Source organism: Phasianus colchicus, chromosome 3 (genome assembly GCF_987193195.1).
Source record: "Phasianus colchicus chromosome 3, bPhaCol1.hap1.1, whole genome shotgun sequence".
In the NCBI taxonomy this organism is placed as follows: domain Eukaryota; kingdom Metazoa; phylum Chordata; class Aves; order Galliformes; family Phasianidae; genus Phasianus; species Phasianus colchicus.
The window spans coordinates 70,152,398-70,224,486 of record NC_143438.1 but is presented as its reverse complement, the minus strand read 5'-3'; the positions used below and the strand labels follow the sequence as shown (position 1 = coordinate 70,224,486).

Below are 72,089 nucleotides of genomic sequence, written 5' to 3'. Positions count from 1 at the left end.
ATTAACTTTATTTTCTCATTTTGTCCATCTTTTAAATGAGATCACCAGTGTTTAATTGTTCAATATTTCTCTAAATATTATGTGGTGTACTGTATAGTCTCATTTCTGAATACTTACTCCTCTGAATACAAGTTATTGTTGTTTTTTGTGTTTTTGTTTCGTTTTTGTCCCAAATTACATCTTGTATCATGGCAAAGATTCCCATAGGATTTTATATATTTTCCATCTGGTCCAGTCCAGTGTTTTTTTCTTCTTTCTAAGTGGAGACATACTTTGTTGAAAACCATCTGTAAAGATATTTATATATATTTAAGGCAAGAAACAACATGGCACTTGCACATGAAGTTCTTTGGAAGATAAGGCTGTCTTCTTCAGTATATCATTTTTCATGTCTGCAGATGTGGACTTAATACTTTCAAATATGTATTGAATATGGGGCAAACAAACAGCAAAATATCCTTGGCATCAACATAGCAGGGTAAGGGTTTTACTACAGAAACAAAATTATCAAAAATTTATAAACTTGATTTGAACTTTGTTCATAATGTAATAGGGAGAAAGTAGCATAAATGCCAATGAACCAGTTTTGTTCGTACATGAATGCACTTTTTGTGTATGCACATTCAGCTTACTTAATATAAATTAATCTTTTTCAGTCAGTGTGAATCTTAACAGCCCTATTCAGTATACCTGGCTTGGAAAAATCTCTTTAAAAGCAGAAATCCTGAAGTGCATTGCCAAAACACACTACTGCAAACTGATTACCTAAAGAACACTTCTGTGTTAAGACCTCTGAAGACACAGAAAGCCAAGTAAAACCCTATCAGTGTGCTTTAGGGGAAGCTGGTGACTCAGTACTTGACTTGTGGCAGTGTTCATGTACAGACATACACACCTCTGTGTACAAGTCCTCCACTTTCTTAATCAAGTCTCTATTGCACACAACAGGATTACAGGTAGGTATGCCAGCCATTTAAAGCACTTTTATGACTTGTGTACATACAACTTCAAAACTGTTGCAATAGTCTTCCGGTACTGACCCAGTTCACCTTTTTGTTCTCACAAACTGTCAGTTTTTGAATAAGTGACACTAATTCCATTTTCTCTGTCACCTTATTTTTCAAATACTAGAAAATTAGCTTCTGCACGACTGACAAGTAGGAAGTTCTTGTCTTCAGATGACAAAGAAAGTCAAAGAGATTAAATGACTTGTCAAGGACACACTGGGAGACAGGGAGATAGCTGGGAAGAGCTATTTTCTGCTGCTGAACCCCTGTGCTTTAACCCCAGGATCACACAAATGAATGCAGGCAGAAACTTGACCTGAAAATAGCAGCTTTTCAGTTAAGATCACTAATGAGGATTTTAATTAGTTGAGTAAGCCAGTGTCAATACAATCAGTAAACCAAACTCCATGACCTAGCAGCCTACTTCTTCCTGAAGGAAACTATATGCTAGATGAATGTGTATCAAGCCTTTTCAGTGATAATTTACCATTTATTGGCACAAGACTTGCTTCATTAACTTTTTTATTTTCTTTTTTAATTAAACGACATTGTTATTTAGGATGTAGACTCCATTCTGTATGTTCTCCACTAGGCTAAACTGGCCACCCATCATGGCCTGGTGGGGCCGTGTGAGCTGTCACGGACCTTCACAAGCCCTGTGTCATCTCCTCCTTTGATGGCTGGGCTTTCTCTGCCCATGTCTCCAGTCTGCCACGGCCTGCCTTCCATCTGGCCCCAGCAGTGCATGTCTGTTCCCTGTGCTGCATAGGGAACTTATATCACTCTGCTGGTGCTGGTGGGAAGACTCCTCACCAGAATCCCAGCATCTGCAAACAAGTGAAATAAATTTTTCAGCAGACATCACGCCCCACTTTCTGACTTTTATTATTTTAGTCATTATACATGAAAGTCTTTTCAACAGTTGTACAACTACAGCTTTAAATTCACCTAGACATACTCGGAAATGCAACATTCTCTGTTGCATCACAGCAGAGTATTCACCAGTGGAAATAGTTTGCTTAGCTGGGGAGACTTTTTAGTGTAATGGTGACAAATAATCAAGGACACTTTATAACCGAATGCTTTTCAATAAACAATGAAAGGAGGAATTGTTGACCTGCAAATAGCTTAGGATGATTACATGTGTTATGCACCATAGTCTTGCACTCATTAGTGGTCACCGGTGCAATAAATTGTGCAAATACTGAGTAGAATTCCAGGCCCAGGTGCTTGTAAATATTACTGGGAGACAGGGAGGAGGAAGGGTCAATTATGGAAGGAGGGAGAATAGTATGATAGCTGACCATCACCAGCAAAGAGAAATGAGCAAAATAAAAAGGGACTGGAAAGAAAAACTGGTAAAGAAGTTTCCTTGCAAACTCCCCAGAAAGGAAGAACAGTTGGTGAGAAAAGGCAAAAGGAGAAAATAGTACTGCTTTGCTGGACTCTGCTGGACGAGTTGCAAAATGTTCCTGCAATGACTGCACTGAGAAAGCTGTGGCAGCCTGGGGATATGCTGCATAAAATGGTTGTAGGACATACCTAGTACCAAGAATTATTTCACCACTAGAATTAGCTGTCTTTCCCAATGACTGTATAGGAAAAACCCCAAACAAATCAAGTCTGCACAGAGCTAAGAGAGTCCTGCTGATGGAAATGATGTGCTGGTGAGGGCTATTGGAGGCTTTTGCTGCTCTTAGTATCACTGGCAGACCTGCATTTTGTATGAGCTCCCTGAACAGGTAAATAAAGAGCAGAATATCTACTAACTAAAGCCTATTTAGCTTAATCAGTGGATGACTATATGTACAGACACGAAGTCAAAAATGTAGAACTTCACAGAAAGTTTCTACACGCTATTGGGAATGAAATTGTAAATGCACAAGAGAAGCAATCAAACAATAAAATACTTTGTAAATTACCTCCTCAAGTCTCGGTTATGCGGGCTATTAAGCAGTGATAGAGCAGTGTCAATTTGTGTTAACTTCCACCATCTATAGAGAAATTTAAAAATATCTCAGCTCCAAATAATTTTTAGAGTAACCTTGCTTGCATCGTTTTACCAGAGTTCAGAATGAATGAAAGAAAAAAAAGCAGTTGCTGCTCACCAATTAAAAGTTTCAGCAAATTATGTGAAAAATGCTACATTTCTTTGTCCTGTTCGAAAATTTGTCATGCAGCAAAAAAATAGTGGCAGCTTTTAGTGGCACCTGTAAAGGGGCCTTGCAGGGGCAAGGAGCAGGCATGCATATCCAGGAGTTATGCACTCTGCTGAACACAACCCCCAAATTGTGGAGCCCATTTTGTCACTTTCTGAGCTTTGTAAAGCCTTTTCTAGAGCTTTCTTTCACCTTCCTGCTCATCCTCCCCTTAGCAAAGCAAGCTCAGACCAATCGGTTTTAAATCTTCCCTGGCTTGAGGGGCTTTCCTATTGAATCATAGGGTATCCCAAGTTGGAAGGGATCCATAAAGAAGGATCATTGAGTCCAACTCCTGGCTTCACATAGGACCACCCAAAAAACAAGCCCTATGTTTGAGAGCATTGTTCAAATGCTTTTGGAAGGAACTCTGTCAGCTTGGGGCCATGCCCACCACCACCACCCTCTGGTGAAGAACCTGTTCCTGATATCCAACCTGAATTGAATCACCAGCTCAGATCTCAAACCACACTCTTCATTGCATGGAAAGCTGCAAGGAAGTTCAGTTACTGCAGGGAGGCCCATAACATCTGTCAGTCATCGCTTCATTCTGAGGGTCACAATTATTGCTGTAGCAGTGCCTCTTGGGAGTATTCTCGGTCAAATTTTTAGCTCAAATTTTGGCTCCAAAAACACTGGTTTGATTTTTGGTCCATATTGGTTCTATAAGCTTAGATATATTGGCTTGAGACTGTGGTCTAATTCTTCCCGCAGTCATTCAGCTATCTCTCTTTTTAAAAGTTAAGGACATTCTATGAAATAAATACAAGCTTGGAAGAGAACCATGGCTCTTCTTTTAGAACACCGTATCCTGCTTATTCCTAAAATGGAACTGTCTGAACTTCCTTAATTGGAAAGCTATAATGAAAGCTAGAAGGGAGTTAGCAGGTGCCAATTATAATGATCAGTCTGCGTGAGCACCAAACCTGCAATTATAATTTGCAGGTTAAATGATCAGGCCACAGAAAATCTGAAAACATAATAAAGAATTTGTTCAAAATTAATTAGGACAAGTCATTACAGCAGTGGTGAGGGGGAGGATGGAAAGAAGGAGGCAATGAAAGGAAACTGCTGTCCTTAATGTTGTATAAAGTAAATTCACTCTTCAGTGAATCTGTGGCAGTTAAAAGTTAAAAGTTAAAAAAGAAAGATTAGGGAAAAATAGCAAAGGAAAGAAACTGGAAAGAAGAAATAAACTGTTGATAGATGCAGAGAGAAACAACAACAACAACAACAACAAAACAGGCTTTCTTAAACCTTTGTATGTTTTTTGCTCCCACGACTGTTGCAGAAAGGTTGATTTTGTTCTTTTATACCCAGTTCTGATTCCTTCCCTAGCTCCAGATCAGCTATTTTGCTGTTGGCTCTTTATGTCCTTTTGGAAGGACTCTAACGGAGGAAATAAAGGGCAGTGATGAGCAGACATGACCAGAAGCAGCCTCAGCTCTGGGAACTGCAAGGTTACTACAGCTGGGCTCTGACTGCCCTCCTTTCTGACTCTCAGAAATAATGTGATTGTCAAAATCTCTTAATTTTATTTCCAGCTTTAAATTGTTCAGTATTTCTAGTTAAATGTCAACGTGATTCTTTTCATTCCACAGCATTCTCTCCTTTTAAAAAAATCAACTAAAGGAGAACAAAGCTACTCAAACAGTATTCTTTCCATGCCTCATTGTTGCAAAGGAAAATTTGAAATACAATGAGACTGTAAAGAGAGATTCTAAAGGGCCCAACAGAAAAAAAAAAGACACCTACTTTAGATCTTGTGGTCTTCCTTCCTTCCTTCCTTCCTTCCTTCCTTCCTTCCTTCCTTCCTTCCTTCCTTCCTTCCTTCCTTCCTTCCTTCCTTCCTTCCTTCCTTCCTTCCTTCCTTCCTTCCTTCCTTCCTTCCTTCCTTCCTTCCTTCCTTCCTTCCTTCCTTCCTTCCTTTATTTTGGTAATGCTTATTATTTTGTGAGCCCAATTTCTGATTTTTGAAGAATAAGTCGAGACAATATCAGTAGCAAAGTAAAGCTGCCCTTCTCCTGTGCCAAGCCCTCCTAACTCTCCAAGAGCTACAGAGCCCAAACCCATAGGTCACACCACTCCAGGACTGTCCAGCCTCCAGTCTATCAACACAGAGGTTACTTACATAATAGAATCATAGAATCAACAAGACTGGAAAAGATCTCCAAGATCACCCAGTCCAATCTATCTATCACCAATATTTCCCACTAAACCATGTCCCTCAGCACAACATCTAAACGTTTCTTGAGCATTTTCAGGAACAGTGTCCCCTGGCACAACTGGAGGCCATTCCCTCTTGTCCTATTGCTAGTTACTCAGGAGAAGAGGTTGACTCCCACCTCACCACAGCCACCCTTCAGGTAGTTGTAGAGCATGATTATTCAAAGAATCATAATATTATAGAATCATAGAATCATGAAGTTGGAAAGGACCTACAAGATCATCTAGTCCAACCGTCCTCCCATCACCATTACTACCACAAGCTACTAAACCATATCTTGTAGCTCCTAGCTTCATATATGCCAGATTGTGGATGTTTCTGTTCAGGCTGGGTACCTGTCCAAGTTATGCTTAAGACCAGAGGACAGCCAATGATGTCTTATCCTGTGCTACTGGAATACTGTGTCCCATTCTGGGCACCTCAGTTCAAGACAGAGATCTAGAGAGAGTCCAGCAGATCATCAACAAAGATGATTCTTGGAATTGTTTGTTGGCATTTTCTTGAGGAGCTGAGCACTGGCTATGCTTGTGGAGCCACCAGAAGTGGTGCATTATGTATCTTTATTTGTACACAGTTTATGAATCTCTTTCTTTGGGATCTAGTTCATTTAGCTTCTGTGCAACATGACTTAGAACATGATGGAAAAGAGGGAGAAATTCTCAGGAAGTTCACTCTGATGAGCAGCTAGACTGCTGTTGGACTTTCTGGAGAAGCCTGCTGAGTTCATATTACTAGGAAATGAGGGGAAGTACTGAGACTAGGAAAAAAACATAGGGGGAATAATAAGGCTACCGTTAAAGAAATCCAGATACAACGAAACAAACTCAGCCCAACCCTCTGAAATGTCTGATGTGTCAGACTACACCAGCACATTCACTGCAGGTGTGTGGTGGGAGTACTGCACCTGGGAGTAACAGGCAAGTGACAGACTCACCCAGCCTGCAAGACAGGTCTGAGCTCTGAGGATTGCTGGGCTGCTTATTCTCTTTCAGTAGCTCTGCACATTTGAAAGCAAGAGGGTGAAAACAGAAAGGCTTAGGAAAAATTGCCTTTTTTAAAGAAAAAAAAATAAAAGGAAAGACAGAGTAAGTCCTCAAGTAATGTTGGTTACAAATCTCCACTGATTTTTCAGCCACTGAATTGGTCAGATGAAATCTTGCTCTATTGATATGTGATAATCAGTTAACACTGTTTGTCATTCACTGTTAAGGTAAAATACTATAACTGTGAGCATATGTTCAGCTAAAGAGAGCTGGAATAGCTGCAGGATTTCAAACAATCTCTGCATTACGTTTCTCTGCACGTTGCATCCAAGAGTATGGCAATCTGTTTCTTATAATGACTCATGAAACCAGATGTTTCACGTACTCAGTTTCTGAAATGCTTTAAATAAAGCAAAACAAAGTTGTTTTTTAGATCCTCTACTCTGCCCCTTACTCCCACTGTTTAAACAAGTTTTGGCAGTCATTTATTACATGACTGATCCCACGGGCAGCAGCTAGATTACTTGTGAAGCTGTTTGTAAAAGTAAATGTTTTCTGCACTCAAAATGTTTACCTACTTCATCTTGATGAATTGTAGGAGCACAAGTCAGAGGAGTGGGGATAAATCACAGCTACTTTTCTCCTTGGAATTCTCTGCATTTGTGGAAATAAATCTATGCTGTGAGTTTGCTCAGTTGATGTTCTTGGTGTAGCATCTCATAGAAGAAAATAATTGCCTCTTGCTTAACAGAGTAATCTTCATTCTTACTACTTAAGAGATAATTTTTCTCTCCGTTTCTCAATTCTGCTGTTCCATATCCACCTCAAAGAGGAGATCTGCAGCAACATCTCAGCCTGGTCTATGGGAGTTTGTTGTACAGCCAACTTCGTACCTGGAACAAGAATGAACTTCTGATTTGTTGCTCCATTCATTCTTGCTCTCAGCAAGGATGTAGAATATAGGTTAGTTACTTTTTGTGTATGAAAATTTGAATCTTTATTGACACAGATTATTTATTTTATAGATTACTGAATAATAATACACTACAAAAGTCCTCCAAGCTCTTAAAAAGTAAGTGACTTCTTTTGTGCCAAAGCTCACATTAGATCTGGTAATCTATGCTGTCCCAGAAAAGCAGAAACACCTTAGTGAACTATCTCTATCACTGGCATCTGCTGCTCAATAGAGTGAATGTGAAGTCTGCTATTCCCATAGCAGATGAGGTCACGCAGAGGATCGGGAGGCACGCTTTGGGCCAAATGGAATTGCTGCAGCATTTATGAGTTCCTCCTCAGATCTCCTCAAGCCCACATCTAATGTGTCCCACAGGAGGAGGAAAAGCTCATTCAGAGTCACGGTGTAAGGTGGCACTGCCATAAATGACACAAGTGCTGTCATTCTGTTAGCAACATCTAGCAATAATCCTTACAGGGTTCCAAAACTGCACACAAATCAGAGCTTGAATAGAAAATGGGAGGAGTGTCAAGCTACTACTTAAAATTCTGGGGGAAGAATAACTGAGATGCATGAAGTGAGGTCAGCAGGCCAACCAATGTGCATCTCTGCCATTCTTATCTGTCACAAAACTACAACTGAAACAGAAACTGCTCTGCCTGAGAGAGAGATAAGCACAATGAAGAAAGGAATATGAAGCACCAATAACCCTTGCCACCTGCCACATTTTGCTGGCAACTGCTTAGAGAGATATTGCTCCACTTGCACATATTATTCTCTTGCAACCATTACTGGCAGAAGCTAATTCAGAGAACCTTAATATATCAACAGCATTACTGGCAGGAGGCAGGTATCATAAACTTGTCCACAGCTGAGTAAGAAGGCAAAGATGATGTGGTGTTCTATTAGATGAAGGAATTTTATTCAGAAGTGATATAGAAAACAAAAGAGAAATGTACAGAACAAAGGCCATGACTGGCCGTGAACTGACATCACATTGGCAGGAGGTCTACAGGCTGCTAATTTGACCTAAGAGTAGTGTCTTTATAAACTGGTCTTCACTACAAAAAAAAACACAAAAAACCAAAAACCCCCCAAAAACAAAAAACAAAAGGGAAGGAAGGAAGGGAGGAAGGGAGGAAGGGAGGGAGGAAGGGAGGAAGGAAGGGAGGAAGGGAGGAAGGAAGGGAGGAAAGGAGGAAGGGAGGGAGGAAGGGAGGAAGGGAAGAAGGAAGGAAGGAAGGAAGGAAGGAAGGAAGGAAGGAAGGAAGGAAGGAAAGAAGGAAGGAAGGAAAGAAGGAAGGAAGGAAGGAAGGAAGGAAGGAAGGAAGGAAGGAAGGAAGGAAGGAAGGAAGGAAGGAAGGAAGGAAGGAAGGAAGGAAGGAAGGAAGGAAGGAAGGAAGGAAGGAAGGAAGGAAAATCAGAGAGACTGGGAGGTTTCACATTTTATCTGAAGAAAAAGGGAAAAAAAAAAAAAAAAAAAAAGGAAAAGAAATCTGAGGTCAGAGAATGGCTCCTACATTCACCCAGAACTTTTTTTTTCCTTCGTTTCCGTGAAATAAATACTATATATTAGCTTTATTGTTTATACTTAATGTATAAGTTCTGAAAAGGATGCTCATTGCTCATCATCCTTTTGAATCAGGGACTTACATGTGCTATTACAGATCAGAAATAGCCAGTATTTGAAAATCTATCTTTGGAGAAAGGCAGGAAGGCAGTCTTGTAAGGAGATGGGAATGTTTGAACTTTAAACCCATCTTCACTTGACATTGCAGCCCGCTGTTACACAACGTGATCCAGAGCGTGTGGCTGACGCTTTGCTGGAGATAAGCCTGCCTTTCTCAGCACTGTTGCTGTGGGCAGGAACGCACACGACGCTCCACGCTGCTGCTTTGAGCCCGTCTCAAAGCCACGTTCTCGCTTTCTTGGGAGCATCGAGCAAAGGCGATCCCCCTCTTGTGGAAGGAAATGGAACGCCACTGCGAATTCTAAATTCTGTTTCCAAGCCCCTCACACTCGCGATCAGATCGGACCTGGCTACCAGAACAGCAGGAGAAAGGTGTGCAGCTCTCCTTATTTATTGGTGTGGGTGGGCAAGAGCACAAGTAAGGTGTCGTCATCCCAACAAAGATGTTTTGGTTCAAATACATACTGCATCATTACAACTATGTTCTGATATTCTGTTCTTGTGTGTTGTAGGTGCACATCTAACTGAGTAAGGTGTCTGGTTCAGAAGCCTGGCATTGAATTTTTGGCAGTCACCAGCAAATTGGTCTCTCTCCTGTTTCTAAATCACTCTTCTTTATAAAGAAGAAAGATTTATTACAACTTTAAACCAGTGCATATTCCTTTCTTTATTCTGATCTCTGCATGTAAATGAGAGTGTTCTCAAACAGCCCCAGATTTTTTTGTTTTGGTTTGGTGGTGTTTCTTCTTATTGTGTTTTTTTTTTTTTTTTTCCCAATTCAAACTCTGCCCTCCCTCTGAGAGGTGTGGCCCACTGTTAGCTTTGGCTTTGTGAAATAAACAGTTTTGAGCACTGAGTAAACATACTGCCGAATTCATCTTTGTTCTGTTTGTATGCTGAAGTGTATTCAGTTCCCTCACTCGACACGCAGCACATTTTGGATAACCACTCCTTAAACACCTCCTCATTTCCACTGTGTTTTTTTTCATTGAATTTGCTGTAAATATTTCTGTCAGCCTCTCCTCCAGTAGCGACACATGAACGTTTAAGTGGGGGCATCCCTGGAGGAGACACAGCACAAATCTAACTCTGTGACTGACAATGGCAGTAACACATAGTCTCCCAGGCAGTTAAAACTTACCGTCTGTAGCATGAACCACTTAATTCTCATTTATTCTCTCTGCTAGAGGAGGACTGATTCATGATTATTTGCTTTAATGCTGAGCTCTGCTGTTTAAAAACCGTGGTCACATCAAACTAATTCTACTCATTTGCTTTGACTTTAGCACTGGCCTTCTATGTTGCTAATCATGAGATATTTTGGTAGCCCACTTGTTTTTCATGTTTTTCAGTGAAATTGTAATCCATTACATTAAATGGCTATTCCTAAAATAGCACTTCTGGTTTTTTTTTTTGTGAGATCCTGGTTTAGAAAATGAAGATGTTATCTCCTAATTCTGTAACATATTTTGGATTTTGCACTTTATTTATCCCCTCAGCTGACTTTCACTTTTATTTTTAGAGCTTTTGAGAATTGCAAAACTATAGCACTTCACACTGATACTTGGCTGCCACTCTTAATATACCAAAATGAATCCTGCAGAAAGAAAAAGAAAAAGGAATATTTACAAAACTCGATAACTTATCAGCTACAAAACAGAAACTAGACAGATCTAGTACTATGGATTCAGAGATTTTGCAATAATAATTCTAAAGCTCTTGTTAAACAATATAGGTAATTACAAGAGAAGGGAGTGTCTTCTGTGCCCTCTCACACAGATACTGAATGTGCTTTCTCCTGTACATCACTTTCGCCTCCCAGTACTTGAAGGGAACTTACAAACAGGAGAGGGACCAACTTTTTACATGGTCTGATAGTGATAAGGGGGAGTTGCTTTCAACTAAAAGAGATTTAGATAGATGCTGTGGAAAATTCTTTACTCAGAAGGTGTTGAGGCACTGGCACAGGTTACCCAGAAAAGCTATGGATGCCCCATCACTAGAGGCATTCAAGGCCAGGTTGAATGGGGCCCTGGGCAGCCTGATGTAATAGTTGGCAACCCTACCTGCATAAGGGGGATTGAAACTAGATAGCACCCTGATTTCAATATTTTTTACGCATCAGGAAAATAAAGTTTAATATTCAAGAAGTAAGAAAGACAAATAAAAATATACAGAAGGTACCTTGGCTATTCACAACTGTATATGGATAATGCACTCAGGATGACATATGCAAATACTTAAGAAAAAATTTAGACGTAGTATAAATGCTTTTAGTATCTGGACAGGCTGGATTGCTGTATTGCTGGGCTGAAGCCAACGGGATGAAATTCAGCAAGACCAACTGCTGGGTCCTGCAGTTTGACCACAACAACCCAAGGCAATGTGACAGGCTTAGGGCAGAGTGGCTGGAAGACTCTCTACAGCAGCCTGAAGAGAGGTTGTGGCAAGGTGGGGGTCGGCCTCTTCTCCTGAGTAACCAGTGATAGGATGAGAAGAAATAGCCTCCAGTTGTGCCAGGGGAGATTCAGGTTGGATGTTAGGAAAAATTTATTCTCTGAAAGAGTTCTTAGGCACTGGAATGGGCTGCCCAGGGAGGTGGCGGAGTCACTGTCCCTGGAGGTGTTCAAGAAACGTTTAGATGTTGTACTAAAGAAGATAGCTTAGTGGGGAAATATGGGTAGTAGATGGACAGCTGGACTGGATGATCTTGGAGGTCTTTTCCAACCTTGGTGATTCTACGAGGCCTCCCTTCAGCCTGCTCTTTTCTGGGCTGAACAGACAAAGGGACCTCAGCCACTCCCCAAACATCTTGCCCTCTAAACCTCTCACTTACAGTGTAGCCCTCCTGTATAGTGCTAATAGCTCTATGTCTTTTGGATATTGTGACACCCAAATCCAGCGTTCCAGGTGAGGCCACACAGCATAGAGTGGGACAACAATCCTTCCCTCGGCCACTGTCAGTGGTGGGCCTGGTGCATCCCAGAGTACAGTTGGCTCTTGTGGCTGCCAGGGCACACTGCTGACCCACGTTCAGCTTGCTGTCAGCCAGAACCCCCAGATCCCCTTCTCATAGGACTGCTCTCCAACCTATATACACCCCAATTGGTGTATATAGCCAGGTTCAGAATCTGGCATGGGAAAATCCTGGATATATGTACAGATTGAGGGATTAAGATAAAATAAAGAAGAAATAAGAACTGGAGTTTCATTGCTCTCCTGAGAAAACAAGTTATGAGATGAAAGGTAGGACAAATTTCACATGCAATGCTATTCTTACGTTTTAAAACCACACAACTGTAGCATTCACCAAGGATCAAATGTGATTTATTTAAATATTTCAGCATCTATAACTTGGCTTTAGATATTTGAAAACAACTTACTTATTTGTAAGGAATTAAAAATCAACAAATACATGAACATTTCTGAGATTCCAATGTCCATACGGTATTTCAATAACATTATTCACATTTATAGCATTGCTTCTGACTACTAATACACTTCCACTTGTCACCTGTCCAGAAAGAAAGGAAATGGAAGCTTGTGTGTGGTGCCCAGAAAGCTAACAGATTCATACAAAAACAGATTTTGGCAAAAAACCATGAAGTTTATCAGCTCAGAATTTCTATGGAAATGTTCATAGCCTTTCTTACACTACCTTTGGTGCCCACTATCTGTTACCACCTGAGATATCATTTCAGTTGCATCCAACCACGTAGCACCTTTGGGCATGTAATGAACAACTTTATAGCATGGTGCAGTGCTTTCTTGACGTGACATGAAGCTCATCACCCAGCATGACTTTGAACTCTGGAGACAAAGACTGATAGGTTTAATGTGGCACTGTCTTGTAGGCTTTATATTCTTTGTGTGCCTTGTGGGATCTGAACTTCATTGTTAAATGGTGCCTTCAAAAGATGGGATGACAATGCAGTGTTTCTGTGAAGTCACAGAGCAGAATGAACATCACACAATACTGTAACATAGGCACTTGTGTGCATGAAGAGTACATGAGAGTATCTGGAACAGGGTAATCTAAATTACACCTTTGATCTTCTTTCCTCTTAATGTTTATGTGATTTTAATGTTTCAGTGATTTTAGTGCATGAAAGTCACAGCTTCTGAAAAGCAAAATATACATTTCTAGTATATTAGTACCTTAGGTACTAAATATCTAAGTACCATACCTTAGTTTAGTGCATTTTTATCACTTACACTTTACATCAAAAGAAAATCTCACAAGTTCTGCAATGGATGGTATTGGAATGTGTAGAGAAAGCTTCACAGAAGAAGTGCCAGCAAGCATTAGTCTAGAGGTACATGAGCTTATCATATTGTAAATGACCTTACACTGTAGGGAGGGAATGAAAAAAAGGTCACAGTGGCAACAACTGCCTTCTTTCCTATTCCATTTCTCTTTGTCTGGATAGACACAAATAAAAGACAATAATAGTAGAAGCCACAGGGACTTAATAAGATTAAAAAAAAAAAATAACTTACTTGGGGTTACTTGAGTGGAATTTGAATTAAAAATTATGTGCTGCATTCAAATATAATTACAGAAAGGAAGTATGAATTGACAAGAAGGATAACAAAAAGTGCTACATATTTATGAAGCAGATTAGAAATTGAACTGTTTTCATAATCTGGTTGGTAATGTTGATTGTGTTTTTCTTTCCTATGACAATTATTGTCTTTTCCACTTGAAGCAGCTAAGAATTAGGACTGGTTACACATTACTGTGTGCCACACTGAAAAATGTCATGTTCTTCACTGCCCATTTATTCAATCACTGGTGGGTGCACTTGTCTAGTGCTGCAGTGGGCACCTGCAAGATGTGAAGGCCTGGCAGCCAATGCAGGAGGCTCTCTGCTGAAAAGCAGGGCTGCAGATTGCTGTGTTTGGACCAGACGTCCTCCAGAGGTCCCTTCCAACCTCAACCATTCTGTCAAAGACCAGCCTGCAGGGTTGGGCAGTGGCTCACAGGATTTTTAATCAAGATTTTTTAAATTTTTCCTTAAAAAATCCTTAAATAAGTTCTACTGTGCAAAAAAATTAGTACGATTCATTGGGCCACGCTTTTGATACTGAAAGGCAAGCAGTGGATGCTATGGAAATGTGTTTTCTCTGAATATAGTGAATTGAAGCATGTCTCAGTCCCTTACAGTGCTCCACAGTGAGATGCTCTGCCAAAAAGCAAAAATAAGTCAGTTAAAAGAGTGTTATTTGTTTGTTGAAGATACTTCTTCTACAAAAGGGTAATGAATGTGGCCTATAACCAAATAAGAATTTCTCACAAAATATAATTGATCAAAACCAATTGCCAACTGTATCCTATCCAGTACAGACTATCTATTTTTTATTTGGCTAAGAATTTAGGAATATTTTTAGAAGTACACTGTGGCTTCTGCTTCCCAGCTCAGGTTTCGAATCTTGCAGATATCTGATCTGATTTTTGTTACATTAATCAATTTATTTCTTAGGATTCTGATGGAATTAATTTTTTTTTATTAAGCTTTTGCAATGAACCTAATAATTACCTACTGATAAGTATTTGTTCATACCATGCTTTATAGTTTCAAAGTGCTGTTCAATAACTGTTAACAAACAGTTAAAAAAAATCCTGTAAAACAAAGGCTGGCAAGTGGTTTATGAAACAAGCAGAAATTATCAGACATCAAATTGGTGCAGAATACAGTGGCTGATGCTTTTATGTATCTGAGGATATGGAGAGAACTTCAATAAAAATTGTTCCAGACAGATGTGTCAAGTGCAATTCCCAATGTCAAGGCAATCCTATTTGCTTTTAGCTTTTGTAGGTTCCATGTCTATGTCCAGGTCTGACAGAGCACAGTAGAAGAGCAGCTGAATGTGTTTGGTTGTTGTAACTGCAATACAGAGCAAAAATGCGTAGCTGAGACAAAATTACATCTTTGACAAATGTACGGACTTTTGGGGCATTTGAAAGCTCTATGCAGATATTAGGAGAATATAATGAATAGAGGGAAAAAGAAATCAGTAATTAAAAGTAAAGTCTCTCTTAATCAACATTTTCATTTAATTGTCAGATTGACATCTGATGTCAAAATGAATAAAATATTAAACTTTTGATTTTCAAGATTGCCTGAACTTGAGAAGTAGAAACTAGCCTTCAGGCCAATCATTCATTACTTCATAATTTAGGAAAACATATGGGCTCCTCTGACTCTGATATCCCACTTCCCAATCAGGAAGTGAAGCAGTGGTCTTCTGGTATTTTTTCCTTCCAAGATACTAAACTGCATGCATTTATTCTTCACAATCCTGCAGAGTCTTTAATAAGCCAATATTTTGAAATGGCTTAATACCACAGATATTGGATGACCATATTACATCCATGTATTGGACTGTCTCGAACAGGTATGTGTGTCTTTGTTGTCATAGGGGAAAGAAAGAATGTAGGAAAAATCATACTTCTGATCAAGGATTCAAAACACCTGCATTATGACTATGAAAAGATAGTATAATACTTACCAGAGAGCCATTGTAGCCATTTAGGTCTTTTTTCAACTGGCAGATAGACTCCTACATAATATGCAGGAATGCCTGAGAGGGCAATACCAATGCCAATAAGGGAATTGATTGTGTCACTGTAGAGAGGAACTATGACCAGGAAAAGGGAACATAAACAGTATATGATAGGGAAGAAGAGATTAAGCTGTGGAGAAAAAACCAAATATTTATTAAAAGAAGCAGTAAATATTCCATTGGAAAAAATGTCAAACTTTGTAGATTAAAATGAGACAGGTCAATAATAAAAACATAATTATTGACTATATGACTAGTAAGTGCTGTGTATTATCTTTTGAATGGCTACAGGCAGTATGCTTATGGTAGGTAACTTCAGTTTATGCTGCTGAGAGCCTCTTTGGTACATTTGTTACAATCTGATGACCATTTTGTAGTTTTTAGACCTGTACAAGCTCAGTTCCTTTCCACATTATTAAGAGACCTATCTTTGAAAGTACTGCTTTAAAATTGAACAGTAATGGGTACTTTTCCTTGTAACTTCAATTGCGAAGTTTTAATTGCAGCTTTGATGGGGATCCATCTCAGCTAGACTTTCAATTACCACCCCGATTCTACAAAACTAAATGGATGATTTGCAACCATTTTGCCAGGGCACTTAGCAAGTATATATCAAGCTAATGGAAGTTGCAATAATTTATGTATGGATTTATTTTTTACTAGAATACTTTTCACTGGCTGTAGTCATGAGACTTCTAAAGAATTCAGGAGATGGCATTTGAGCACTGGAGTTTTTACTGGCATAAATATTTCTTTTACTTATAAAAAGTTATAACAATAAATTGATGAAAACCAATAGCTATAATTAAAAAAAAGTGTATGCAAACTTGAGATACTGATTAAGCTGGCAAATGCTGCTAGGAATTAAGTAGTTATTATCTATTATCTAACTTGCTTTAGAAAAGTCAATACCAAAACTCTCCATAATTCAAAATTTTACCTTCATCTTCTTATATCTTGTACAAAAGTTTGAAAATGAAGTGTGAGAATGCTTCAGGAATATTTGATTTGTGTAAGCTTTCCTAGCAGTAGGTGCTGAGCATATTTTAGCTTTTATATTTATACTTATATAGGATGTTACAATTAAACAGGAAAAAAAAAAGTGCTGGCAAAGATGGTGCAGGAATGTAGGGTAACAAGGAAGAAATGTTTAGAAAAGCATCAAAAGATATGATGCTAATTTGGATTTCTCATAATTTTGCTGCATCTCTGCAGAGCTAGGACACAGATCATAGAGTCAAGGGACCACAGTGAAGAGTGTGTAGTTTTCTGTGCCTGAGGAAAGCTCTGGGCATCCATTCCTGCATCCTGGACAGTCACTGGATTAAAGCTAGAAAATGAACCATACATGTGCCTCATTTCTCTGCTGTTTCCTTCACCTTGCTATAGCCAAATGCCCTTCTACTGTCAGTTTTAAGCACGCATTTCACTGCACATGACCACTGTGCATGAGGAAGGCAGAATGTCTGTATTTTGTTATTCAAGCTTTTGAACTTCTACATGAGCAGAATTTTGAGCATTTATTGTCTTTGGAGAGATTTTTGATGAATTTCTTATGCTAAGTTTGACCAGCGTGAATCTCCCTGGAGTCCCATCACATATTGCAGTCCTCTGTGAACAAAACTAAAAGGACTAAGAACTGACTGTGAACCTCAGTGATTTATTTATTCAGGGGAAAGAAAAAAAAAAAAAAAGAGAAACTTAAATTTTAATGAAAGGAAAAGGAAATTGGAAGTATCATTTCAAGCACACAGCAAGAGTACTTGTTCTTGTGGAAGCTGAAATAGGTTTTACTTCTTCATTTCTTACCTTCTGTGCTAACAAGATTCCTATGGCTGAAATGAATAGCTTGTAGCACAACTCGTAATGTTATGATTTTGGGATTATGTGTAACATAAACCTGTATACGAGCTGGCTGTTACAGCTTATTTCCTCTCACTTACTTTAATAGGACGTGGTCTACGTGGCTGAGTATATCTCAAATATATTAGTCCTGCAATAGACAGGCCCACGAAGAGCCAGTAGTTGAAGCAGTAGTAATTAATGAGGAGGAAAACATCTTCCACAAGGAGATAAAGCAAAGTCATTAAACCCTAGAGATAAAAAAGAAAGGCATTTTAATGGGAAAATAAATAAACATTGTATTAAGAAGAAAACAGGTATTAAAGTTATAAAAAGGCCTGTTTCAAACACATTTGGCTGGAAATCAGGTCCTTGCAGGAAGGATATAATTAAAACTAAGAAATCCACAAAGGCACTGTGTGAAATCTGCTGGTATCTCTTCCTCAAATGTAGCAGTGACAGCTCCAGGCCCGGCTGAAGAGGTCCTGCCTTTGTGAAGCTGCATTTCAGCATCACAGAAAACCCTCCTAAGATGAACAGCCCAACCTTGGATGGCCAACTGCTCTGATCAGTTTCAGTTTGAAACCTTGCTTTTAATTTTGTTTCTCTTTTGGAGGTGCTCACAATCCACTCATTGAGAACATTAAATTCTGTGTTACACAAGTGTGCTGTATACTCTGCATGGAAAGGGTAAAATGAGATCTAAAATACCAGGAATTTAATGACTGCTTTAACAAACATGAAAAACAGAAGTATGCAGTCTTCTTTTGATCAGCAGAAAAAATTCACCAGGAAAAAGGAGACAGTGTTGTATTAAGGGAGTATCCATACTGAGACAATATTTACCAGTACATTATCTGATTTCCAACAGGACTGGTGTGGTACTCTGCTCATACCCCTTATGTAACACATAGCAAGGCAGGATACCAAATGAAACACAAGTTCAAATAAAAAAAAAAAAAAAGAAATACTTTTGAATAATTCATAGAATCATAGACTGGCCTGGGTTGAAAAGGACCACAATGATCCTCGAGTTTCAACCCCCCTGCTATGTGCAGGGTCGCCAACCACCAGGCCAGGCTGCCCAGAGCCACATCCAGCCTGACCTTGACTGCCTCCAGGGATGGGGCATCCACAACCTCCTTGGGCAACCTGTTCCAGTGTGTCACCACCCTCTGAGTGAAAAACTTCCTCCTAATATCCAACCTAAACCTCCCTAACCTCAGTTTAAAACCATTCCCCCTTGTCCTATCACTATCCACCCTCATAAGCAGCTGCTCCCCCTCCTGTTTATATGTGCTTGTCAAATATTGGAAGGCCACAATGAGGTCTCCCTGGAGCCTTCTCTTTTCCAAGCTAAACAATCCCAGTTCCTTCAACTTTTCCGCATAGGAGAGGTGCTCCAGCCCTCTGATCATCTTAGTGATCCTCCACTGGACCCATTCCAAGAGCTCCACATCCTTGCTGTGCTGGGTGCCCCAGGCCTGGACACAGTACTCCAGATGGGGCCTCACAAGAGCTGAGTAGAGGGGGCAGTCATCTCCTTCTTTCCACTTTCTTTGCTTGTGTGTATCCTCTTCTTTATTCTAATCTATTAGATTTATGGATTATTTATTAAAATCATTTGCATGAAGACTGTATGCTATGCTTCCTTGCTTTTGTGTCACAGGATTTATTTGTATTGTGAGAGCAGAAGATAGTAATAACAAGTATAGGCATCCAACATTATGAATTTAAATTTAAATGCTTTAACACTTTTGTTATAACTAGAGCCTGGAAAACTAGCCCACAGGAGGGTCGGAGAGCTCTTCCTGTCATATTCTCCAGTGGACACTGAAAACACATACAAAGATTTAATTCCTGTCTACATTTTACGCAGTGAGCCATTTTCTAAGCTTCTGTTTCTCATTCTGACTACTTTTACAGTCAGAGAGCACATAGCAGAATCAGGCCATTCTTCTTCCACTGAAGAAAAACCACCAGATAAAATGAGTTTTAGAAATCCTGGCCATTTGAGGAAGATGTCCTCAGTGCAGGAAGGCTGGGGAGCAGCATACAGTAGGGAGATTTAATACTCCCTATGTCTGTATCCCCAGCTAGTCATGCCGAGCATAGTGCTGGGTTTTCACTTACATTAAAGAGAAGAGCAGGGACTGGTGTGAAACACTTCATATGAATCAAGCTCAGACTGTCAGGGAGGTGTCCTTCTCTGGCTCCAACATAGAAAAGCCTAAAAAACAAACAAACAAAAACATGCCCTCTAACAACCAGTTAGCCAAGGAATGTCTCATTGCTTTCTGACAAATACAGAATTTGTTTATCAGTGTATTGTAAATGCTGCTCTGCTCTCCAGTGCCTGTAGTTTATATCATAACTGTCCTTCCAGCATAAATGAACAATTTAGCATGCAGAAATTAATAGTGTCCCTTTTACAGTGTGTAGTGAAGAATGCAGATTAATGACAAATTTTTCCTTGTTTATTACTTCAAATAAATCATATATTTCATACCTAGATGCTGCAATTATTGATGAGTTTAACCCACTGTAGCAAGACATGGCCACAGCTATAGGAATTATCCACTTAGCATAACTAAGCGTTTCAGTCCCAAACGTCTGTAATGCAAGAAAGAAAACAATAGTGAGGCCATAACATTAAACATATGGACAATTCTGGGAAACCCTCATGAGAACACCCCAGCTGAATTTTAGTGCCACAGCCACTGCTTTCCTCTGACACTGGTAATGACTTGGGAAACCAGTAATTGGTTTGAAAAAAAACAAAAAACAAACAAACAAAAAAACCCATAAAAATGACAGATGCATGAAAAAAGATTAATTAAAAAATTAAGCTGAAATAAAATCAATGAAATAATAGATGAAAATTTATTTTTAATAAGGCATTCTAACAAATCCTGATTGTATTAGTCTGTTATTTATGATTGTATTTTTGTAGAACACGTTGATAGAGTTTTAAAAAAGCATGTCATGGCATATTTTTGTGTTGAAAATACTGCTTCAGTCCTACGGTACTAAAAATCACCTACTCTACATTTAAATGGCAGAATAAAAAACCACGCAGTTCTTAAATCCCAGATTTTCCATAGCTGTTTCTCTGTCTGGCTCTAATGAAAGCATCTTCTACAGTGAAGTACTGTGAGGTGAAGGATTTACAGAGTATATAAGAGATTTTACAAGAGCAGAATTACTGGGTATGAACTTTAAATGCACCTTCTAACATAGTGGTACTCTTACACCAAAACAAGGTTTAAAACAAAGCAAACATCTTCAGCATAGAAATATTTCTATTGTTTTGCCAATAAGTATGCTCCCTGAGATTCTTCCACTGTAGAAGAATTTAGAAACTACTTCCATGCAGTAACTTTTGATTTTGTTATTTTATGTAACTTACCACAGCCACTGCATCACTTGTGAGAAGTGCTGACATATCCAGCACTACGTAGTATGCTATATTAGTCAGCAAGTAAATAATAGTCACAATAGGCATGGAAATTGCAATAGAAAGAGGTAAATTCCTGAAAAAGGAAAATGACAAAATTATTTCATGTTCTGCAGATTAAATACTGTCCCTAAATTCAAACACTTGCAAATGGATACATCCGTCACTTTTTGTAATCCAACATTTGGTAATCACAGGGTTACAAAATAAAGTTCAGCCACATGTGAAACAATTCCATAAGAAGCTTAGTTGGCTTCTTGGCTTTGTGTCACATGTTGTAGGGCAAAATTGTACATTTGTACCTGAACACTTTAAAAATTGCCTTTTATATAAAGCAGTATAAGAGAGCACTTAAATGACTTATAATTATGACTTAATGCATGCTTAGGTGTTTTCTTGACTGTAGCATTTTTCCTGACTGATAAACTGTGCGTGTCCCAAGACAAGGTGGGCTTGTATCATCTGAGCAGGTGAAGCACAACACTCCCACAGGGTGGACATCCCTACGAAGAGGAGGGGATAGAACATCCAGCACTACTGTGGACTTTATTTCTCATTTAACTTTTTGCCTTCAGCAAAATGAAACATTTTGCCCATAAGTAGTAACACCAAAGACCACAAAATAAAACAGTCATAAACTTGACATTCTCACTCTTGGATTCAAAAGCTGTCATGGAAAATAAAATAATTGTTTTGTCTGACTGAGAAGAAGTAGGGAATTTTAGAAAGCTTAGGTGGACTCACACTTTCAGCAGGGATTTGTTCTTCTCCTTTTAAAAAGTCTGGTCCAAAGTGTAAGGTATAAAACACATATCTGGAGGAAAATTATTAATGTGATACAATTGATGAGAGAGGAGTTCTTACTTACTAGTTCTTTTGGAAATAAGTGTTTTTGTAGAGAAAATGGTTAGACTAGTTTCTAATCACCAAGCACCTTGTCCTGCCGTACCAGGACACTTTCCAGTGCTTTGAATGCAGAATGTGCATTTACCTCTCAGGGTTCTTCATCTCCTCGGTGACGTAATTCAGGGTGTCCCACCCCGCATAGGAAAAGAGGGCTGAGTACAGAGCCAGTGCAATCATTCCCGGGTCTGTTGCTGAGCCCTCAAAGGGAGCTCTGAGATTTTCTGTTTCTCCTGTACGAACAGCAGGTAAAATTACCTGTTACATGTCAACAATTAAGACATAGGGCACTACATAGAATCAGAATAATTGAATCATAGAATCACAAGGTTGGAAACGACCTGTAAGATCATCTAGTCCAACCATCCAACCGACATGAAATGTCTCATCTGTCCCCCTCAAAATAAAAACGATTTAATCCAGGTTTCATCACTATTCTTAAAAGTTAAAATTTCACTTGACAAATAAGAGAGTTTCAATCAGCTATCATTCAGACAGTTACACTGACAACACATTTTCCCGTGTTTGCTATTTGGACATCACTTGGGAAATCCCACCAGTCCTCACAGCTTCCTCATTCCCTGGCACCAATCCCTAGCCTACCAAGAAGTGCTGAGGGCTATGAGCCAGGGAGACACAGTTGAGAAACCCAATTTCAATTCCTGAATCTGTCTCATATTCCATCCTCTCCTATCCATATTGTCACCAAATGGACTGGTGGCCAATGGAGTGAGAATTTCTCAAGACCCCATCTCAGTGGGACAGTTGTTCACCCAAATTAAGAGAAGACACAGATAATATTCCCTTTCTAATTCTCTAGTTTAGCTCAATCAGTTGAGACAAGAAACTGCAGAAAACTGCAAAATAGAAGAACTGCTCATGAAACAGTGTAGGCCTTCTCTGCAGCCCTGAAAAGAGGAAGAAAGGCCTGCTTGAATTTGCAGAAGGAAAACGAACTATCTAACATAAATGGAAGTGGGTTTAGGTATTAAGGAAAACAGAAACACACTGAAGCCTCTATTAGGGAAGAAAGTAAAGTGTTTGCTATCAAATCAAGCAACTTCATCTTGTGGTTAGACTAAGAAATACAATGCTGCCACAAAAGAAATTCAATCTTTTAAGAACAGTAAATACCAGTCTTTCACATTCATAAAGAAATCATTTTCTTCATAGACTGATAGAATTTGGGAAGGTGAAGCAGCAAGATCAACTCATTCTTAGAGGACATAGATGAAGAAAATTGTTGAAAAGAATAAAAAACAAGGAAAATATCCAATAGGACCAAGAAAAGCTTTCTAACTAGAGAGCATCTACTCAAAATCAGATATATCCAGAGCGTTTTAAAAGAAGCAGCGTATTTCAGCACATCAGAAGTATGGCAGGGCTAAAATATGACAGCTGTTCTTTCCACTGAAAGGGCTGGTGAGTTTAAAAGAGCTCACTGACCTGATCACAATTCTCCAGATGTCTCAATCATTCTTTCTCCCAGCCCTTTCTGAATTTAAACATTTGGTTCTATTCAGACAAATTAGAGATGAGTCCTTTGCCACCAGTAAAAATCCTCAGCATTTTGTATTCACTGCAAGGCTTCCTCTTTGCCTTTGTCCTCCTGACCCAGGTAACAGTGTAAACAAACCAACCTTAGGACTGTGTTCATTTGTTCAGTTTTGTTTAAATTTGATCAAATCAGTGACAAATGACATACACTGATATGGTTAAACAAAAAAAGCTTCCCTAAAGACTTTATGGTATAATAACAGCTGGAGCCAAGGAAAGGTGAACACCAGAAAACGTGGGAAAGCAAGCTCTCACATTTGGTTTTACAAATTAGTTTCTACAGAAAAAAAAAGATAGTTTCTGAACTAAAGAGAGAAAATCGTCTTTACTTTTACTGAATAAAGTCACAATGGCTATTTAGGGACTTAATGGCAAATGAAAAAGAAAAGAAACCTTAATTACTAAGTGACAGAGCTAGAGTTGGAAAAGCAACCCAGGAGGAAATTAGTATCTAGCTTTTGGGTATATACAGTTCAGTCTGGTTACTGTTGATAAAATATGGCTCATCCATCCTGTGATGCCTTACCATACCACAGTGAATCACAGGAGTGCAGTGTTACAGTACTGTCTCCTGTTTCTAGCAATTAGCAAGCCATATCACCACTGCCAGCATCTCTTTCACACAGTCGAAGAGCAAGTTCCTTCTTCCCTGGATTTCTGCTATGCTGTTCAGTCCCAGGAGAAGGTGAAACACCTTGCTTCTTCATGCTGTTAATTGCACCAACATGCTATTAATTTTTACTAGCATGTGCCAGAGACACTGGGACTAACTATAATCTAGCTATCATCAAACTGATGTTAACAGTCATTCCCTCTCTTTTTCAACCCAGGCCATTCTATGATTCTAGGATTCTATGAATTCAACTGCTATCTCCTATACAGCCTAAGCAATGTAGAACTTGGCGTGTGTTGGTCTGCTGCAGAAAGAACGAAAGAATAATTAAACAACCAGTGCTTAATAAGTCATAAAATTCCCCTAATCTTCCTGTGACAGATAACTTTTTCAGAAGAAATAATACTTCACATGCAAGTCTAATGGAGTCCAATCTTCCTGCATGGAATTTGAAATGAATATGCACTTCATTTTTAAGAATGCAAGTAAGTAGAAAATATTCTTACCTTTACCAATTTTGTAAAGGCCAACAGATATCACCACAACAAGGGCCATAAGTTTTGCGTATGTGAAAATATCTTGCACACGAGTTCCCCATTTCACATTAACACAATTAACAAACGTTAAGGAACCTGAAGAGAAAAATGACATGCACGGGAAGACCACTGTATGTTTGACATCACATATTTCAAATATATTCTTCCAGATACCACCCCTCTGCAAAGCAATACAACAGAATCAATTTTCAATATTTCAGGACCACCTAGATATAATCAGATGAGTTAAATACCTGATTTACTCTGGAGGATACTGTGATGCATATTACACAACAATGAAGGCATGAAGAAAACACCAGATTTTGAATTCTAGGGTGACTCCTGCTCTTTTAAAATAATCTTTAAAGCTATAAATTTCCTTAGAGTCAACAGTGTCACCTGCAAGTTGTGCACATGCAGAAAATATAATTTCTTTATATTCTTTGTTTGTACTGAATTCTCCACACCAACTGAAGCCCTTGCCTATATACAGAGTAAGAACAGCTCCTGCACCAAGGAGTTTGGATGCTCTTTGTAGTATCCTGATTTGAGACAGCTCAGAATGCTGTTGCTGTGCCCACAGATGGGAGCTGTGCCATTCATGCTCTGAACTCAGATCTGAAGGTTACAGAAGTACTTACAGAGTTCTCTCAAGCATTGATTTTGACAGAGGCTAATGGAAACAACAAAGTAGCTGGTTGCAGAGAATGAGTGCAGAGATTGAGTGGTGTCAACTCATTCTCTTTCCCTCCTGCCATGTTTTTTGCATTCAGCTTTGTCGCACAAATTAAACCTGATGAGCTTAGAGGCTGTGAGGAGCACTGGTACCTGTAATGCTGCATGCTCAGCAAGCATGCCTCCTGCTCTTTGAGCACATGAAAAGCACTGTGGGCAGCTCATCTCCCTGGCAGCTCCTTAATTCACAGAGAAATGCATTTGGCATCAGGTATGATGTCCAGCTGCTGGATAACAGCAACTAAATGCAGCATGGGCAGTTAGTTGCCTCAAGCACTGAACAGTGTGGGCTATTTCTTCTCCGGCAGTCTTCTGTTTCTCTGACCTAGCTATCATTTGCACTACAGTTCCAAAAAGGAAAAATGATTTCATAACTGCTTAAAATGAAAACCATCTAGTGAGGAAATTAGCATCCAACTGCAGACACTCACAGGACTTTTGTCTTCTTTGTCACGAGCAGCTCTGCATATTTGTCTGGGTGCCCTGCCAGCTGTGAAAGTTATGACACACCTAACTATTTACGGAATGAGAACCTGATTTGTCCCCACTGTTAATATGCCAATATTGTGCAATAAGGTCAGGACTTTGGTTTTGTTCTGGTATGAAAAAACAGTTCAGTAGTATGTATCAGTAAGTGGTAGAATTCCAGCAGTATTTCTTAAAAATGATACAAGTACTGACTGAAGTTTTCAAGACTGAACATTTATGAGTTACTTGCAATGCTATAAAGGGCTATTTGAAATAGTGCAAAGGATATGATTATTGCACATGTATAGAAAATGAGATGCATTATATGTAGTTAACGGCTTCAGCATTGGATTCCTGGTAAATACTATTAAATATGTGGATACGTTCTCTGCACTGTGTTGGTGAAGCATCAATTAAATCCACTGCTCCTTAACCTTGTCAAATTTTTCAAGCTAGTAATAAGCTTGCTATCTGACTGCCAAATTGCTTACTACATATCAGTAGTTGCTTACTACAGTTATCATAGTAAACTGTAATTTTCCCAGCAATCTGAGCTGGTACTTAAAGATTGGTTATAAGCCTGGTCAGAAGCAGCTAATTTTCTGTATGACAAAGCAGCAGCTACCAGCCACACCTTGTGCATCAGCTCATAGAAGTCAGAGGTACCGGAGCACACCACAGATGATTCACATAAGGAGTACAGCAAGAATAACTAAAAAAACAAAGTCTCAATGAAAAAATCAGTATTTGAAGATTGCTTCTCCCAAGCTTTAGGTCTTCATGAAATGCATCTAGAAAACTAGGGAAATTAATTTTGCTCTAATTAAATAACTGCTTCTCTGTGCAAATGGAAGCTTTCAGCTGATAAAGCCTTTTGGAATCGGGTTAGCTTTTTTTGACTGGATCACTGGTTGGAGTGGTCGTAATGGCATCAAGTTACATCACTGAGCCCTCTTCAGAAGTGAACTTCCTCTGTAGCATGCTGGTGGGAATCAGAGCTACAGAGGGAACAGCTTTTCAGAATTGTCAGTGTATATTACAATAACTTAAAAATACTCATCCTTCTGGAAGATTTTGTTAAGTTATACAATTTGTTTCTAAAAGATCACACTATAGCATAGCCTGAAAGGAACATCACCCATCTTGACAAAATTTTATGGAAAAAATGTTTAAGTGAAGTTCATTTACTGGAGGATAGAGTTATAATGTTTATCCTTGTGTTCAATAAAGTCAACTCCGAGGAATATGTGATTACTACTCAATTTTTCTAGGGACAAAAGTCATACTAGAATGAAAGAATCACAGAACATCCTCAGCAGCAAGGGATCCACCCCTGGGCTCCACAAAGGATCACCCAAAATGAAATTCTGTGTCTAAGAGCATTGTCCAAATACTTCTTGAACTCTGACAGCTTGGGGCTGTGACCACTGCCCTTGCAAACCTGTTCCAGGGTCCAACCACCCTTTCAGTGATTAACATTTTCCTAATATCCAACCTGACGCTCCCTGACATAACTCCATGCCTTTCCCTTGAGTCCTATCACTGGTCACTGTAATTTTAATTTCATATAAGCTTTCTGATCTTTAGTCATTCTACAATATTTGCAAGAAACAGGGAAGAGGACAAGGCCAAATGTCAACAGCAAACTGGACCCAAGATTCACAAAGATACTTTAATTCAGCAGTCATAGTTTCCCTCAAACTGATGGAATTATCCTTTCCCCTCTAATAATCTCAGCCTTAAATAAAATACATCTGAACAAAAGTGAATACATTCTTAGGAATTCATATAAGGGAGGAAATAAGTATTTTCACAGCAGGTGAAGGAATAAAAACTCTGAAAAACTTGTCTGGGCACCTACAATCATAGTTATTGATTTCTAATAATCAGAATTTTACTTACAAATACAAGCAGCTGCAATCAATCTGACTGCATCGTACGGTGGCTCACAATGAGGAAAAATTGGCTGAACAATATAGTTAGCAAATGTGATTGCTATCACTGCCTGAGTTGTTGGTTCAATAATTAGCAAAGAAGACCACAGTCTAATGAAGGCCACAAAGGCACCAAACGCTTCCAGGATGTAGGCATAACTAGCTCCAGATTTGACAATGGATGTTCCCAACTCAGCATAACATAAAGCTCCAAACAGTGAAAACATTCCGCCAAGAGCCCAGATGATAAGAGAGAGTCCGTAGGAAGTACTGTACATTAAAACACCTCTGGGAGACACAAATATCCCAGAACCAATCATATTTCCTACAATTAAAGAAACTCCATTTAATAATGTAATTTCTTTTTTCATCTGCATTTTTTCACTTGTATCTGCCATATCATCCATTTCAGCATTTCCATTCTTAGGTTTGGATTTTTTCTTGCAGCATATTTGCCAGGATGTTGGCATCTTCAAACAGTAATACCTGAAAACAAGAGGAGACAACATCTTTTATAAAGCATGTAGCATCAGAGAAATGAGTAAGATAATTAGCGTACAAGGCACAAATGGTACAAAGGACAGGAACCACATAGAAGTGGATAATTCTACCTTTCATGCTTACACTCATACACTGTTGTGTACCTTTTTAATAGGTGAATGAGAGGTCACTGTCCTTGGTTATCAGTCCTGAATTTCCTTTATTTATTTCACATTCCTAAAATTGAACCCTGACTTCACTTTTGTTATTTATCTTAAACTGTAAATCTACATTCTGTTGCTAACCTGATTTTAGGGAAGAAAGAGACACTCTTCCCCTGGAAACATGCTGTTTCAAGAGATTAAATTATGGCTACAGAGAATAAAAGCATCTTGAATTTTGGGTGAAAGCCACTCGCATGCATAGGGATTGTGTTTTAAACACCCTGTTCCTAAAACATTTTCATACAAGGGAGTCCAACATCAGCACTTGCAAGGCAAGATCCAAGTGCAACAGGAACTGAGAAAAACAATGCAGCTGTGTGGTCACACAGATAAATCAACCCTGTGTACACATCACTGCTTGGGGCTGAGATGGTGAAGGACAGCAAAAGAAAATATAGCAGCCTCAAATGCAGAGATGTCTCTTGACTACACCTATGCTTGGGTCAGGCTTACTCATACCAATGCTTGCTTAGAACAATGACTTTTTTGGTTCCTATCTCAAGAGAAATGCATTTCTCCTTCCTCTCCCTCCATCCACCCACTCCAAAGAGCTTCCAAAGAAAAATTCCTCAAAATCCTAAGAGCTAATAAAAAAAAAGCGAAGTTTTTTTTGTGTTGAACAAAACTTGTCTGCACAATGCTGGATGAAAACATTTGATCCCAAATGTATGTTGTTAAAATGTGGATTGATGGCTCCCTGAGATGCATCTTTTCCTTTGTAAAGTATGGCTGTTTTAGAAGCTCTGAATAATATATAATGGCGTTTACCACTTTTTTTTGGTGCAACTCAGTCTCCTGGTTGATCAAGTAACTAATGAGGTCTGATGTGGATTAAAGATTAAAAGATATCAAACTGTCTTTAAAAATCAAGTGCTTTTTTTCATCCCAGAAGCACTTCTCTAACCACAGAAGCAGTGAAGGAACACTGGAATAAAGTTAACTATTAGTTTATTCTATAAGTGTTCAAACTTGACTGATCATCACACCTTATGCTGACCTTCTCTTCACACATGGGTGACTCTTTTCCTTTTCACTTTGTCCCTTGAAGAATGAAAAATATCATCTTAGTCAATTGGGGGAATTTTGAATATCCAATCCATCAATCAAGGATCTCCCTTAAAATTCCCAATAAGCACTCCCAGTTTCTTACCACTGACACACATTTTCTGATGGTGTGAAAAGAAAGAAGAAAAGAAGCCATTTTCCCCATCACGTTTCTGCTCCCTATGGCTACATGAGATGTTGGCAGGAACCACTTCCGTGACCGCAGCTGCTTGAATAGCCCATTGAGACAGCAGCACACAGAATTTCAGCATTTAAGTCCCCAGATCAACTATTCTGGCAGCAGAGTTGGTTTAAAATCAGCTTGTGATTTTTGTGCCAGATCTAGGGTTGTTTGGTTTTTTTTCCCCTCCTTTTTCTTTCAGATAATTAAGAGTCAAAATGCACAAATGTTGGTACAGCCCAAAGGGAGTAAGAATTTAAAATGCAGCTGTTCCTTAGATGATATGAGCATGGAGCTATGCAAGTAGATGATCAAAACCGGAGGCTAGCTGCTCCCCTGAAATGAAATCTCATTGATAAATGAGATCAAGTTATTTTCCAGTAAAGAAGTACACACAGTGCAATTGATAGACTGTCGCTAGTGCATGTAACTTGTGTACATGATATAAAACCTGAACTTTGATGTTCAGTTTAATGTTAAATTATTTTTATGTTTAGTTAAACATTAAATTTTTTTTTTTGTAACAATGTCTTGCATATTTTTCTTCTTCCCTCTTGTGTTAGCAAAAGATTATTTCAGATCCCTGAAAATGTGTAACCAAAGCTGTAGAGAAATATTTCTTTCATAAATAAGTGACTGTGGATAAAAACACATTGAAAGAAAATACATTAGATGAAGAAAGAGTTCAAACTTCTGTTCTTTAAGAAATGCCATATCAGCAAAACTTTTAACCAAACATTAATTAATACCCATAAATGGGCACAGTCTTGAGAATCAAAGGATAAGAGATTCAATTTCCATAATTAATTAGGTGTAAATTTACTGTACTCCCAATTTATATTAGCTGAAGTTCTGCAAGAAAGTAGCTTCCTGAGGACAAAAACTTGTAAGCAGTCTTGCTCTTGCCTCTATCTCAGTAGTCCTTTGATAGCTTATGCAGTGTGGTCACAATCTGGAAGTTATTATTTATTTCTTTATTCAACACTATGTCTTCCTTAAATAAAGTTTCACTGAGGTTTCATCAGTTTTCATCAAAGCCTTCAAAACAGTAAGAAAATTGGAAAAACTAGGAGACTATCTTCTATCACAACTTCCTGTATAATGGCAAAAGGAAAGGAATCTGCTATTATAAAGAATTTACTGCTGTTATAGACCAGACAAAGACAAAAGCATTTTGAGGAGATGCAGTGGTCTACTACCATGGTCTAATACTTTCCCTTATCTATAGCTCATCATTTTGTTCCTGACCCACAGTCTTATCTTCTACCTTGTCATACTGTTACATCACTTCACCCTCGTGTGTCACATTCTCTTCATCCTACCTATTCATCTTGGGACCATCATCACTGCTTCTGTCTTTGAACTGGTGCACAGAAAAGCTTAAGCTAAGAAGACTCACTGGTCAAGCATGACAAGTTCATTGTCACTTGGGCATCCCTGTAGGTCACATTTCAGGGGGATATATAATCCAAGATAAAGCCACTACAAGTTAATTTCTGTGAGGTCTGTCATACTAGGGACGAAGATCACAGGTATGACAAGCTGAATTCTTACAATGAGTGGCCAATTTCAGTTGGAAAATTGTTATAATAAGCAACAAAACTTTACAGTAAATCTTTCAGGAGACAGGGAATCAGAATGGTTTCCTGAAAATAGAAAGAATGTACACAGTAATTGGAAAAGGCAGGTTCTTTGTATTCCAGCATTCCACTTTAGCATGGTCAAATTTGTAAAGGCTAACCTTGTTGAAATAAAAAAATGTACAGCATCAAAAATGATATTTCATCTTTGAAATAGATATTTCAGTTACTCTTGCGTTTAAAGAGCAGGACATAAAAGCTTTCTGGCATGAGAGGAAGCCCAGGATGGATGGGCTCCCACAGACTGTAACATGTAGAAAGAGCTGCTTCCCTCTGCAAATGGCTTTCAGACAGGTATCAACATGCTGGTGTGCCAGTGCACTAAATGGAACAGCTGCCAACACTCGCCTGTGCCTTGTGTTGGCTAACAGTCTACACCGCGTAACTCCAGAATCCTGCTTTCATACAGGCCGCATTCTTTCTCAGGGGCTTCCTAAAGAAATTGAAAATTTTCTTCTCGGAGAAAAAGCAGAAGGCCTTGAGAACATACATAGGCATAAGGGCCCTGAATTATTTGCAGTTGTATTTGCGTCCCAGCTGTATGTACAGAATCATAGAACTCCAGGATGGCTGAGGTTGGCAGAGACCTCTGGAGCAATCTGCTCCAGTAGGGGCACCCAGAACAGGTAGCTCAGGACAACGTCCAAGAGGCTTTGGAAAGATATCCAAGGAGAAGATTCTACAACCTCCCTGAAAAAAAAAGTGAGCACAAAGTCCTCTCTATATAGTGGGCAAGAGAAAGGGACTTGTAGACGGTCAGCTGAGAAGGAAAGAAGGAAAACACCACCATATACAGATAATTCTCAAAAGATGATTATTGTTGTGGTTTTCTTTGTTGTTGTTTCTTTCTTTTTTTTTTTCTTTTTTTTTTCTTTTTTTCTTTTTTTTTTGTGAAGCCACCACCAGATGTCCTACGTAAAAGTGAAAAGAACAGCTTGCTAATAGTTGAAAACCAAAGCTGAATCAAAGACAGTTCTTCCATAAAATAGTGCAGGGCTAGTGTGTCACAGGAGGATTTTCTCAAACAGTTCCCATCTTTCAGGAATCTACAGCCTAATGAATGATTGCTTCCTTCTTGAGAAGGTAATTAACCTTTGCCAAATGATTAAGCAATGCTTGGTCTGGGGTTACAGAAACGTGATGTCTTAAAAACTGCTCACAGAGACTTCCCATGGGAAAAACTGCATCTATCCTAGGCTGCTTTGAAACTCCAAGCTTTTAGTTCAAGAAATAGTAAATAACCATTTTGTAACTCAGAAGATCTCCCTGATACCAAACACAGTTCCTTCCAACAGATTCTCTTGTAAACTGAGAGTGTTTAGAATGTCACATCCTTAATGTTATTTCAAACAATTCAATGTTTTTTAAATTACGTTGATTGTTGTCTACTGCCAAAAAATTTCTTAACGACAGAAGTCAGCTATGACAACAACAAACACAGCAAATTCAAAACAGACAATATTAAAAAGGTTTACTAAATGCAGTTAGAAAATGATGTTATAAATGCCACTTACAACACTTAAAAACAAAGGCTAGAATATTCTGTTTGCATTAGAAGCCAATATATGTGTATAAAGTCATTTTAAAAACTGTGAGAAATCTCAGTATCTTCTTCAAGAACACTCTGGCTATATTTTTTTCCTGTGTGTAGTACATAGGAAAAATAAGATAAAATAAAAGCAGTAACCAACAATGATATCTCTCTATATTAATACTAGCTAGAGAATGAAGTCAGATTTCAACAGTTTCCAACATGGCTACAACATGTAAATAAAACTTCAAAATAATGTTGCTGAGCACAGGCTTCAAGAGATCTTAAAGGGAGCATTCATGGCAGTAATCCTGTTAAACATTTCCATTATGAGAGGAGGACTAGCAAACAAAATAGGATTATGCTTTAGGTAGGGATAGCATAAACTAAAAATTTGAAAAAAAAAATCAATTTGATCTCCTCTAAAGAAAATATCCCACTCAATAGGAAACATCAGCTTTCCTTTTGGTTTTTAAATTTTATGCTTATAAAAATGTTTTGATGAATTAAACAATTAAAATGCTCCATTCACCGTCCTGTGGTCAGAGGCTGGTTTTCTTGGACTAGGGATCTGCACCAGGGAGATCCTCTGTGTTACAAAGCAAGTCATGGAGGATATTAAGAGGGAAGCTACTCTAGTCCAAATCTAAGGCATGAAAAAGACCAAGTAGCAGCTTATCAGAGAGTAGGTGATATGCTTCCTTTAGCAGAGAGGCTACTGTAGCTGAATAGTGACTAACTGCTGCTTCAAAATCTGCAGGCAGGACGGCGTAGTTAATGCTGATACGAATAACCTCTCAATCTTTGATTAGCCTTGTGTTTAGCTGCTATATTTATTATAGTATTACATGAATACTAAAATCAACAAGAGCTGTCAAGAAGGAAGATCAGACTCTCCTGGAATGCTGTTTCTTCAAACAACCCCAACTGAGGTCATTAGCAGGCAGAAGCAGACAGCTTACTTACCAGCTGCTCTCTATTCCTTAGAAAGTTGTGACAGGAATAAGACAAAAGGCAGGTTAAAAACAAACAAACAAACAATAAACCAGAAAAACCTCTATCCATCTACACTGAAGATGAGATCACTTTTCCAGAGATTAACAAGTGAATGCTGTCTAACTCCTTGTTAACTTAAAAAGGCATGATGAGACGTGTTACTAACACTGCGCAAAGAATATATTTATCCCTACGGCAGGATTTGGCAAAGTAGAAAGATTTTCAGAGGGAAGGTATTATTTCTTTTCAAACAGCAATGTTAATCTGCGGACTTTTGTATATTTTCTATTAGCCTATTCATTATAGAATAATTATCATCTCAGTTTTCTTAACCATGATTGTCTATTTTTGGCCTTTCTAATAATTTCTGACATAATGCATCATACACAAAAGAGGCTGACCTGGTGTTAAGATCTTATTTTAATTAAGCATGCTTTTAAAAAAGATAAAAAAAAAATAAAATACTAAGCAAAGAATGAAACAACTTACCCAGTGTATTTATCTGTGTCTTCTGAAACAATATATTGTCCTCCCTTTGAAGTACTTTGGACAAAGATCAGCACGATGCACAGCACAATATCTACCAAAACAAGTAAACATTTAGAAAATAAACAATTCTGGACAGATGAAGAAGTTAATAAATGCAAGAGCACTAACCTGGAATTTCTGTTTCCCCATGAACAACAAGACCAGTAGTAAGGCATAAATTTGTAGAGTGCCAAAGGGCATTTAGGAGGAACTGATGCAGCACGTTTACAGTCTTCAGTCTCTGGACTGAGTTGAAGCACCACGTAACAGGACTTAATCAGAATCCAGATGGGAAATAACTGCATTCAAACACAGATATTCCTCCCGTCAGCCTCAGTATTCCAACTGGAAAACAAGCAGGAGCGTTGCATCATGTTGCGTGTTCCATTCTGTAAGCCACAAAGACCCAAAGGAAAAATACAAACATCCCAAACCTTTCAATCGTAAGCCAGTGCTCCTCCCATTTCTTCCTTTTAAAGTAACATCTTGTTAAAAAATGCTTTCCGTGATAGATTGAGACAGGTCTACTGTTAATGTTTACATAGAAACGGCTGTGTTGTTGTTGGTTATTTATTTATTTATTAAAGTATTATGAACAGCCTCCAAGTTATTTTATCTATGAAGAAAATTTCCATGAAAGCTCTTTCAGTTTCAGTGGAGTGATTGCACAATTTCAGATGCCTGCAAGTTTGTGGTTACGTACATCGTAATGTATCAAGAAACATTTTGGCCACAGACATTTTGCAGGCATGTTATTCTCTGCTGGAAGAGACAAGCTGAGTATTACATTCTTTACTCAGGGCCTCTAACATCTTTACTCAGGGCCTCTAACTAAAAAAGTTTTTTTGCTCCTGCCAGAGCAGTATTAGCAGACAATAGCCTAGAAAGCAAGTTTGCAATCCTATTTTCAAGAATGCACAATTACTTTCACTCTGAAATCTAAGATTGAATTTATCATGTTTCTTAGTTTAGACAACAAACTGTTTTTTTTCTGTGCTACTGTCAGTCAGGCATTTGCCTCCTCTTCATGCTGTCAAGTTGGCTTCAGTCCTTTGCTTTTGTTCTGTAGAGGCTCCATACTGGAACATAAAGCATTTTCTTCATTAATGCTTTCTAAATTATTATTGGTCTGGCCCTCCTGATTATGTTGTATTTAACATTTCCCCCAAATTTACAGTAACAGCACAGAAATCAGCTTCGAGCAATAATAAAGCACACAGCCTGCATGAAAAAAAAAATCTTAAACATTTCTTCTGTGGACACAAATTCTAGTTCCTTTGAAAAGGAGGATTATTCTTATCCTACATTTTTAAGCAAATGGAATGGATAATGTAAAATAGTGAATAAGACTTATTGTATAATGTTTTTCTCATTAATTTTTATAGCCTTGCAGTCTATGACTAGTCCTTCTGCAGTGAGGGTTCTCTCCTATGCCAACTTACTGCTCATAGCAATTCTCTGTGTTACTGCCGCACAAATACACATCTACTTAGAGAATAACACAGGGAAGTGCACTTGCCTGAAAAGGTGGTGATATCCTTTAGCTTCTTGCTTACTTGCTTTGCACTGGAAACAAGAGTACTCCAATTATTTCTACAGACCTTTTCATTTATACCAATTGCCCTGATGCAGCTAACAGTATAGCTTCACCTCTGCCAACCCCTCTATTTTCTCCTATTCCCTGCCTCCATCCCCTTCCCCCTTCCATCAAGCATCTTACTGCGTTAGCTGGCACAGGCTTTGTCTACAACTGGAACACTTATAACTAACTCTGATTGAAAAAGTGCCACTGAATGCAGACTCTTACAACCAATGCCAATTGGGATGGCAAAGAAAGGTTAATATTTGTGCTGACTGATTGAAATCAAAACTTTACGTGTTAACAAAGCTCATACAGGACATAGCATAGCACACAGTGCACATCAAGAAATCCCCACCAACCATGTTAATGCAAGGTGTGGGAGAAGAACGTGAAGTTCAATGAACTCTGTGGCTGGTCAGCGTGTCAATTGGGCAGCAACACATGCAGGGCTGAGCTATGGTTGGACTTGCTCCACATTATATGGACATATCCGTTTAGATTGGCACAAGCACAGACTATTTATGAAAGGTTCTTTTTGAAGAGTAGCAACGTATCATGAAGATCAGATGGTGTCCAGATGCTGCAAATGACATATATATAAGAGAGTATAGTGTTTATAGCAAAGACAGTGAAAAATAACCAGACTGGATATTAGGTAAAAGGTTCTTTGCAAGGGGATGGTGGGCATGGAACAGGTTCCCCATGGCAGGCAGTGGTCATGGCCCCAACCTGCCAGATTTTAAGAAGTATCTGGATAATGCTGTCAGGCATAGGGTTTGAATTTTGGCTAGTCCTGTGTGGAGCCAGGAGTTTAACTCAATTATCCTTGTGGGTCACTTCCAACTCAGGATATTCTATGAGTATAATGACATCAGATATTCATCAGAGTGAAAATTAAGAAATGAATGCATTAAGTTACAATAGGCGCTAAAATGGTATATGAGAGCTAATGATAACAAGTGCAAAATAGTTTGTCCTAGGTTACTACTTCGGCAATGTACACGTCAAAAGGCTGTCAACAAGCTATTACAGCTCAGCAGAAAGCTATTATTGTCAACAAGAACAGTGTTCTGAAACATCAACACCATTCCTCCTTGCAGTGAGAAAGCTGAAAAATCTCTTTGGAATTGCTAATGAAGAGGTAAGGAACGCACAGAACACCGCTGAGTATTGGCACAGCTGTGGGGTGAGATGAAAGAAGATTTGAGAACAACAGCTGATTAAACAAACTTATTTGCAGGTATGTGGCTGGAGATCCTGGCTTAGCACTTGTGTGTAAATCTTGCTTGTTTGACAGCACAAAGATTGATGGACTTTGTCAAACAGGATACAAAGATAGCTCTAGTTGGGCAAAACAACAAAGTCTGAATCCAAATTACAAAGTATGTATAAACAAAGGAAATAAAGGGGGATACCTATGGGGTGAGGGTAGGGGGAGGGGGGCTTGTTTGAGGTGTGCTGAGAAGAATGTGAACCTGAGGTATTCAGATACCTTAGCCAATGGGGAAAGGGCTCACAAGAGTCAGGGTACAGGGATAAAAGAGGGGCTGTGTCCCCCGATACTTTGAAAGCCTCTACAGGGGAAATGCCCCTTGTAGACTCTCCCTTTATTCAAACAAAGCTAAAAGCTAAAAACTCCTCTCTTTTGGGGATAATTAAGCAAGTCTATTTGTGCAAAAATTTTCCCAGCAGGGGAATAAAAGCAGCCAGATTTTCAGATGGCAGTCTTTCTGAGAACATGCAACTACTTCACATGGAGTCCAGGGCCCACTGAGCATGATTATAGTAGACTTGAACTTCTTGAAGAAGAAGCTGTCTTTGAACAATGTGATTCTTCCTGGCTCTTGGGCTGGCTCTGGATTTGCTGCCACAGTCAAACTCAGTGCTGTGTTCCAGTCACACAGAAACTGTTCCTCTTTCATGTTACTTGAATTAACAAAACTGTCAGAGGCAGGCTCTGATGTATTAACTCATTTGTCTGACATCTCCACACACCCTTCATACAGCCTGCAGAGCTCAGGCATGCAGCCTCCACCTCCCTTTCTCCATGACAACCCCAAAACTTTCTCCTTAACCCATTTTCTGTATCCCATCATGTCCTGAGTGTGGCTGCTTCTGCCTCACTCTTGAAGGAATCACTGCATGCCTGATGTGTTGGAGAGGATGGGTTTACATATCCAGCTTCTTCATGGAGAGCATCTCAGTGTCCAAGGAAAGTTGAAGAGGATAGTGTCACAGAATAGCCTATTTGGAAGAGACACACAAGGGTTATTGAGTTCAACTCCTGGCTCCACACAGGGCCATCCATGATCAAACCATTGTTTCTGGGAGTTGAAAGTAGAGGATCTTTAAGGTCTCTTTCAGCCCAAACTATTCTATGATTCTGAGAGCACTGTCCAGATGCTTCTTGAACTCTGGAACTTGGGGCCATGCCTACTGCCCTGGGCAGCCCATTCCATGCCCATCACCCTCTGGTGCAGAACCTGTCCCTAACCCCCACCCGCCCCTCCCGTCGCGTAGCTCCATGCCGTTCCCTCCGCTCCCTGTGAGGAGCTGCAGCCGCCAGCAGGCCTCCCCTCAGCTCCTCTACTCGGGGCTGCACAACCCAAGGGACCTCAGCTGCTCCTCGTACATTTTGATCTCTAGACCCTAAATCTAGCATGTTCCATTGGGGGTTTCCTTGGAATGCTGGGCTTTGGCCAGAACAACACTTATATTCATACCACATTGATGGCACCTAGGATGGCTTTGGGACTTGTCCCCTCCATTCCGCAATTCCATATGATCCCTGGGGATCAGCAGCTTGTCCAGCTGACAGAAAAGGTGCACCAGGCACCTGAAAAAGCTGCAAAGCATGTCAGAGACTAGGAATTGCAAAAGTGCAGCAGTAAGAAGAATCAACAGCATGAATCACAAATTCAGGAAAGAGCCTGCCAGCCTGCATACAAAGGGTGGTTGCTGCTTTGCTTATCTGTTTTTAAATACATCCTGCTACCATCACAGCGTGTATCGTGGACAGTGTGGAGATGATACCTGACAGGACAGTGAACTACTTTTTTTTTTTTTTTTGCAAAGCCTTTACCTTCTTGCATGTTTTCAACTTTGCAGACACTACTTACTACAAGAGTAACTTACCAGCTTGTAAGAAGGTATTGATAAAGATGCTTTTCTTCCAGTTACTGGAAATACAATTCAGGAAAGCTCTTAATACACGGTGGATTTTAGATGTGCATCTAAGAAACAAGATATTGTTACCCTGCATTACATAAATCTTTCTTCAGGCTCTAGTAGTAATGAGCAAAAATCGCTGAGAATGGGACATGCAATGAAACAGAGGTCTGGCAATATACTCACACTGGTAGGTGTAGTAGCCCAGAATTTGTCCCTGCTAGACACGATCAGGTCTGCTCCACAAATAACACACCCATTCATTGCACCATTGCCCTGTTCTCAGCTATCTAAGCTAGAAATGTAAAGCCTCCAGAGGGAAGCACAGTAAAATGTAAACTCCCAGTTTATGCCGTTAGCTTATTACAAAAAAAACCTGCAAAAACTTCTTTTCCATCCAATAAATTATACACCATACTCTTGTGATCACTTTGCAAAAAAAGACAAATATTGAAAAAAACTGTAAGCTGAGGGCAACTAGTAATGCTGCCAACACTGAAGCTTGAATCACACTGAAATGATCTCACACCTTCACTGGTTTCCAAAAAACTGTCATTTAGGATTTATCTTTTATCCGATCCTTTTTATAAAACAGTATAATTCTTCTTGCAGCAGAAATTTGAGTTTCCCGTATTTTAGATAGTACTGACAGAAAATGAAATTAATTGTTAGTACCTGTAAAAATGAATTGCCTGTGATGTGTTCTGGCAAATTAAAATCAGTAGTGTTTTTTTTTATGGAGTTTAAAGCTGCCCACGTAAAGTCATTAATCTTTCTGAAACAACTTTTAAGTAATAATTCATAACAAAAACAACAAAAACCAACACATACCTTTTCTTTTAGATGGCCTCATTCGTGCCTCAACATGTTAGCACCATCCCTGAGACAACAAAGGGATGGCAAAGATACTGTCCAGAGAAGGCTAAGGCAGGTCAGAACACTGCATTTTCTTCCCAAGAGCTGAGCACATTGCTTCTGCTGCCACACAGGAGAGGCCCACACACATTACTTCCAACTTTGCAGCACAGTGCATGTTTGAGCACAGATTCAAACTACTGCCCATCATGTAAATTCTAAAAGTAAAACTGAAGTTTGATTCAGCAGCATGAGAAAAGAAATACGTATGCAAAACTGTGAACGTAAGAGAACACTCAACTGAGGGTTCCCTTCTATAAAATGTATGCAAATCTCAAATCTCTGCAAGTCTGTTTTCAAGAGGAATTTAAGCAGATGTAACCAAATAATAAGAGACTAGAGCTTCACCCCTTCTAATGTAACATTTCTTAGCAAAATGGTGATGATCAGTATAAGGTCTTCCTTGCCCCAGGCTCCTCTTTGGACTCACATTCTTCTTAGGCAGTGGTCTGAAGTGCTCACCCTGGCAACAAAATGGGAAAAAAACAAAACACAATAAAAATCCTGTAGAAATACCTTCTGTATTCTTCTTCAATATACCTTCTCAGGTCTATTGAGAGGAATATTCGGTATGGCTGGAAGAAGGAAATTTATTTATAAGCATAAGATACAAGACTAAAAATAGAGCATACAGCTTTTCCTCTCCTCTAGAGGAAAAACCAGATGGAGGGAGAACAACCAATATCAAGTTGTCTCTATCCAGTGATCTGGAAGGATATGTATAAACAGAAAATATGTAAAACAGGTATAATTTAATGATTTTTCTTTGTCACATATAAACAAAATACTTGTATAAAATCAGTCCACCAGTGTCAAGTTTTTGGCTTTCCGACTAAACTCCAACTGGTAACTCACCAAATGCAGTCTCGATGAACCCAGTGTCTTTGTTTGAGATTCTACCAATTTGTAGTAAAGACAGAGCAGTACAGATATAAAACTACTATGTAGAAACAAAGAGTTGCATATTAAGAAATATTCACATGGCTTCAAACAGAAACAAATACATTTAAAGATGCAGTCTTAGAGAATTAAATACAATGTCCGGATAAGGTTGAAGTCCTAGCTGTTTGTTATCTTTCAACTTCTGTATTATAATTCTGGCAAATTCCTCTCCTTGGCTATCTGAGGTATCAAGTAGTTGTCGGACTTTTGATGTCCTTGTAGGTTTGGTGCTTATAAGTTCATAGTCTTCTTTCATGAGTAAAAATCTTGATAGAAGAGCATCCAGTGACTGATTTAAACATGCCTCAGTCATCTGATCAATAATTTCTTCTCTCTTACTTTGGATCCATTGATGAGCTACATTCTGTTGTATGGTTTCCAAAACAAAATCTGAGATCAGGAAGAATTAAAAAAAAGATAAAAAAATAAGATCAATTAATATTATAACCATCTGATGATAAGCAGCGCCATAAAACAACGATTCGAGACAGAGCTGTTTAAAAGTTCTTTTTGGTCAGACAGTCACTTGACTGCTGTGTTGCATTTCATACTTAAAATGTTCTGATAATTGTCAAATTGTTGGTTAGAATATTTTTTTCATCTGAATCAAATTACTGTTTAAATTGGAAGGCAATTCCAAGAGGTCATCTCATCTCACATCCTACTCAAAGGAGGGCCAACTTCAAAGATAAGTAATGTGGCTCAAGGCCTTTTTTGGATGAATTTTAAGCACTTCAATAATGGACCTTCTATGGACTCCACAGTCAACCTATTCTAGTGTATGACCCAGCGTGGTAAGAAAAGACAGAAGCGCTAACTTCACTTGCCACTAGGATTTTTATTTAAGTCTAGTGAAAATGTCTCTAGTTTCCTGCACATATTCCTTAAACTGAGGATTTAAACAGTGAAGAGTTGCAGATCCTCATATACCCAATGAGCCCTCCATCACAGTAAATCTAAGATAATGTATAGATGGCTGAAGAATTACAGAAATAATTTATGGCATGCTTTATTTTCATTTTAAAGACAAAAACAGTTCCACTTCCTCCTTCATACACGTACATGTTCAATATGTGGGACTTGGAATTAAATCAGTATTTGCTATACCTGAGGAAATCGGTGATGTCTGCAGCACACGTGATGAATTTGAAGCAACTGAAATATTCTTGTCAGATGAGGGAAGGTAACTGTATGGATGCACAAAAGGTTTGGCGCTTTGAGTTACAGAGAGATTTTCATCCACACTCTGACAGCTGAGAGAGCGTAGACCGCAAGAATTTCCATCTTAAAGTTAAAAAAAAAAAAAAAAAAGCTGTAATATACTTATGTTCATTATGTTCATAAAATACAATTAATAATTAGAACGAGTTCATAAAACAAATTAACATCCTAAATTCACTTCAAATACAGCACATTATTCATTCCACTCATGTTCTGGGCACATTCCTTTGTCTTTAACCAGGGTTGATTGTAGTTTTGAGGGTCTTGTCTTATTTTGAAAGAACACTGACACAATAAATCCAGTAGATGTGAAATGTTGGAACTCTGCTGGACAGAAATTTGATGTACAGACTGGAAGAGCAAAATAATTATTTGAAGTGTTTGAAGGTTTAGTTGCGAGTCAGTGTGAAAGTTAATTTATTTTGATGAATTTTTAATCTTTTCTTTAACCTTTGTTACACTACAAAAAAAAGATTCAGGTGGAGGAAAGAAATACAAAGATCAACGGTGACATTCAGTGAGACACAAATAGAAGCTTTTGGTAGTTTTCTGAAGCAGCACATGCTTTCAAGAAAGCTTTGTGTTAACTTTCTGAGAAATGTTAAAGGAGGATATTTATTAGGTAGCAAACGTAATAGTTTCTATTTTAAGATTTGTGAAGCAGAAAAAAAAGATGCAGAGGGGCAAGAGAAGAAATGAAAAATAGCTGATAAGAAATAAATTGCAGTGAATATACCTAACTCTCCATACAGTTCTCATTAAAGATTTTCAAAGTATCACTTGACAAGGAGCTCCAGAGATGTTAATTAAGAACAAGGAAAACAGATATAAAAATTCAGATGAGCGTCTGTCATGCTTTGATGGTTTCTCATTGATATTCCATGTCATGCAGTACACTGGGAGTTAGAAAGTTAATGCTGCAGTTCTGTGGGTTGTTGGTATGTCCAGTCTGTTGGTCTCAGAAGAGAAGAATGAACTACAACTCCCAGAAGACTTTATTTTTCTGTTTCTGTTCTCCATTCCGAGGGAAAAATAAAACTGATTGGGAGTCACAAGACGTCCCTCTTTGCTCCTTGGCTGTTTCATCTACGGCATTAGAGTAAGGACTTTGGTTTTGGAAACTGTCTCCTCATTTTATTTACTAGCTTCAATTCCAATCATATTGTATTATATTTTGTTATCTTACATTCCACTGCTATATTTAGTAAATTACGTTTTTTTCCTTAGCTTATTGCTGCTGTTTTCCTTCATCCAGGTCCATCTCCCTACACTGTCTCTTCCTGGGGCCTTCCATGGGTCCCTTCACCCCCTTGTCATGGACATTAGGCCAAACCATGACAGCATGAGATGCAATAAGATGTAGCTCCACAAACAACTCGGGATTTACAGCTGCCTGACAAATGGGGAATTCTGAAAGTGTAAGCACAACGCTGAACTGCGGAAGCACATGGCTGTAAGGACTAAGAGCAGTAATAGGAAAATATAAATGAAAATGTATTATGATCATTTAAATGAACTAGAACTCACAATTCCAAATTGACTAGAACTCACAGTAACTAGTATTTTATTTCATGAAAGGCAGAAAAAGTAAGTGGGGCAGAGCTATGTACTGTGATGCAGCAGATATCATCTCCTGCATGAATGAGAGAGGATAAGGAGAGAACTGGTATGAGCAAATAAGCTTTAGAAAAGGATTTTAAAAAGCTCTGCTTGGTCAGATTGTTATAGATCTCTAGGCAAACACAGATACAGTTAACACAGAAATATCAGAAGAGGAAATTTAGTAGCATAAATACCAGATCTAGACTTCATATGAGGCTTAGTGATTTTGAGATGAGGATAAGTAGATTATCCTGTATCAAAGCATTACATAAGAAAAGAAAAAAAATATTCTAAGATATATTAAGTACAGTTTTTATTTCAAACAGAAAACAATTGTTAAACTTTTTTTTTTTTTTTTAATATGAGATATAGAGGTCTGCTAGCCTTAGCTCAGTATCTTAAGATAGAAGAAGCACAGCAAGGACTAGCAGAATACAGTGATAAAAAGAAGCTTATTTTATAATAAGCGCTTTGTCAACAGAGTTCATTCAGTTTATCTAGAAAAACAAAGGATATTAAGGGGTTACTCTCTCTATGAGCCATGGGAAAAAGGGAAAAGAGCTTAAGCCTAAAGCAACAACCAAGAACAAGTGCATATAAGCTGGTTAAAAAACATAAAGGCTGCAAGTTGGAAGACTTCCTAACTCTCAAGAACAAGTTTCTGCAAAGTCTCCTAAAGTATTACCAGAAAAAAAAAAAAAAAAAAAACAAAATCTACAGTCATTTGCTTCTGACTTAATGCCTTGCCAAACTCATTTCTTGCCAGTAGCTACCTGCGAACAGATTTTCACTTGAAACAACTGTATCTAATTTTGGCAAAGAAAGAAGACTTACTTTCCATTGTAGAACTATCTGATGAAGATACTAGCAAAGTAATAACATACTTTGTACTTGATTGTTTTATAAACCTGCTTTAATAAAATGAATGCCTGCAATTGTTAAAGAACTAACTTGACAGCCCAGGAGGCACACTTAGACACTTAGTTATGCTAAGCATAACTGATGTACAGATAAGTCTCCAAATTCTAAGACTGACTAAGAAGTATATGGAAAAATATTTTCCTTTGAAGAACCTACCAGCACAGAAACAAGTCACAAAAAGTGGCAGTATTTGTTTATACAAATGTATGACTTGAAGGAATAATGAAATTCTATAATACGGAATTATTCCATGGAAGGGATATTGTTGCATGGAAGCAGACTTAAAAGATCTAGTTCAACTGCTTGACCTCTTCAGAGCTAACAAAAGTTAAAGTCTATTCTTGGGGATATTGTCCAAATGCCTCTTGAACACTGACAAAAATGGGCATCAACTGCATCTCTAGGAAGCCTGCTGCAGCATTTGATCACCCTCACAGTAAAGATGTTTTTCTTAATGCCCAGTTTGAACTTCCTTTGGCATATTTCTGCACTGCTTTCATACGTCTTGTGATTGATCAAGGACCAGGGAGCACAGCCCACCTGACACCTGTCTCTGTGCTTCCACTCCTCAAGGAGCTGCAGAGAACAATGAGGTCAACTCTCAGCCTCCTCTTCTCACTGACTGGACAGTGCAAACATCCTAAGCCTGGATTAAATTTTGACTGTGAATTTTGCCAGCTTTTATTCATAAGAGGTGATAGCTACAAAAGATACATACCGATACTTTTGCAAGCCAGTGTCCATTTGTTGAAACCTTTTTATTTGTTGAATGAGAAATGATCTAGAGGTTGGCCTAGATCAGAAACTTTCCGTTTACTCAGCTGTAAAAGTACCTCAAGATGTTTAGCGTTTTTATTTTTAGAAGTACTTCACAAATGCTTAACTGAACTATCAAGAATAATAAGAAAACAGTACTGCTGCACTCATGATCTTTCAATAGGAAAACCAATGTTATGAGGATTCCTCAGGAGACAGGAACAAAAAATATAGGCTAAAATGCATTAGTTTTGCAGAGTACTAAGTTGACAGTAATAAAACATCTCTTTTTTGACACAAACAGATATCCAGTAATCTATAGGAGGAAGTTTTCACACAGAGGGTGGTGACACACTGGAACAGGTTGCCCAAGGAGGTTGTGGAAGCCCCATCCCTGGAGGCATTCAAGGCAAGGCTGGACGTGGCTCTGGGCAGCCTGGTCTGGTGGTTGGCAACCCTGCACATAGCAGGGGGGTTGAAAATAGATGATCATTGTGGTCCTTTTCAACCTGGGTTATTCTATGATTCTACTATGTAAATGCAATGGCACAATGGCAGCTGCAGTGGCAAATTATATTTATATGAAGTCATGAGTATTACCTGATGAGAGGATATTACACTGGGGAAGAGATTTGAGTCGTGATATATCCGGAGAGATACTCTGAAGAGGAAGTGCATCACAGCCTATGGAAGCAGATGTTTCCTGAAATTTTTCCAATTAATATTAATACATTTATTAAATAAATGCATATTAAATAAATAAGAGGTTGCAATGATTTACAGAGCACTTTGCCATCACTTTCTTTTACATATGCTCTAAATACACAATTGACAGCACAATTAAAATACTTTATAAGGTGAATATTATATAAATGTATCCTGGAAGCTGTGCTCAAAAAAAAAAATGTTATTCAAAGCTGACAGTAATTTTGTATAAGTTTAACCACTGGTAAGAATCAAAAGAAGCAGCATTAAGAACTAAAATCTAAAAATAAATCTATATTATCCTATATAAACAAGCGACACAGAGGCATAAGGGACAGTAAGGGAGTCAGTTCCAATCTAACCTGCAGACACTGCACTGGATTCCTCAAGGGGATGGCTTTCCCACACTTAGAAGATGAACTGAACGTGACCTTATTTCTGCTTAATCAGCCTGTTATGACTATGTACTTGCTGCATTCTATTTCAGCCAGTGCACGTTAGGCCTTTCTTTACTGCACAGGAAACTAAACTGCAGAACCACCCCCTCTTACTAAGACAATCCCCTTTTAAAGTTCTAAAGATCTTAATGATGCTGACATACAAGGGAAGATGCAAGATTTACCTCTTGAGGATTCAGTGGTATATTTAGAGATGTTTTCTCCACAACCGCTTTTTTTCCACTCCTATGGATACATTGCGATTCATACTGCGACTGAAAGAGATGTGGCATTATATTAAATTTTTGCTTTGTTTAAGCCTGATACAAGACTAGAGGAATGTCAAATATTACATTTCTCTTAGCAAAGAAAAGCAAAGATGCTGATTTATTTGACTCACTCATGACTGTAACAAAAGCAACTTACCTTTGATCTCTTTAACAGAATTACTGCTTCCAGGATAGCTATTTCATCAAATGTTCTCAGGACTGGTTCAAGGTCTATTAAACATTCTAAACAAAGAAAGATGATTTGCTAAATGATGCAATATGGAAATTAAGTTTTCATATTGCTAAAGCTACTTTCTTAAAATAAATAAATTAGTTTTGCAAATGTATCTATTTATCATATAAAACTACTTATGTTACCAAACAGAAGTTTATTACTTTCACCTGTTACAACAATCTCACATCACCAAAACAAACCCTGTTCTGATCTGGTTTCCTCAGCAGCCTGGTTGAAAGAAATGTAGGACTGTGCCAGACTACAAGTCTTGCATTTCTGGAACGGACAGATTAACAGACTTGCTATATTTCAGGGCAGACTCAACAAGTTTAGTCTTCTAAATGGGATCTAAAAACACAGGACCTCAGGATGGGTAGCTTTACTCCCACTCCAGCAGAAGTGCAAAGAATTATTAGAAGAAAATAAACAAACAAGACCCCACTGCAATATCTGGAAGAGCTGCTGTGGAGATCTGTCACCAGGGAGATGGTGATTGTTAAAGCACTGAATTCATTGGATATGGATAAGTCAAGTGATAGCATCTGCAAGCTCAACAGAGGCAGAAGCTAACATCATCTGCTTGCATAGGAAGCCACATGACAGTTTAATAAACAAGAGACAGTCTGTGTGATGCTCCCTTGTTTCCCAACGCTAAAAGCTTTGCAAAACAAAATAGCTCAAATTTTGAGGTGGATATTATACAAATATCTCCTTGAAAATATGCTATGCTCAAATCTCAGGAATGGATAACGACATATAACAACTTCTACTGCGCTTTCTATGAACTCCACCAATTCAGCAAAATCCATTTACTGTACCAGGAACCTGTGACACTGCATCCTTATTAATGTATTTTTATTGTTTTTACTGTAGTATTACTGTTTCACTGTAGGTCTCCCAGATTAGCTCCTGTATAACTGGCACTTTCAAGACATACGTTCAGTAGTGGGATTCTCGTTCTCTTGCATCAGCTCACACAGAATCTGTGACTCCATTTTTCACAGTGAATTACTTTTTTATTGATTTTAATTAAACTGCAGGTACATGCTATAAGGCTGCAGAATCAACTGAATTACAGAGCTATGCAGAAACAGGGAAATAAGTAGTCTTTGTCCCTTCTTTATAAGGGGAACAGACAGGTTAACAAAACATTTCTATTTTAAGCATATTTGAAAAGGAAGGGGGAGGGGAGAAGCTGGGTGTTATTTTCTTTTTCCCTGTGCTGTGGTGATTGCAAAATTTCACAATCAGTGAACTTCCCTTAATTTTGAAAAAGATTTCTAACTTCCTCATTCTTTTTACGATAAAGGGAAAGCAGTACATGTTTTCTTCAAAGACCAAATTAATTCAGGTACTGCACTAAGCCAAAAACAGTTCATACTGTGTGTCTATCCCAGGTAATTACACCTTCTGTGTGACCACAGACTTGGGCTGCAATGTTATTTTTGGGTAGCTGACATATGAAAGCAAGGAAGTACTGTGACATGTCTATTTTTTTATTTTATTTAAAAAAATATATATTTATTTATGCACAGAAAAAAAAATTAAACAGTCCCCAATTTAAAGCTATATAAACCAGACTCATACCAAAATAAATGAACATTTAAAAAAATATTTTTAATGCAAAGCAAATCCAGAATTCCCAGCTTCCTCTCAAATACTGCTGAACTCTAAGACAACTTTATTTTTTAAGTCCAGATTCTGAATTTTAATTAATACTTAAGAGGTAGTAAGAGAATGGAAGCCAGAATGGCAGCAGAGAAGCAAGAATCAAGATCAGTTGCAAGGTTAATAAGCCATTTTAAAGCATTGGATCAAATTAAAACGTTACATTCTGGGTGAAAGAAAAGCTTTTTGAAAGATGTATCTGACTGAGTTTGAAGACCAGCTCTCGGGCTAGAATACTGCGAAAGCTAAAAGACTGAAATGTGAGCATTCAAATAACAAAATATATTATTTGTATTGATGATGAAAGGATAAGATACTATAACTGTAGTTGATGAAGAGGATGGATGAAATACTCCTTCCATACCAGGGAGATTTTATATATGGCACAATATATAAATTAAATTAAAAATAAAAGACATGGTTAGTGATGAGACTAGGTCAGACTGACAGTTGGACTGGATGATCTTGAAGTTCTTTTCCAACCTAGACGGTCTATGATTCTATAGGTGACTACACCAACCCTAACAAGAACAAATTTCACAACTAAAAACACGGTGATGACTTCCAACCTATATTTTTATGGAACTGCTGTTGCATACAAGAGTTAGAAGTCACAAAAATATTAAGCAGCTTTTCATGTTAGGAAGAAATTGGTATGGGGAGTATATCCGGGCTCAACATACACCAAATACACTAATTAAGCACGACAAACCCAGGTTTGATTTCTAAACAGAACTTTTCTAGTTTACAACATGCCATGTTAATCTCTGCAGGCTCACTCATCAATCTTAGGCTCTAAATTACATAATTCATTGGAAAAAGGCTGAAGGTATCTGTATTTAATCTCACAGACAAAAAACCATACAAAGAAAAGATTAAAAGCTACCTATGTGGCCTCAACAATCAAGGATCCAGTGAAAAAGATTCATCCATGCAAACATGCAAAAATAAAGTTACAGCAGTTCATCTGATGTGCAACGATTTGCTGCTTTGCCAGCTCTTACAAAACCCAAAGTACTCACTCTATGTATTTCACTTATTCTCCTCCCTCTTCTGAAAATAAGTACATAAATAAAATATTCCAACTAACAACTTGATTTTACGGCACATGCAGCTCCATTCATAAGAATTAGTTTATAGATATGATGGAATCAGACAAGAATCACACACAATTAACTGAGCAGAGACGTATTTTTTGATATTTTTACCATTTCCATTTTGCGATTACACCCTTACTCTATATGTACTAGATGAGACAAAAATCTAGCAATTTCAAGAACCATATTCATTTTGCAAAGTAAACTTACTTAAGAATGATGGTCTTTCATCTGGGTTTTGTGCCCATCCACTTTCTATCAATCTTACAACAAGAGCTCGATGTGGAATGTCCATTGATAAGCTCGTTTCACTTAAGTCTAGTCGCTGTCCTTGTGACACACTATACATTATCTGCAAGGGGTTTATAACTTCTGTCAAAATAGACATCGTGCTTTCATTAGAAATATATGCAAAATAAATAGCTTACGACAGGAAAAATAATTAAGACTGCAGTCATAATATTTACATTTCACCAAAATAAGGCTGTTTCTGCTTTTAAAAGAAAAGAATTCAAAATACATTTTTTCTTACCAACATTGTAATTTGAAAGAGAGTCTAATCTGAGAAGTAACTCAATTACTTCTTAAACAGGTTTATTTACAAATAGGATTGTTATGAAGCAATCCCTAAATGACGTTCCCAGGTATCCAGGTGACTGGTACAACTAACACCTAAAGCTAGAAAAATAAATTACAAGAAAACATGGTCTTACCTTCAAATGGGTGCTTCCTTGACATCACTTCCCATATAATAATCGCAAAACTGTTTAAAAAGTATAGAAGACATTATTTTAGATTACCAGCACTTATTGAAACAATATAGAATCATAGAATTGCTCAGGTTGGAAAAGACCTTCAAGACCATCAAGTCCAACCACAACCTAACCATACTACCCTAACTCTAACAACCCTCCGCTAAATCATGTCCCTGAGCACCACATCCAAATGGCTTTTAAACACATTCAGGGATGGTGATTCAACCAGACTCAACTCTGGGGAGCCTACTCCAGTGCTTAACAACCCTTTCTGTAAAGAAGTTTTTCCAGATATCCAACCTGTTGCAACTTGAGGCCATTTACCCTCATCCTGTCACTAGTAGAAGAGACCAGACCTATTCTCGCTGATATCACCTTTCAGGTATTTGAAAAGAGCAGTAAGGTCTCCTGTTCAGCCTCCTCTTCCACAATTGTTCAAACCTTTGAGCTCTCCAAGCTTCTTCAAATTAGCTGATTGTAACTCTAACATCCTAAGAGCCATTCTTCTATTTAGTTGTACAGGTAGCCACAACTCTACTACTTTCAGCTATGACTCAGAGCTGACTGAAGCAAACCTACCTGAACTTTCTTAAACTCAATTATTCTTTCAGGAGATGGCTCTCTATTCAGAGACACAGACAGGAGATCTCTAAAACTCCTAAGTCCATTACTCTTTATTTTCTTAACTCCTTTCAAAAAATAAAATAAAATAAAATAAAATTTCTTCCCAATACATTCTGCGAATTATTTAAATACACACATACAGATTACAAAGGTGTGTGAATTGAGCTAATGAACAGTTTCTTTCCTCCCTACACTGTATGCATACACTCTCACTCATAGAAACTAGTCTCCTTGGTCTCTTTTGACAGTTCCAGCTTAATTACTGGAACGTCACACTTGTCACAGTGTTTCGTTGAGAAATGCATAACCTACAATTCCAACTACCAGTTGACTTCTTAACTCTTCTTTCCCGATTCATTTTGCTTAGATTCTCATAATGTTACTGGAAACATGTTAAAATCTAATTTCAGAAACTCAGATGTGAATTTAGATTGCAAAGTCCCCTTGAAGTCAGTATAGGTTACCTGTAGATATCATGTTTCACACTTGCCCGAGTTTTCTGACTGGGATTGTAATCTTCAGGGGGCATGTAGACAATGGTCCCTCCTTCTGGTAAGGAAGTTTCACTGCGTGACTGTGACATGGATATGACACGCCATTTTGACATGCCAAAATCTGCAATCTGGAAAGGACAGAGCAGTTGTTCTGAAAACCTTATTTAATCTCTGTTAACCCTTGTTACAAATTCCTGAAATACACCTGAAAGAACCGGTTGTTTGCAATCCTTAACCTGACAGAAAGTATGCAGTTGCTTTAGAGACAGGAAACACCAGCTTCACTTCAGAAAACATTCCCAGTTCATGACTCATGTCATTCCTACAGCACTGCCCTATCCTGTTGTTCTTTTAAGGAAGGTTCATATACTCTGTGGCTGGGAAATCTGTTGTGGAAGTCTGTCCCAAATCAGAGAATCACAGAATGGCCTGGGTTGAAAAGGACTACAATGATCATCTAGTTTCAAGCCCCCTGCTATGTGCAGGGTCATCAACCAGCAGACCAGGCTGCCCAGAGCCACATCCAGCCTGGCCTCAAATGCCTGCAGGGATGGGGCATCCACAACTTCCTTGGGCAACCTGTTCCAGTGCGTCACCACCCTCTGTGTGGAAAACTTCCTCCTAATATCCAACCTAAACCTCCCCTGTCTTAGTTTAAAACCATTCCCCCTTGTCCTATCACTATCCACCCATGTAAACAGTCATTTTCACCATTTTCTTTCACGGAAAACAAGCAACAAAATCACTGGGTATTTCTAGATCACTGATGGTGTAAAAAGCACAAACTTAATGAAGATCATAAAAGCGACATGCAATTTAGCCTGCAGATATCAAGGGACAATTGCATTTACAGAAAAAGAATTAGGGCAGCCCACCTCATTCTCAAAACTAAGAATTGTTAATCTAAAATTAACAAATTTGATACCCTGAAATTCTGTGCTGCAAAAAGTCACCAAATATTTTTTTTACTGTGCCTCCAGGGCCTTCTTTCTCCTTGTCCCTTCCTTGAGAAGTCACACTACATCAAGAATTAGCTGGCTTAGTTTACGTTCCCAGACATTCACAAATCAGGAGCAAGATGTATGACCAGGTTGTGGGTGGAGAGCTGCACAGATAGAAGAATAAGAGCGCTAGCGAGCTTCCAGTCCAGCATCCAGGCGAGAAAGTTATATATCATAGAATGGCTGAGGATGGAAAGAACGTTAAAGATCACATAACTCCAGACACTCTGCCATAAGTAGGCTTGCTACTAGATCAAACTGCCCAGGGCCCCATCTAACCTGCCCTTCAACATCTTCAAGGATGGAAGGGGTATCCACAACTTCTCTGGGCAACCCATTTCAGTGCCTCACCACTGATTAAAGAATCTCTTCCTAACATCCAACCTGCATTTAATTTAAAGCCATTCCCCTTTGTCCTACTGCTATTAGACCATGTAGAACATTGGTAGCCCACCGGCTTGTAAGCTTCCTTCAAGTATGGGAAGGCCACAATGAGGTCTTCCTAGAACCTTCTATTCTCCAAGCTAAACAAACACAACTCCCTCTATCTCTCTTCAAAGAAAAGTGCCAGCAATGAGCTCTGGGCTTTTTCAGCATTTCTATTAGAGGAAAACAATTTTCAGGGTGCCTCTGTAAGCACTTAAGGTAACAGAAACAAACTTCCTGGAGAACATAAATATTATCCTTCTCCCTCTATGGCTCACTCATATCAAGCCTTTCTTGCTGTAGTTGGTCAGGTTATCTTGCTCATTCACTACATCTGGTACAGTCAGAAACAGTCTAAAAATAGTGTTACTTTTATACACATGCAATACTTTTCCAGTTTAGCATGATAACCTTCATTCAGTTTATGCCAGCTATCCTAAATTAGAGAATCATAGAATAGAATTATAGAATGGCTTGGGTTGGAAGCGACCTCAGTGATCATCAAACTCCAACTCCCCTTCTGCAGGCAGGACCGCCAACCTCCACATTTAATACTAGACCAATCATGCTTCACCCAAACTGCTCTAAGCAAAGCAACTGTTTATATGTGGTCAGGCAGAGCACCAGAATGTACCAGTGTTGCTAGGGATTAAAAAAAAACTGGATTTTGTGGTTTACTTGGGCCAGTTCCTAGTCAGGTTTATCAAGAAGCTTGAGAGACGGTGATACTGGCACCGCTGAGTGGGAGGAGGTGTGAGCTGCTGAGGGAGTGAGTGAAGGGAAAGCTGTATAAGCTGCCCTGCTGCCAAGGAAAACCTCTTTGCAATGGAGAAAGAAGAGATTGGCACTGCATCTTTGATATTTGCTCAAAGGAATAGAAAGACAGAAGGATTAATCTCACTGTAAGCACTGAAGTTGAAGCCACTCAAGTATGAATTAAGAACTCTGATTTCTCACTTTGAATAGTACATTCTACCAATTTTCAAAACAGAGTTTCAGTTCTTTTAAAAAAGAATTATTTTATATAGTTTTATATAATTATTGCAATTATATAAGCACATAACTGTTATGCCAGAAGTTCTTTCAATCTCTTTTTCACATAATGGCAGTGATACTCAAAAAGGCAGAAGTGAAGTTTTGAACTAGTATTACTTCTCCATATATGCTTGCTTGCTCTAGGAGCTTTGTAAGAGCCATCTCTCAGCGCGTTAAAATGTCAGAGTTATATTCTATTAGAGCAGTATAAGAATTTGTAAAATGTATATGTTCATATTGCATGATAAACATCACATGGTGTTAACATCAGAACTTTTCTGATCTTCAGAACTAAGCTGTCTGAGCATCTTGGACAGGAAAACTTTCTATTTTTTCCTCAAAAAGAGCCAGACATAGCTACCAGGGAAAGCTGTCATCAGAAAGTATCAGAAAGCTATTGAGTAACGACTATACAGAGGGACTTCCATATAGTCCCTCTATGTTGTAAGGGACCTTTAAAAATCATCCAGCCCAGCTCTCTGCAATAAATAAGGACATGCACAGCTAGATCGGGTTGCTCACAGCCTGGTTCAGCCTGGCCTTGAAAGTCTGCAGGGACGAGGCATCACTGGTGGCATCACTGTTCTGGTGTCTCATCGCTCCCACCGTAAAAGACTTTTTCCTAAACCTAAATCTACTCTCCTTAAGTTTGAAAGCAACCTTTATATGAACTTCTATACCTCAAGCAGTTCATATTATGGAATTCTGGTCTTTTTAAATGGATCAGATTCACACTTGAGCAAAACAGTGTTTAAAAAAAAAAAATTAGATATCTAAGTTCTGTCTGCAAGGATACAAGTAAAACATCTGGCATGCAACTATAACCCCTCTGCATAGCCACGACTTCACTCTTCTTCTACTGCAATTAAACACTTTGGCTCATTCTGGGTGCTGAGGAACATAAGTATTAAATAACTCTACCTTGACATGAAACTCATCATCCAATAAAATATTCTGGGTTTTCAAGTCATGGTGCAACAATGGAGGATTCATGTTGTGCAAATAGTTCACTCCCAAAGCAATTTCGTAAAGAATGCGGTATCTCAGGCACCAGGCAATGTCAGGATACATATCTTTCTGCCAAAATAAGAAAATAAGAAATAGTCATTTTTTCACGATATTTACACTGCCAATAGTTCTGAAATTCAAATTAAAGTAAATATTTCAGTTTCCAATTAGAGAACAAAGTGATTTTATACAGTAACTCAACCTTTAGCTTGTTATATGGATCACGGCATTAAAAGAAAAAGCGCAATAAAATTAACATCTACAAAGCCTGCCCTCCTTTTTGTGATACAGCAGGTCTACCTGAGCAACAAAATTAGTAAGAGTGATTGTCCTTAAATTTGTAATATTAATAATACACTTACTGTATACTTCCCTTAAGCATGCAAATCACAGTATTTGAAAGAACCAGAGGCTGTACTGAAGACCATGAGAACACTTACCCCGTGTAAAAGCTGGTTCAGCGATCCATTTGCCATGTATTCTGTTACAATCCCCAGGAAGTCAGGCTCATTGCAAATTCCCAAAATTGGCAGAATGTAACTAAATCTGGCTTTGTGCAATATCTCTGCTTCTTTTAGAAGGTGGTTTCTATCACTTAAAAAGAAAGCCAACAAGTAAGGTTACCTTACTCACAACACTAGGAAACTAAGCAAATTTAAGATTCACAATATTCTCTTCAAAAATCAACATCCATATGCAGCACCACCTTTCAATGTTTGTTTCCTACTACGCCTTCTTTGGTAACAAGATGCTGTAAGACAACACAGAATCTGCACGTGCAAATACCAGACAGCTTATTTAGTTTTGTTGTAGCACACAAGCATCTGTTTCCATAACACATTTCATCCATGTTTCCAGCAAACAAGGATACAGTCCAGCTTTCCCATTCTGTGTAACTGTAACACTTATCTTACTGCCCACCTTCAAATACTGAGCATTTACTGTGGCCCACTATTTATCTTAATGCTTATCTTACACTTTTCTAGCGGTTTTAGAGCACTATGACTCTGCTGTGTGCTAAAATAGTATTTCAAGGGACACACCTTCAGTTTCTAAATGACCAATCATGTTATGTTTTCACCTAAACTGTTCGTTCAGCTGTGCCCCTGCTTGAATCGCCCTCAGGAAAAAATCACTTGATGGCACAGAAAACAGAAACTGCTCTCACAGTGCCTAACTAAATTTGGTGATTTGCATGTTCTTTCTTGCAGTCAAACCTACTTACAAGTGTGAATTTGATGCACCTTCACCAATTCAGACTTTGCAGCTTACGGATATCAGAAGCTCAAGTTGTGTTTAAAAATGAGCGTGCTTCTATCTCTAAAAGTGGTAAGGGGATGCTCTATATCTCAAATATCCTGCAGAGAGGATGCTTGGACCAAAAGGAAAAAAAGAAAAAGAGGTAATATAGAGGTATGTTAAACTAAGGCCAAATGTCGATTCGTGTTTATGTGATGGAAAAAAAACATCTATTATGAGAAAGTCCAGGAAGTGATCCAACTAACAAGGCCCGCTTCAGGAAAAACATGGGACAACAGGCTTTGCTCCCTTCCTCTCTCTCTCTACCACAAACTAGGTTTGAGAAAGTTAGGGGTTTCCCCAGATCATGAGGCACATCTGCATGGGATTCTGCTGTAACCAGGAAGCAGACTGCAACACTTGGAGGTTTATCCCTGTGCCTGGAATTCACTACACCTGCCTGCTCCTCACCAAGGTCACTACATAACGCCCACAGGAGCACAGCCCATAGCAGCTCCCGGCTGGCCTTGCTGCAAGTAATAACTGAAATTAGAGAAACATCAGTAAATATAACAACAGGGAACACAATACTTCTGCTTAAAAACACAGCTGAGAGTCAGGAAAGATGTCAGAGATAAGGCCCTGTGTACACACAGCCGTTCTAAGCTCCAAACCCCTCATAGCAACTGGGTCACAAGACCAGAAGTCTTCTAGGCTCATTCGCAATCTTTCAGGGGAAACCGAAACACTTGTATATTAACTGAGAAACAGCTTAAAAGTTTAGTCACACCCATGTCATACTGCTGAGTGCGGGCACACTCACAACACACAGACGTTTGAGTGAAACTATTTCTCCTAACTGCCTAAAAGTTGATCAAAGAAACCTAAGGCAGTAAAGATGAAAGACAGCTGCACAGGAAACTAGAAGCAACACCCTAAGGAGGGGAAAACTAGCACTGATATGGGAAAAGCACAATTATAGAGGGTGAAGGGGGCAGATACAAGTGAAAAACTGTTCCCTGCTGCACTCTCCTACGGAGTGACAGCTCCTGCAGGAAACACGGTCACTTACCTCCAGAAAATGGGGATTATAATTGCTATAAGTTGAAGAACTATTGAAAATAGTTGTACTCCACATAACTACTACTTTAAATTAGCTTCTCTTAGCACCGCGAGACAAAGAAGATACCAGCAACGACGCTTTTCTCTTGGAGAAGCTTCTCCCAGCCTTTTTTGCTGTCTCCCTCTCCAAACAACACAGACACTGACAGAAGCAGAGCTGGCAGTTCTCACACCGCCCTCCCCAACAGCCCACACAAAGGAAGCAGCAGAGCTGCTCAGCACTCCCCCGCCCCGGCTGAAGCGCCCCACGGAAAGACGCGCCGACCCCGCGACCCCACACACCCCGTGCTCGCTCCGCTACCTGTCTAGCAGCGGCCCCTGCAGGCACTTGAGGGCCACCGGGACCCTCCAGTCGGCGTGGCGGGCGGCGGACACAGTGCCGTAGGCGCCGCGGCTGAGGAAGCGCAGGTCCGGCAGCTTGCTGGAGGGGATGGCGGGCAGCGCGCTGCTGATGGCGCCCGCCAGCTCGCCTCCAGCCCCGCCGCTCATCCTCGCACTGCGCCGCGGGGAGGGACCGTGGCTGGAGCCCGCTCCGCGCTGCCCCGCTCTCCCGTGGACCGCCGCGCCGCGTCTGTGCCGGGCGCGGCGGACTCGGAGCGCGCAAACCCGACCGCCCCCACCGCGCTTCCCCCGCCTCTCCCCCGCTTCGGCCCGCCTCCTCCAGCCGTCGGCTGCAGGGAGAGGAGCGGCTTCCCGTCACCGAGAACGGTGGAGCTTCCCGGGCAGGGCGAGGCGGAGCCGCCGCGGTCAGTGGGGAGGAGGTGCAGGGAGCACGGTGCAGTGTATGGAGCAGTGCCCCAAAGGCGACTTGAGCCCAGCTGCGTTTGCTCATTTCAGGAGCCCGTCCATTTTCGGGTACGATGAGAGAGTGTCAGCTCTTCTTTTGAGGACAGGTGGTCCGTGGCCCCTCCGTGACAGTCCCGTGAAGATTTTTCGCAGCAGTTTGGGAATTTCCAGAAAGTGATCGTCAGGCTCGCTCATGGATGGAGCTGTTTTGCAAGGCCTGTTGGCCCCACAAACATCCATCATTAAAAGCGATTTAATTTCAAGTTAGAAGCTCCCAGCTTTCCACAAGGGAGGGGCAGCTTCACAGCCATCCCACCAAACAGGACACACCTTACCTTCTCTTATGCGTGGATTATGCTGAGCCTGTGGCTTTCATCTGCCCCCTTTCCTCCCAGTAGAGGACAGGGATCAGATAACAAGAGAAAGAAACCAGGTGTTGAAACCGTGGTCGTGTGTTGATGTATTGTGGCATGTGACTGAAGACACAATAGTTGTTTCTTACTGCTGTGTCTAGGTCTGGAGCATTTACTTAAGAAAGCTTTGCTACGTTTTCTTTCTGTTGGAGAGGGCCCAGAGGAGGGCCACAAAGATGATCAGGGGACTGGAGCACCTCCCCTATGAAGACAGGCTGAGGGAGCTGGGCTTGTTCAGCCTGGAGAAAAGAAGGCTGCAGGGACCTAATTGCAGCCTTTCAGTACCTAACGGGAACCTACAAACAGGAGGGGGATCAACTCTTAAGGGTAGATAACAGCAGGACAATGGGAAATGGTTTTAAGTTGAGGGAGGGGAGATTTAGGTTGGATGTCAGGGGGAAATTCCTTCCAGAAAGAGTGGTGAGGTGCTGGAACGGGCTGCCCAGAGAGGCTGTGGATGCCCTATCCCTGGAAGTGTTTAAGGCCAGATTGGATGGGGCCCTGGGCGGTCTGGCCTAGCATTAAATGAGGAGGTTTGTGGCCCTGCGTGTAGCAGGGTTTGGAGATTCATGATCCTTGAGGTCCCTTCCAACCCTGGCCATTCCGTGATTCTGTGTGGAGGATTTATACACTCTAAATGCTGCAGCGTTACTGACATACTGATAGAAAGCCTGGCATACTCTGTCTTCAGCTTTCACTTGGTCCTTGTTCTTCAGACACACCAGATGGCTTCCTAGAAATATAATTTCATGGCAGTCTTTGCAGTATTCAGGTTTTAAGCATTGATTTATTTATACACCTCTCTGTTTTTACCATGTCAGTAGCACAATTTCACAGAATCAAAGAATGCCTTGAGTTAGAAGGGACCTTAAAGACTATATAGTTCCAACCTCCTGGTTGTCACCCACCAAATCAGGCTGCCCAGGGCCCCATTTAGCCTTGCCTTGCATGCCTTCAGGAATGGGGCATCCACAGCTTCTCTGGGCAGCCTATCCTGGGTGCTCACCACCCTCTTGGTGAAAAATTTCATCCTAACATCTAACCTAAATTTCCCCTCTTTTAGTTTAAAGCCATTTCCACTTGTTCTGTCACTATCAGATAGTGTAAAAAGTTGGTCCCCTCCTGTTTATAAGCACCCCTCCTTTGTCATGCTATTGGAATTTTGATGTATAAGTTTTTGTTGGCCAAAGAAAATGATACACAGTGAGCATATGCTGTGGACAGGTGCTATAAAAGCACTTTGTAATTACATACTTCAGGTGTTTTCCATTAAGAGGTTATGAATACTACTGTACTAAAAGTTTTAAGATATTTTATAAAAACAGGATGAATAGAGGCAGTTACTGCTTTCTACAGATCTTCAGGAATTTTGCCAGAGTTCAGATGAACTTGCCTATAAGGGTGGAGTGGGAAGAGGAGTGCTCCATTTGACTCCTCACTGTGGTGAGCTGTTTATGTTTTGTTGGCACACCAAAGCAGAAGTTCCAAAAAGATAAACTGGGGGCTTGAAGTTCCCAATGGGAGGGGCTACTGAGGGAAAAATCAGGGTAAAATATTGTTGCTCTGGGAAACCCCCTTTTTGCCTTTAGTACATGGAAAGGCATTATGTCAGATAATATCAGATAACTGACTTAAGATTTCATTGTTGAAGTGATGTGGCATAAATTGCAGCTAGAATACAACATAATTCCAGTATAAATAAAGTTGTTGTGTGTGTGGTGTTTGGATTTTTAGGTTAATTGCATAATTGTCTTTCAATCAGTGTTGCAGCAGCATACAGGAAAACCATGTAACAATACCTGCAGTTCTTTTGTATCTGTAGATTGGTTCACAACCTCATCACAGAATCACAGAATGGCCAGGGTTGGGAGGGACCTCAAGGATCATGAATCTCCAACCCGTTCCCCCCCACCTCCCCCGCCTTCCTCCACCACAGGCAGGGCCACCAACTTCCACATTTAATACTAGACCAGGCTGCCCAGGGTCCCATCCAATCTGGCCTTGAACACCTCCAGGGACGGGACATCCACAGCCTTTCTGGGCAGCCTGTTCCAGTACCTCACCACTCTTTCTGTAAAGAATTTCCCCCTGACATCCAACCTAAATCTTCCCTCCCTCCTAAAACCATTTCCCCTCGTCCTGCAGTTATCTACCCTTTCAAAGAGTTGATTCCCCTCCTGTTTGTAGGTTCCCTTTAGGTACTGAAAGGCTGCAATTAGGTCCCTGCAGCCTTCTTTTCTCCAAGCTGAACAAGCCCAGCTCCCTCAGCCTGTCTTCATAGGGGAGGTGCTCCAGTCCCCTGATCATCTTTGTGGCCCTCCTCTGGGCCCTCTCCAACAGCTCCCTGTCTTTTTTGTGCTGGGGGCTCCACACTTGGACACAGTACTGCAGATGGGGCCTCACAAGAGCAGAGTAGAGGGGAACAATCACCTCCCTGTCCCTGCTGGCCACCCCTCTTCTGATGGAGCCCAGGATACCATTTGCCTTCCGAGCCACAAGAGCACACTGCTGGCTCATGTTAAGCTTTTCATCCATCAAGACCCCCAAGTCCTCCTCTGCAGGGCTGCTCTCAAGGACCGCTCCTTCCAGTCTGTAGGGATGCCTGGGATTTCTCTGGCCCAAGTACAAAACCTTGCACTTTGCTGTGTTGAACCTCATTAGATTCATCTGGGCTCACCTTTCAAGTCTGTTGAGGTTCCTAATGTCTAAAAGATGTGCGGTTACTATTCTTTTTTATCACTCAGTTTTAACCATTGTTGAAAAATACTTTCATAACTGTTTGTCTTGATCAGTACAAGACCTAATTAGTTTCGGTGGTTTATCACTTCTAAGCTTTATTTTTCTCAATATTACTCAGTGCAAAAGGGGCCCTTTTTTGCAATCGATGCCAAGTGATCTGCAGGAAAAATCAATAGCAGATGTAAGGACTGTCAGTAACTAAATGGTGGACTCCAATTAGTGTCTACCTCGAGAAAACAGTCATTTTATTGTAAGCTCAACATGATTGTTTATTCAACCATGTATCTCACACCTCACTCATTGAAGGATGTATAATTCCTATGTATGTGCAGTGGACTTCTCTGATACATGGTCTTACAAGAAGAGCAGGGTGGTGGGACTGGATTTCTGAAGGCAGTGTGCCAGGAAGCTGGTTGTGCCAGCCTGATCTGTGCATTCCTATCTGAGATCAGTGGGATGTGGTGCACATCTAGAAGAAGTTTGAGTGCATCTCTGTCTCAAAGCAGTGGTATTTCCCATTGGTATTTCCTCTGCAATCTCTGAACCATAGAAAGTAGCTAAATCTATAGGAAGTTCTAAAGCAGCAGCAAGTAGACTTTTTGGATAAAATTAAACGATGTTTTCATCATAGAATCATAGAATGTCTTGAGTTGGAAGGGATGTCAAAGATAATTAAGTTCCAGTCCCCTTGCCAGAGGCAGGGTTGCCAGCTGCTAGATCAAGTAGTAGATAAGATTGCCTAGAGCCCCATCTAACCTGGCCTTAAAACACTTCCAGAAACAGGACATCCATAACCTCTCAGGGTAATCTATTCCAGCACCTCACCACTGTCTCAGTAAAAAATTTCCCCCTGACATCTGATCTAAATCTCCCCTCCCCCAGTGTCCTATCACTGTCTACCCATGTAAAAAGTTGATTTCCCTCATGTTTATCAACTCCCTTTAAATATTGGAAGGCTGCAATGATGTCTCCCTGCAACCTTCTATTTTCCAGGCTGAACAAGCCCTATTCTGTTAGCCTGTCTTCATAGGAGAGGTGCACCAGCCCTAGGATCATCTTCATTGTCCTAGTCTGGGCCCTCTCCAAAAGCTCCACATCTTTCCTGTGTTAAGGGCCCCAGATGTGGATGCAGTACTCTGTCTCGGGCCTCACATAGGCAGAGTAGAGATGGGACGATCACCTCCCATGCTCTGCTGGCTACCCCTCTTCTAATGGGACCCAAGATACTATTGACCTTTCGGGCTGCAAGCGCACATTCCTTGCTCAAGTTAAGCTTTTCATCAACCAGGACTCCTAAGTCCTTCTGAAAGAGTTTTTCTCCCAGTTTGTATACATATCTGATATTCCCATGACCCAAGTGCAAAACTTTGCACTTTGCTTTTTTGAACCTCAGGTTCATAAGGGCCCACCTTTCAGATTTATCAAGGTCCGTCTGGATGTCATCCCTTTCTTCTGCTATATCAATCACACTGCTCAGCTTGGTGTCAGCAGCAAACTTGCTGAGGGTGCACTTAATCCCATTATTTATGTCACTGTTAAGGATTTTAAAGAGTACTGGTCCCAAGACAGACAGACCCCTGTGGGACATAACTCCTTACCAGGAGTCATTGACCACAGATAGAGCCATTGACCACAACCCCCTGGCTGTGACCTTCCAAACAATTCCTTATCAACCAAATAGTCCACCCTTCGAGTCCGTATCTCTCCAATTTAGAAATAAGGATGTGGTGGGGGACCATGTCAGAGGCTTTGCACAAGTCCAGGCAGTTGACATCAGTTGCCTTCCCTTTGTCCACCAGCTGTCACTCTATCATAGAAGGCCACCGGACTGGTCAGGCACAACCTTCCCTTAATCTGTTTGAGCAATCATGGCATGAAGAAAGCTGGAGTTTAGGTTCCAGAGCTTGAGCGTGGGATGAAGCAGGAGGAGTAGGTGAGTGCATTTTCCTGTTTCTGGGGCTGGCTGTCAGACCAAGTATAACAGCTTTGCTTCTTAGTGAAGATGCCTTTAGCAAAATCCGTTAAATTGCAACATAAACATGTGCAGTTGGCAATAGAGAAGATACATAAATAATAGAACTGCTAATAGAAATAACTGCTAGTTTTTATGATAACAAATGATAACACGCAATATGTGTTATTTATGCAGTGAACTTTTTTTTGGCCTAATACACTGGTTTTGAATGAGAAGTTACTGTAACCTGTAATTCACTGTCTGTCTGATTGAGTCATGTGAAAAATGACCTGCTACAACAAGCTGTGCCTTTCACATTTCTTGTTATCTAATGGATATAATAATAAAAAATACTCCTTAATTCTTAAATAGAAGATTAAAAATCCTTCACTATGATTGTAGGCATAATCTTCATGGGGACTTCCTAGGGTAGATCAGGCTTTTGATGTTTCTAAATGATGGACCATGGAGCGGATAATCAGCTGCCTGTTGGCTTCTTCTTTGAGTTTTTAACTTGCTGATTCTTTGTGAGAATTCCCATACTGATCATTTGCATTCAGAAGAAATATTTTGCCTGCCTCTTCCCTTAACATGGGAATTTCCACAAAGAAAAGGAGAAAGTGAAAGTACAGAAAAAAGGGAGTATTTTTGTTTTATTTTTCTTTATGCCTTGATCAATATTGTAATAAATATAGTTCTCTTTCTTGAACTTAGGAAGTATTTGGTGCAACTGATTTTACAAGTGTGACAGCTATTTCTGTGGACTTAGTTTTCAGCTTGCAAAAAAGAGTGTAGCTACTGTATTTTCAGCATGTGACGACATAGGCTTGTAAAATGTGTTTCATGCTTTGTATCTCTGTGTAAAAGACCATAAAAAATAACAGCTAAAATTGTACACATTTACCAGATTGAGGTAGTATTTCTTTTCTGATATTCCTCCTTGTAGGCAGTATAAACTGGAAAGAGCCATTAGATTTCTGCTGTAAACAGATGTTGAAAAATGATAGTAAAGATGAAAAGGTGCTTTTTTCCTGGAAAGTGTGCATCCGTGGGACTCATACATATTATTGCCATCTGCATGATATGTCTTCAGTGCCTGGTGAATGCATCCCTTTATATTCAGATATATATGCATAAGAATGCACACCAGATGTGTGTCTTTACTAATAGATGAGAATTTCTAACGTAATTCGTTATCATCTTTCCCTCCAGCAAGATGAATTTTAGTACCTTAATTTTTATGGATATTAAACACCAAGTTCAGTCGTGCTCTTTTTAAAATGCACCATATTCACTGTGACAACAGCACAGAAGGTTGTACAGCTCTACTTATTGTCGAGCCAAGATTGAAAGAAACAAGGATTTTGTGATGCATGCTTTAAAACTGATTTAATCCTCATTGAAGAGTGGTAATTTTATCAATAAGTAAATAAGGTTCAATTTGTCATGGTTTCAAATACTTGCTTTTCAGCATAGGTTCTCTGTCTTCCATTTTTTTGGAAAGACTAATGTTTGGTTTGTACACAGTTGCTAGAATGGAATTTACACTGCCTGCTGCTTCAGGTTTTGCCTCTTTGGTCATTTATCTGAAATGTATATTTTGGGGTTTAAGAAAATAGATGGAGTTCCACTGATAAAATTGAACAATCTTCTCTAATATTAATAGCCAGAAGATTATCAAATCAGTGGTCTGTATCAGACACTTAGGTTCTGACTGTGTTTTGGGACGGGGGACTGATCTCAGTCTGGCCATGTCCCCTGGATATGACCTAACTGGAAAAGAGCTGGAGAGAGATCTACCTCTGTATCATCTCCTTTCTCCTACCTGCCCCATCTGCTTTCTTGTGGTTTCTCTACAAAGTGATGCACTATATAGACAGGACAGCTATCAATAGCTTCTCTAGAACAGTGATGTTCACCATCTGCCCTGCTCTTTCTTTCAGTCTTGCTTTGATCCTGTCATAATCCTTCCCTGTTTGCTTTTTAAAAAAAACTGTTTTAATTTTTTTATTATTATTATTTTTTGAGGGGTGAGTTGAATTTGAATTTGCAAATAGGATAGTGATAGGAGTTTTGCAAGTAAGATTTTATGGCAGGATTTAAAATAGAAGTATTTTACGGCAGGCCCTGCAAAATGGAAGTATTATCTTGCCTACAAAATCTGGGGAGAATTTTATAGCAAGCAGCATATTTTTAGTAAGGTAGTGAAAAAGCAAATGGTAAGCAATTAAAATCATATAGCAAAAATGGCTACTGCTTTTGAAGATAATTGTATACTTACTTGGGTCACTAGTGTAATTTTCTGTGAACATGTAACATTTAATATCCATTATCATGATTTATTGCATATGACTCACCTGAGGACAGGATAACACTAATCTTAAGTACACTAATCTGTATCACTTAGAGAAAACTGTTTAGATGAGCATATGAAGTAATATAAAAGCGGGGCAGTAGTTGGAACATGATTTCTGTATTAAGCTATTGTGCATGTCATTTCCTGTTGGACTTAAGCATGACAGATCCTCTTATTTATTAAATATTCTGAAACACTTGTGGAAGAGATGCTATTTTTCTTTTAACTCTTTGTAGATCCTGAATTTTATATGTATTTTTAGAATTGAATAAAGGATTGTGGTTTAGAAAATGAGTTTTCATTCAGTTATCATAGCACCTTTGTCTTTGTTTTTTGTGGAATTTTCAAGCTTCTAATTGAAAAGAGAATGCATATTTGTTTTAGAATAGGTTCTTCTAAGGCATGTTTTCTCTGAATATTTTGTTCTATCCACATGCAAGAAATTAAGGAGATTGTTAGTTCTTCAGTTATGCTTGTTTTTATCAGTAAGAAATTGTTCCCAGTCCTGATATCTTCTGAAACAAGGGGTTTTGGAAACAAGATCAGGTGTTTAGATTCTGCCTGGAATCTTGCTGTCCCTCACAATGCAATGATGTACACGCACAGATTCATTGATAATAAGGGCTACAGCCAAGAAAGACCATGGAAATCAATACCTTCTGCAGTCACCTGCGTGGTTTCAGACCTTCCTTGCTTGCACCTGCCATACATCATCTGGGCTGTGCCTGAATGGCAAAACACCTATATTCTTTGAGAAATTATTGCATATTGTGTGACTGTTTACATAATTCTGTGCGAAGAGATCTGCATGAAGGTACATGTACCCAGCTATTGCAACATGTTTATTCTTCTCAGCTGATTGAACAAAGGGGCAGAGCTGCTGGATGCTTTGCTGGCAGTTTGGAGGGAGGAGGGAGTGCCTGGGAGAAAAATACCTCTGAGTCAACTCATTATTTCCTTCTGCTCCAGCTCTGGGGTGCCCATGTGATAATGGGCAAATATAATGTTAGGATAAACTCAGGTTCTGTCTTGAAGATAAATGATATTTCTTGATATTTCTTTTCAGCACTTCTGCTCTGCATGAACACAGTGAAGCTGTCTGTGTGGAAATGATGTAGAGACAAAAACTCAGTATAGTAGGAGAAAGGTAAAGAGGGGAAGATTTGATAGATTCTGCTTGGACACAGTAATGCTGCAGTACTTCTTTCTTTGTGGCCTTCTCATTATGAGCTGTCTTGGATTCTCTGAGGTCACACGGATCCCAGGGCTCCTCATATTTCATCCATGCAAATAAGCTGAATGTTCCCTAGACCATTCCTTAACATTAGTGCCAGATAGTGTGGGATGACTCTCATCCATCCAAAACTGAGAATCTGCACCAAAAACCTCTTGTTTCAAAAATGTAACCTCTGAAGCCTGGGGATTGTTATAACAGAGCCCAAAGGGATTATTCTAGCAGGTCAACCTTCTGACAGCAAGCTGGGAACATTCCATGATAATTCTAAATTTACCTACACAAATAGTCTATAGTAATCTGATCCACACTCAGGATCAGGCTATGGTCATTATTTAATATATATATATTTTAATAAATCCTCAAATGCTTCAGCTTTTACCATCTACTTCTGAGTTGTAACCTTCAGTTTAATTTTCAGTTTCTCAAATGCAAGTGCTCTTCATGTTTCCCACAAAAGGTGGCTAAAAACTTAATAATGGTTTAAGCTGGTGGCAAACTGGAAGATTTAGTTTCAGCAGTTCATTAGAGAAAATGTCTTTTTTTTCTCCCTTTTAAAATCCAAAGCAGAGCTGCAAATTTGATGGAAAACATTGTGTATCATGCCAAAAATCTCCCAAGTTGATAATTACAATTTCCAGAAGTACATAATCTGTTGGAACTCAGTACTGCTGCCTGGGTAGCTACAGTTTTCTCCAAATAGCTGCCAAGCTGTCAGTCATGACAGAGTCATGAAGGATAACACTCGTTAATTAGCTATGAGACTGGAGAAGTCTAGAAAATAAAATGGATGCATAGAATCAGCTGGTGAAGTAGGGGCTGAAAATATTTGAAAAGCATTTGCTTTTGTGTTCTGTGTTGGCACTTCAAAAAGGATAAAAAATTGTCACGTTAATTTGACAGCACGTATATGCCTTGAAATCAAATTAAGATGCAGCCTGTCACTGAAATGGTAAGAGTTGTAGGAATTTGAGCATATTTAGTAGTGTTCAAGATTCAATTCTTATTAGAAACATCTGTCACCTTTTCCACATCCAAGCTTGAACTTCTTCAGGTTTTGATCAAGTTCAAATCTTGTTTAAATTCTGTGATTCTGAACTATCTCCAATAGATACGCTTTTTCTTGTATAAAACTAATAGTTATGCCAGCTCCTCTCCTCTCCTCTCCTCTCCTCTCCTCTCCTCTCCTCTCCTCTCCTCTCCTCTCCTCTCCTCTCCTCTCCTCTCCTCTCCTCTCCTCTCCTCTCCTCTCCTCTCCTCTCCTCTCCTCTCCTCTCCTCTCCTCTCCTCTCCTCTCCTCTCCTCTCCTCTCCTCTCCTCTCCTCTCCTCTCCTCTCCTCTCCTCTCCTCTCCTCTCCTCTCCTCTCCTCTCTCTGATATCTGTTGACCATAACATTCAACACCATTCGCTGATAATCCAAGCCTTAGTTAGTTAGGAGGTGCAGTTCAATCTTGTATGTTTAATAGCAAGTAATTCCTTATGAATATTCTGAAGAAGGTCTATGGTTTTAGAAATAGTAAGTCAAGATGAATCACCATGTTAATCATTTCCTTGGTTTTCAGCATAAACACATGGCCCTCTTTTCCTGTTTCGATATGTAATTAATGTGTGTCACCAAGGAATGATGTAAGGCATATTTTAAGCACAAATATAACAGTTTGGGAGAGGTTAAATCATAGAATGGCTTGGTTTGGAAGGGACCCCAAGGATCATAAAGCTCCAACACCACTCTGCCACAGGCAGGGCCACCAAACTCCAGATCCGGTGCTAGACCAGGCTGCCAGGGCTCCCATCCAACCTGATCTTGAACACCTTCAGGGATGAAGCATCCACAATCTCTCTGGGCAGCCTGTTCCAGCACCTCACCACTCTCTCGGTAAAGGATTTCCTCCTGACATCTGATATAAACCTTCCCTCCTTGAGCTTAAAACCATTCCCCCTTGTCCTATCACTATCTAATAAGCTGATTCCCCTCATTTTTGTAATCCTCTTTTAAATACCAGAAGGAACTTGAAAAAAATTCAAGGAAAATTCAAGAAAAATATCTTACAGACGCAAATGGAAAGGGAATTTTTTCATGAACAGTATATAGATAAAACAGATATTACATTAGGACTCCATTTATGAGCCCCCATCAGAGTCTTACAGATTCAGTTTGCCCAAATGCTTTGGTATTAGCAGGACTGTTTGCCAAATTGGAGACCGGGGCACTTGGACATTGTATGTGGAGATTTTCCATCAGCTTACTGGCACTTGGCTAGTATATGAAATGCCAGTACATGGCAGGCCTGGAGTTACCAGAACAACCATTATACAGGGAACATAATGTAGACAGGCTAGGGTGGTAGTTGGGATGATGTAGAAAGGCAAGGCATTTTTGGATTTTGGAATACATGTGCAGAATAAAGATATTTTCCTGGAATACAACCCAAGAAACTGGACATGTCAAAAATAATACACTCTTTATTGGACTAGGTGACCTCTAGACATCCCTTCCAACTCTAAGGATTGTAATCTATGATCTGGGATAAAATATATTGAAAGAGGGCAATACTCATCCTCTTAGTAGAGCAGCATACATGTTTATTTCTCTACAGTTTTTCTAATGTGCTTATTGTATTTTTCACATGCCACCTTGTGGTCTTTGGTGGTAAAGATTTTTTTTTTTTTTTTTTCAGATTTGGTAAACTGAAAGCATGTTTCTATTTTAGTATTTTCAGTAAATAAAAATTTCTAGTTTTGGGCCATATCTAAGCAAATTTTTGACAAAAAAAAATTCAAAAGTTTACTAAATAATGAGTTTTAAGAGCATCAACTGAAAGTGAGTTTATAATGTAGCTTTAAAAACAACAGAATTTATGTTGTAGGAATTATGCTACACATACAGACAAAGATGAAATACCAAAGGAAATATACGGGATATGAGTCCTTTCCATCCATAGCTTAAAAACATCAATAAAATATTGTAGATGCTGGCCAAGAAAACAATTGATATTTGCAGTTATATTGCCATTCTGGGAACTATTCTCATGAGAAGCTACTTCACAGATTCACTGAATGGACGAGGCTCTCAGGGCCCTCTGGGCTGTCTGGCCCAACCCCCTGCCAGCAGGGAAACCCAGAGGAGGGGGGCTGGGCCCATGGCCAGGCTGCTTCTGAACTTCTCCAAGGAGGAGACCCCACAGCCTCTGGGGGATCACCTCTCCAGTGCTCTGGCATAGCAGTGCTGCCAGGTGTTCAGAGGGAGCCCCTGTGCTCCAGCTTTTTCCCACTGCCTCTTGTCATTGCACTGAGCACCACTGAACAAAGCCTGGCTCTGTCCTCTTGGCACCCTCCCTTGAGATATTTATAGACATTGATGAATCGTAAGCAGGGTTTCCCAAAGCCTCATCCAACCTTGCTTTGAACATCTCCAGGGATAGGGCATCAACAATTTTTTTAGGCAATCTGTAAAAAACTTCGTTCAAACATCTAACCAAAATCTCTCCTCTTTTAGGTTTAAACCATTGTCTCTTATCCTGTCAGAATGGGACTCTGTAAAAGTCAGTCTAGATCCTTTTTAAAAGTTCCCTTTAATTGCTGGGAGCCCACAGTGTAGTCTCCTTGGAGTCCTCTCCAGGCTGAAAAACTCCAGATGGCCTCAATCTTTCTTCGTAGGAGAGGTGCTCCAGCCCTCTGATTTTCAAAGAACCGTCCCAGCTCTCTCAGCCATACTTTGTAGGAGGGGTGCTCCAATCATTGTTTTTCAAAGACATTCAGTTCTTCAGCATTTCCCCTGTCCTATGTAACCAGGTCTTCTGTTTCATTTAGCAAAGGGACCCGTATTTTCACTAGTCTTTCTTCTGTTGCTGGTGTACTTATAGAAGCCCTTCTTATTGCCAATAACATCCCTTTCCAGATTAAATTTCATTTGGGCTTTAGCTTTTTAACCTCATTGCTGGATGCTTGAACAATGTCTCTGTGTTCCTCCCAGGCTACCCATCCATGCTTTCACTCTCTGTATATCTGTTTTTCACATCTGAGTTTGGTCCGCATCTCTGCATATTCCTGCAGGTTTCTGGGCGTTTTTGCTTGACTTATTCACTGAGAGGGATCACTCTTTTGCTTGGAGAAGGTGATCCATGAATATTAACAAGACTGTCATCAGCTTAATCCCATTTGTAAATATCCACTAGTGTAATGCTTTTGAGTAGTGTTCTTAGAGAAATGCTATTGATTTTTTTTTAATTTTTATGTTTTAATTAATGTTAGTGGATAATGACTTGTGGTAATCAGAACAAGGAAACATCAAACAGTAAAATCTGGACATCTTGTGCACACTGCATACCTTTGAGAAATGTGTTGCTTATCCACTTGGGCTTGTAAAAGTAAATTTCTGCATTGTTCTTCAAATTCCTCTGAAGTCTCACACCACATGCAGAAGCTGTTGTGCAACAGGTGGACAAAATTGTACATTTCCCCTTTACTAGTCAGTAGGAACTTCACTGAACTATTGTTACTGTTACAGTTGAGAGGAGTTGGTAGGGGTTTCGTGTCAATACACAGCAGCGATTAACAGTGATCACCACTCGATGTCACTGTTGTTATTCAGATTCATCTTTGAGAAAACCTGGTTAGCTGTGTTTTAATATTCGTGAGAACATGAATGTGACATCTCAGATGAGCAGCATTACAGATCTTTTTAAGCAGCTGTGTAAATAATAAGCTTTATTAAAACACTCTCGCAGGTAGGTTTTCTTCTGTATGTTCCTCAGGTACTCTCAGAACAAATATAATCAGAAGTTGTGATTTGTATTTCCTATTTTTCATAGAATCCCTTTAGGATATAGTAAGCTAATTTAAAGTGCCATATGCACTACGAGTTTATGGTTAGATGTTTTTATGTATCAGTATATTTATCTACCAGTATATATCATCCCTCTTAAACAAATTTAAGAGATTCTGCAGTGTTTTACCTCTCACGTAGATGATGCAGATTTGTTTTCTTTGATACTTTACAATGATAGAGAAGAACACATGACTTTTGAGAGAGCAGCTGGACAAAATTGTTGTCTTATTGTCATTACTTGCCAGTAATATTTAATAATA

At 39.4% G+C, this 72,089-nt stretch overlaps 2 protein-coding genes and 1 long non-coding RNA gene across 3 annotated transcripts; 1 reads left to right on the top strand and 2 right to left on the bottom strand.

Moving 5' to 3' along the window:
- Positions 1 to 13,290: 13,290 nt before the first annotated feature.
- LOC116227591 (uncharacterized) lies at positions 13,291 to 17,560 on the top strand. The gene is made up of 3 exons (XR_004166601.2): positions 13,291 to 13,376; positions 15,370 to 15,459; positions 16,843 to 17,560. It is a non-coding gene; the product is annotated as an uncharacterized LOC116227591 (long non-coding RNA).
- LOC116227590 (Y+L amino acid transporter 2-like) lies at positions 13,372 to 34,338 on the bottom strand. The gene is made up of 10 exons (XM_090137785.1): positions 34,258 to 34,338; positions 27,641 to 28,158; positions 24,506 to 24,631; positions 21,918 to 22,062; positions 20,879 to 21,002; positions 19,979 to 20,082; positions 19,603 to 19,699; positions 17,571 to 17,720; positions 15,574 to 15,757; positions 13,372 to 14,948 (listed from the first exon to the last, which is right to left on the bottom strand). Exons 2-10 carry the CDS (start codon positions 28,140 to 28,142, stop codon positions 14,857 to 14,859), a joined length of 1,524 nt encoding a protein of 507 aa, XP_089993911.1. The 5' UTR covers positions 28,143 to 28,158; positions 34,258 to 34,338; the 3' UTR covers positions 13,372 to 14,856.
- Positions 34,339 to 40,967: 6,629 nt separating this feature from the next.
- RIPK2 (receptor interacting serine/threonine kinase 2) lies at positions 40,968 to 58,493 on the bottom strand. The gene is made up of 11 exons (XM_031590966.2): positions 57,820 to 58,493; positions 55,598 to 55,751; positions 55,071 to 55,226; positions 51,658 to 51,815; positions 50,528 to 50,577; positions 50,025 to 50,186; positions 46,972 to 47,057; positions 46,731 to 46,820; positions 46,004 to 46,106; positions 42,011 to 42,187; positions 40,968 to 41,293 (listed from the first exon to the last, which is right to left on the bottom strand). Exons 1-11 carry the CDS (start codon positions 58,005 to 58,007, stop codon positions 40,968 to 40,970), a joined length of 1,650 nt encoding a protein of 549 aa, XP_031446826.2. The 5' UTR covers positions 58,008 to 58,493.
- Between the last annotated feature and the right edge of the window lie 13,596 nt (positions 58,494 to 72,089).

Coding starts and splice junctions, on each gene's coding strand:
- LOC116227590 (XM_090137785.1), bottom strand. CDS start 28,142: ATGCCAACATCCTGGCAAATATGCTGCAAGAAAAAATCCAAACCTAAG. Junction 24,632..27,640: donor GATTGCAGCTGCTTGTATTT/GTAAGTAAAATT, acceptor TTTTCTCTTCAG/GTTCCTTAACGTTTGTTAAT. Junction 17,721..19,602: donor TCCCTGCTCTTCTCTTTAAT/GTAAGTGAAAAC, acceptor TTTTATCTCTAG/GGTTTAATGACTTTGCTTTA.
- RIPK2 (XM_031590966.2), bottom strand. CDS start 58,007: ATGAGCGGCGGGGCTGGAGGCGAGCTGGCGGGCGCCATCAGCAGCGCG. Junction 55,227..55,597: donor TGAACCAGCTTTTACACGGG/GTAAGTGTTCTC, acceptor TTATTTTGGCAG/AAAGATATGTATCCTGACAT. Junction 42,188..46,003: donor GTGTAATATCCTCTCATCAG/GTAATACTCATG, acceptor TTTAACTTTAAG/ATGGAAATTCTTGCGGTCTA.